This window comes from Pempheris klunzingeri, chromosome 18 (genome assembly GCF_042242105.1).
Source record: "Pempheris klunzingeri isolate RE-2024b chromosome 18, fPemKlu1.hap1, whole genome shotgun sequence".
NCBI lineage: Eukaryota > Metazoa > Chordata > Actinopteri > Acropomatiformes > Pempheridae > Pempheris > Pempheris klunzingeri.
This window is the reverse complement of record NC_092029.1, coordinates 21,383,295-21,455,004: the sequence shown is the minus strand read 5'-3', so window position 1 is coordinate 21,455,004 and position 71,710 is coordinate 21,383,295. Positions and strand designations below refer to the sequence as shown.

Genomic DNA, 71,710 nt, shown 5'->3' with positions numbered 1-71,710 from the left:
GAGCTGTAAAGAAAGACCCTAAAACAACTGTTGGTGATATCAGCATCAACCTCCAGAGAGCAGGAGAGAAGGTGTCACAGTCTACTGTTCGCAGAAGACTTCATGAACAAAAGTACAGAGGCCACACCAGAAGATGCAAACCACTCATTAGCAAGAAGAATAGGAAGGCCAGGCTGGAATTTGCCAAAAAGTCCAGAGACAAGCCTAAAACTTCTGGGACAAAGTTTTATGGACTGATGAGACAAAGATGAACCTTTACCAAAGTGATGGAAAGGCTAAAGTTTGGAGAAAGAGAGGATCTGCTCATGATCCCAAACATACAGGCTCATCTGTGAAACAGTGGAGGTAATGTCATGGCTTGGGCTTGCATGGCTTCCTCTGGGACGGGTTCATTCATCTTCATTGATGATGTAACACATGATGGCAGCAGCAAAATGAACTCAGAAGTCTATAGAAACATTTTGTCTGCCAATTTAAAGAAAGATGCAACCAAACTGATTGGGAGATCCTTCATGGTGCAGCAAGATAATGATTCAAAACACACTGCCAAAACAACAAAGGAGTTCATCAGGGGCAAGAAGTGGGAGGCTTTAGACTGGCCAAGTCAATCTCCAGACTTCAACCCTATAGAGCATGCATTTTACCTGCTAAAGAGCAGACTGAAGGGAGAAACCCCCCAAAACAAACCACAACAAAAGCCACGTTTCCACCGGCTCGACTTGGCCCTACTCGACTCGACTCGACACGGTACGGTACAGTTGTGTTTCCATTACACCAGGTACCACCTCAAACGTGGGCGGGGTCGTCATAGCAAGGCGGGGCGAAACTCCGGTGGCGTCATTTGTATGCGACACAATACACCGCACCACACCACACAACAGAAAACATGGAGGAAATGGAGGCGATGGTGTTTACGTTTACGTTTACTCGTTGAGTGATAAAAACGCCTGGTCGCTGTTGCAAGTGTTTTAAAAATGGCGGATTTGATTCTTGTGAACGAGTCGCTCTCATGACTCATCCAGTGACGCGATTCCCTGGCCAATCAGTGGCCTGCAGTCTGGTGACGTCGCCTTCACAGCTCAACTAAGCTCGCTTGGAACCCCGGCCGAGGAGGTACTAAAATAGTACCTGGTACCAGGTACTAGGGCCGGTGGAAACGCTACCTAAAGCGTACCGAGTTGAGTCGAGTAGGGCCAAGTCGAGCCAGTGGAAACGCGGCATAAAAGAGGCTGCTGTGAAAGCCTGGAAAAGCATCACAAAAGCAGAATGCAAAAGTTTGGTGATGTCAATGGGTCACAGGCTTGATGCAGTTATTGCAAGCAAAGGATTTGCAACTAAATATTAAGTCTTTTCACGTTAATGTATTTTAAGTCTATCTGTTCCAATACTTTTGCTCGCCTAAAAATTTGGTGTTCCGTTACAAATAATGCTATCTTCTAAGTTGTGTATCACATCCAGATGTAAATACCTGGAAATAAAAGCTGAAATGTTGATCTCTTGTCTCATATTCATCTTTTGATGTCAAACCCAAATGTTTTCAGTCTACAGCAAAAATAAAGGAACTGGCCTCACTGTTCCAATACTTTTGGAGGGGAGTGTATATTGAGTGTTATGAGCAACCTATCGTACTGTCTCTCACATCCCTATCTTGTAATTGATGTCCATGGATACTCTCCTACTCTGCTGATCCTCTTGTCTCACAAATGGGGGGACTCGTACCTTTGGCTCACCAAACCACCACAGGAGTAACGTTGGTCGCATCCAGTTGTGCCATTCCTGCTCCCCGTTTGGGTTTATTACCAGCTACGCACTTTTCCACCTCGTTTCTCTCACCTTCCACCTCCTCACTTGCTTCACATCAATATCATCATCAATATTCACCACCTGTCTCTCACCCCTAACATCAAAAAGTCTGGTAGGAGCATGTCAGCTGTTCACTCTAGTCTAATGGAAGAGTTTCCTATTCACACAACAACATGTATTTTCTGATAGCCATGCAGACAGTTTCATTTACCCATGTTTTATAGATAATCAGTGCCTTGATGTGTGTTCTGATGAATGACATTTTAAGGACAATTCCAGGACATCACGATTCAGGTTTTATTTTCATTTTTGTCAGTTTTGAGGTTCTGCCATTCCCTTACCCAGATGTAGAATTACATTTACTCTGATTAATGTAACTATGGGTTTTGATGGCTCTTTAGGCACTTCTACCAATACTAATTTTATTTTACTGAGGTATTTTTTTTTATCTCTGATAAAAAAAATCCCGATGAACTGTGAGAAAAGGTGAAGAAAGAAAGGAGCCCCATCAGCAGTAGGTGGTGCCTACGTTAATAACTGATTTTATGCACCACCCAGTGAGCGCACCCAGTGGCCCAAATCAAACACACACAGGATGTTGAGTAACCAAAAGGGGCATGCTGGGCCTGGCTAGCATGCTAACTGCCAAAATGCTTGCGGTGAATCCTTGTAGATTTGCTTGTTGACTATCCTGTACCCTCAGTGAGGACGCTCTGCTGTTTTTGACAAAGTCAGAGGAAAGGACTGGGGGGGGGCTTTGTGTAGCCAGCACTTTCTGCATAGGTATTCTCTGGGTACACTGGCTTCCTCCCTTCCTTCCTGTCCAAAGAGATGCCTGTTAGGTTAATTAGTGATGCTTGCCTGTAGGTTGATTGGTTATCTGTCTCTGTGTGTCAGCCCAGTGATTGACTGTACCCCCCCCCCCCCCTTCATGCCCAGTGTCACCTGGGAATGGCTCTAGCCCCTCAAGCTCCGGTGACGATGGATGGAATCCATTTTATACACAGGCTGAAAAGTCTGGGATTGACAATAGATGCAATATATTGTGTAACCTAAATTCACCTTAGTACTTTTAATTGCTCTTTCTGGCTCTGCCCCTACCATTGTAGTAGTGATGTAAGTCTTACTGTACTCAGTAGGAATCTCATCTGATCATCATCATATCTAATAGGAACAGACAGTGAAACCAACGAGGGACATTCAAACAGTTATAATCAAAGAAACTGAAAATAAGCAAGTGAAGTGATTGTACAAGAATCAAAAAGTTACTTTGCTCATGCAGAACATTGAAAGTAAATGATCCCTGCATGTAAGGGTTTTCTAGAGGCTCTCTGCTTATCGGCAGGGGAGACCTGGGTTTTATTTTCTACCCAGTAATCACCTCCCACCGGTGTCATTACAGGAGGCAGCAGAGAAGCAGCACCTTGACATTCCCCCTCTGCCTCTCTCTCTCTCTCTCTCCAGTTGCTCTGCTCGTGTATCTGCCTGCCTGTCCATCCTGCTGGTGCTCTCTCACTCCACTGTGCCCTCATTCTCCTTCACCATTTTGCTCTCTCCACATCAATAGGCCCAGTTCTTGTGTGCTTCAGTCTGTCATATTCTCCTACCTTCTGTCTGCCCACCTCCTCCTCCTCCTCCTCCTCCTCCCCCCATCCTTTCCATTCTTCCTGCCCCACCGGTAACACTCTTATCTGTGCCTCCAAAAACGCTGACAGACATGCTTCTGTAATGGCTTTTGCCTGTGAAAAATCTCACTGGTCAGCCAATCGCTTGGAGTAACTAAGAGGGCAAAAATCCCCCGCCGGCAGCTTGATGACATATTTTTGATAACGTGTGTCGCAAAGAAGCAGCTCCATGAGAAGATTCAAGAGCATTCATGACACCAGAGCATGTAGTGAAATTACATGTAGCCTAAGTAGAAATAAAGATCGTTTATCCGTCTACCAAATGTCTCACTCCATCCTACTCAGGAGTCACTGAGGCTCCACAGAGGACTAACTGTCCAGACCACATGTGACGCACCAAGTAAACTTGCTTCCATTATAACAAAGCTTTTTTCAAGGCACAGACACAATGTGAAAAAGTGATGGACAAGGCTGGGGCTGAGCAATTTCACTAAAATCTCTGTAGGTCATTTCATGTCCACATAACAATACCTATCATCAGAATAGCACACTTTCTCTGAATTCAGTGAAAATGGTTTATATAGAATGACCACATTACTACATTTTGTTTTCTGATCCATGCCAGACTTTCATAATCAAACCACGTCCAGCGACAGAAGTAGTCCCTTATAGGTCTGAGCTCCTCATTTTGTCTCGACCATCTGTTCAGAATTACCCAGATCTGTGTCACGTTCAGTCTCCTCCATGTTTGACTGTGGCTCAGTGGTACAGTGGTATGTTTGACTGTGGCTCAGTGGTAGAATGGGTCGTCCCTCAATCAGAAGGTTGCGGGTTCAATCCCCAGCTCCTTTGGGTCAACATGTCGAAGTGTCCTTGGGCAAGACACTGAACCCCAACTTGCTCCCCATGGCTTCAGAGTGTGAATGAGTATGAAAGAATAGTCTCCTCCAAATTACATTCCTCCTGTATGATTGATGTGTGAATGGGTGAATGAGGATGTCATGTAAAGCGCTTTGAGTAGTTGAAATAACTAGAAAGGAGCTCTACAAATACAGACCATTTACCATTTACTGTGTTGCCTTCCTACAGATTTTCAGCCTGCATCCGTGTAATGTGAAAGAACTTGATGTCCAAATAACAAGAAATATCACTGTAAGAATGTGATTTGTGACACAATGAAACAAACAGCAGAGGATGATATGAAATGAGTGTGATCTGTGCTCACACGCTATATATATCGTCATATTGGGCAGCCCTGCACAGGGCCAAGTGGCTCTCAGCAGTACCTGTTTGAGTTTGCCAAGATGGAAGGATTTCACCACCCAGATATTATAGGACATCAGTAATTTACACATTTGTCTGAATGTGGGTCAAGGTTTACAGGCAAAGTCTGAACTGTTACCACGGTCAGCGGTTATTTGTAATGTTCATGAGCCATTTCCAAGTCCCCCAAACTAAATGACAAAGTATTTAATTGCCCAACACAGAAGTGTTTTTTAGTCATTCTATCACACTTGGAAGGGCAATGTTTGTCAATTAGCAAATGTTGGGTTAAGAGTTAGGGTCAAATGCTAACATGCTAAACTAAGATGGTGAACATGGTGAATAATGATAAAGATAATCATCATGATCAATATCCATGATTAAATGAAACCAGCATTCAAACTTCACTGCTGATCCAACATGCAGCCTAAAGCATACTAGCAGCATTTACTGAAAACCTAATTACTATGAGCTGAACCATGTCATACAGAGTCACAACCTTTTAATGGTGCTGGAGTGCACAGTCTGTTGGGAATTAAAATGTGCACTTTATATATTAACCTTCTATCATATTCCGTGGGAGGAAATGTATAAACATGGGATACAGTAAGCCCTGTTCGGCCTTGTTGGCCCCCATGTGGAACGGGTCAGTTGACACACAAATGACCCTGAAGAAATGAAGGCAAGCATGCAGGCTGGGCCGCCAATGGTTCAACGTGGCCACACAGACACACACAGCTTTAGAGATGAAACATTTAACCATTTTAATCTCAAAAGTATGTTTCTACAACACAGCCATCAAATATTAAAGGAACATTGTTGAATGAAGCTTCACGAGGAGAATTCTGTCCAAAGTTGGGATGTTCTCGGTGATGACCGCAGCTTGTAGAAGTCTATGTGTAGGGGTCTACCCGTGGTTTTGTTGATAGTGTTGTGATGCAGTTCAGTAAAAAAAAGGCTGATGTAACACCGCCCCACAACAGCGACCTTACAAAGTTATTTTGCTCCTGTTTTTCCTGGTGACTCCTCCTCTGTGGATAACCTCCAGATAGAGTTAATTACTTGAGTGCTGCTCCAGAAAAACTAACTCAAAACTCAAAGATAAGGGCTGGAAACTGCTGACACAGGCTGATATGGTTAATAGTTAGCTTTGAGACCAAAATCCTCCCTGCCTCATTATCATTCCTCTCCAGTTTTCCCTCAAAAGCCTTGGTTTTATGAGAGCATTTCCTAAATTAAATATTGGCTCATACCAGATGAGGAGGCAGAGTTCATAACTCTGTGACGTTTGAGAAGATACAAACACAGTTAAAATCCTGTCCCTCACTGCTAATAATTATCACTGATCATACGTCATCATGTGTCTTTGTAACTGGAACAGACTTGTGTTGGTATCTCATTATCAAGATTTCTCTGATGTCCTGATGAAGAATATCTAACTCTATCGAATCACGCAAAGCTAATTCAGTCCGTGTCACATCATTTTCAGGATGTGATAATGCATCTGTGCCAATGCGGAGAAATAATTTGCTTTGGCTGACAGAAAACATATGAATCATCCAGTATTCTCTTTAATGAAGGTCCCCTCAATGATTGGGCCAGTGAATGCTGCCACATATATTCTACTCTTGTAGAAGAAACACTAGAATATTATAGAACCTGCAGATTACTTCTGTAGGCCACAGTTTGATTGCAGATCCTTAGATAATAGTGCAGGAACAAATTCACCTAAACATCACAAGAACTACTCCTAAACACTGGAGGTATGCATGATAAACACTGAAAATGTAAACTTGTGTTTTATCGCAGAGGGAATCTTAGACACAACACGGCCTGTGAATTAGGCCCCTTATAGTGCCAGGATGTTTGAGTGTTATCTAATAATAATAATAATAATACATTTTATTTATAATGCACTTTTCATTGCATATAATCTCAAAGTGCTACAGAGGAATAAAAATAATTCATAAAAACAGGAACATTCAATACAATACAGCAACAATATAATTAAATACATAATTAAAATGAATCAAAGGCTTTTTTAAAAAGAAAAGTCTTGAAGCCTTTCTTAAAAGTCTCCACAGACTGCGGAGCCCTTGAATCGTCTGGGCGAGAGTTCCACAGGCGGGGGGCAGCTGAGCAGAACGGCCGATCACCCATGGTCCGGAGCTTGGTTCTGGGGGGATGGAGCAGGTACCCACCTTGACAGCGGAGGTTTCGGGTGGATGATTGCTGGGTGACAAGTTCCTTGAGGTAAGACGGAGCATTGCCATGGATGCACTGGTGGGTGAGGAGAGCTGTTTTGTAGTGGATCCTGAAGGTGATGGGGAGCCAGTGAAGGGTACGGAGGGTGGATGTGATGTGTCTCATCTGGATCCTAGCAGCACTGTTCTGTATGTGGTGGAGTTTTTGAAGGCTCTTGTGTGGGGTCCCGATGAGTAATGTGTTGCAGTAGTCCAGCCTGGAGGAGATAAAGGCATGGACGAGCTTCTCTGCATCAGCCGGGGTGAGGGTGGGGCGGCGTTTGGCGATGTTCTTTATATGGAAAAAGGATGATTTGCACAGATGTTTGATGTGGTTGTTGTATGACAAGTGAGGGTCCAATCTCACACCAAGGTCGGTGATGGACATGGTTGGACCTGGTGAGGGGTGCCGATGAGAATGGCTTCTGTTTTAGACCTGTTGAGCTGGTCTTTATGTTGCCTGGGGCTGTAACCCTAAATATCTCAAGTGTATTTAAGTAATCAGTGTTGTGCACCTTTAAATCCACAAGAGTAGCACAACACGATGTGCAGGTGTTGAGTAGGGGTGGCCCTAAATAGCCAACTAGTCCAAGGAGCCTGACTCAGCTGCCATTCTCACTGTCAAATCATCGCAGTGGTGTCAAATTGTGGTTTCGGAAACAAAGGATCATTTTATTCAGGCTTTCTGGGGGATCTGGATGTCTGATATTACATTGCTGATTTTACATTTTACATTACACTGCTTGAGAAATGAATACTGCTGGTCTCGGAGTGTCCATGTGTGTACCAGATGACGCCTCTGGACTATCACGATATCAAATGAAATGAAAAAATGATGCACAGCAAGTACTCTACCTTGTGCCGGCATTTAAACTTTCACGATATTCTGTATCATAGCAACCAGAGCACCTCAGCTGAAACACAGTCTGCCCCTCAAGCACTCCCAGCATGCATTTTACGGGGGGAAAAGCTTTTCTGGACAGAAGCATCTGTCTGTGTCTGTCTCTGTGTCTGTCTGTCTGTCTGTCTCTACTCCATCCAGTGCCATGGACTGTAGCACGCACCTACAGTACATATGCATCACTGCATGACCTGACCTCTCTCTCTCAATCAAATGTAAGATGCATCCACAATTGGCAAACAAGCGATTTATGGAAGACTTTATATTCTGTGCTTCACCTCTTTTGGCTTTTATGGAAAAATGGAAGCACTTGTTAGAAATCAGAATATGGATTAATGAGCCAAATATAAATAAATAGAACGAGTCAGGGATAACCCCAGTACTGAGTGGAAGTAAAGCACTATTCGTCATTATTTTTGGATTGTGAGGATTTGGCTACTTCCTGGAGCTAGGCTCTGACCTGATCTGAGTTGATGCAATAGTTTGAAGTGCGGACTCTGAATCCACTGAAAATTCTAGGACAGTCTCAGTGACCACATGATCTTACATTGCAATATAGAGGACCACTTCTGTTTTTTAAAAGGAAAATGCAAAAGAGTTCATTTAAACAGCACTAAACAGGCCGTGTGTGAAAGCATACTAAGTTCACAGTTATGTTCATTTTTTGATTTAGCAAGTAAAACATCTTGGTACGGTTTGGTTTTTGTTGCAGGAGTTTAGATGACCCATATGTCTTAGTTAGAAGACTTAGAAGCCCAAAACTTTGCTGCTGTCAGCCTTTTACGAGAAGCAGACTCTCATTCTTCAGTTCACTATCCTCTCTTCTCTCTCTCATTAGCCACTTCCCCTGGTGCCTGTAGAAGCTCATTATTGGTGCTCAGAGTATTGATTATGGAATTGGTTCAACAACACATCCCCAGCCCAAATCCCATGGCCTGCATTGTTTGGCTCTCTCCGCTGCGTTCCAGCCACATGGCAGGCAGACAGAAGCTTTCTGGCCAAATTTATGGACAGAAGTCACAGGAATGCCACACAGAGTGGGTGGAAAGTCAGAGTGAATAAGCTTCTGGGTAGGTGTCTCACTTCTTTTTCCTCATTACGATGTTTTAGGAGAGCGTGGAGGGAGCTCTGCACATGGATTTGACAAATGTTCTGGAAAGGTAGCACCAGCTACAAGACAATGTTACAAAAAAATTATAGGAGCTTTGGTTAGGTTATGCACCTACATATTACCACTAATAGAGTTTGACAAGACTTGGCTTCACTGTTATATGAGATCACCTTACTGTCTTCTACTTTTTTACAATTCTAAGTCAGCACAGCAGAAGTCCATGTGGGTTAAACTGTGGATCACTTCTTATTGCTTTTACACAAAACACATTCAGTGAAATATCAAGCTCAACCACCACCAAAACAGTGCAGTCATCCTCCATATCTTCTTACACCTAGCATAATGTAGCATTACTGTATTTTGCTTCGTTCTATGCCTACATCTTAAACAAAAGGGGAAATTATGAATAGAAAAGACGCAAGACAGCTGATTCCCATTTTAGCTGAACATCTACCAAGGTGATTATGTTTTTTTGATTTCATGCCACCTGTATAAAAAGGCAAGTCTTTGGAATGGGTTCTTCCACAGTAAACATGGACCCAGATGAAACTGCACACATATTCACCTTCGAAGACGAGGCTGCTGTCGGCTTGTCCGAAACACACAGGTCAAGAAGAAACGCAGTTGAAATCTAAGCAGCAGTGGATGTTCTGTGCTAGAGAGGTGCCAACATCACAATATGTGCAGCAATGTCCTCTGATGATGTTACATAAACTCTAATTGGTCCGTACAAAGCTGAGTAGCTCGTTTTATCCCTTGGTGAACTCTATGAAAGACTTGCACCAAGTGAGGTGAGGAAAGGGGGCAGCTCAGGCAGAATCCAGCACACTGTAACTTTTATGGGATGATGTGGCAATTCAGTTTATTCTTCCAGTCCCTTTTCCTTCCACCTTACTCTTACTCTTACTTACTTTAGTTTATGACCACCGTCCACATGATGAGACATCCCTTTTGGATGGCATAAATGCTGTATATCTGGACATGTCTGCAGCAGGTTGCCAGGGATGGATCAGACTTTAGAAAGATTCTTTCCCAGGTATGTTGCAAGAGAGGACAGAAGGTGTCATGTGAATGAGAGCTTCTGAATCCCATGCTTTATCATTATGCATCACTCCATGCATCCTATGGTTGCATATCTTGGTCAAGGCTCTGAATTCCCCACTGAAGTCAGGAGTCGTCCACCGTCTGTTATTTGGGAGCTCAGTGGGAGCAGTGGATGCACTCACTCAGTTTGTTCCCGATGTTTCTATCTTGTACTCGCACTTGTAAGTTACTTTGGATGGAAGCATCAACCAAATCACTGTAATTCAACTTTAAGAAGACCCTCACAGGCACTACTCCAGCTCCCCATGACGAGAAAAGAATTGGTTATTTTTTCAATATCATCCAAATTTTTTTTCGAATTAAGTTCCGGTTGCCATTATTAAGAAGGTTTTGCAGCTAATTGGCAGCTGTCGTCCTTGCCCTTTAGCTTGCGTGGCTGAATGAAGCGCAGTGAGTTCAGATGTTGGCTGTCAGGTCTAGTTTTCGTACTGCTTCGTCTCTCTCTCTCTCTCCCTGCAGTAACACTGTGCTCTGGCTGCTGCTGTAGGCATGCACGAGTCCCATTTTACAGCTTCTTTTTGTTCGTTTAATATTTAATGCTTTTGTGTGGGAGCAAAAAATGATCCATTATTTATCTAGAAGCCAAACACAAAGACAAAAGTCTAGCCCTGTGTCCGCGGGGCACGGCCTCACTTTGTTCTGCTGTTTTGTTTTCTAAATCATTTTATCACCCGTTGAAAGCACGGAAGAGGAAAGACTCACTTACTGTCTTTTGCTACGTGTCTTTACATATTCTGAACAAAGATGTTACATTTAAAAAGGAAATGTATTGCTGATAATTAATTTGTTCATTTCAGCAAGTAACAAACCGTTAGAGCAGCAGTAGTCAAGCCGACACAGTAGCTTTTAACGCTGCACTAATTCACTTGACACACACGTGATCATTTGTGCTAGCAAAGGGGAAATAATCCCTTTTCTCCCCCTGTGTGTTCACATGTGTCCAGATTGTATTTCCTGTGAAATGTAGACAGATCAATTCAGTCTCACTGTCGTCCCCTTCAGTGTGAGCATGCTTTCTTGAATTATAGAGCTGCGCTAAACCTGTGATGACCCTGCCAGGTTAGCTGGCTAACAAGTCTGTAGGTTGAATACAACATGAACCTCTTTCCATAGGTGAGAAGGTTCAAGCCATGAAATCTGAATATCACGAAGCAGAGTGTGGTTAAAATAATGACATCAAATATAGTCCTATACAGCCTAATCCTGCTGGGTGGGAGCGATCCCCATACCTTGACCTGCAGGGTCTGAGGGTCAGCTCCCGAACCAGTGTGGATAAATGTATGGTAAGACACTCGCACACACATCCTCTCCAGGTTGGACTGGGCTGGATAACAAAGGATTAATTATTATTCAGCTTCAGTATGTTTTTTGCTCAACAGCTACTTCTGCATAAGTTCAGCTACAGAAACAACTGTCAGAACTTCATTTTCTTTAGAGACATTTACGCTTCTTCCTACCTATAATGTGTTTTAAAGCACAAAGCATTTCTTCTTTCAGCCTGCAGTGATGCTCTTCTGTTGTGGTCGTTCACATGAAGAGATGAACAAATGACCGAATGAAGATCAAGGTACTTTTATGCATTACGAGCTCGGGTTCTTTAGTAGCATGCAAGAGAACAAGGGAAGTATCCCAGTCTCCACTACATAAAGGCTGCTTTCTGCTCTGGGTTTATTTTGCTGACCAATAAAAAAAGGTATCACTGCTGTCAACATTCCAGACCGATGGACACCAGGCTTAGACATAGATACTACACAGACAGGCGGTGAGAATGAACGTACATGTGCCGAGAGTACACAGACAACCTGGGGTCATAAAAACAAAACAGCCTTTTCAGTCAATTCATTTCAGTGCACACCTTTCACATCACACAGTTTAGCTTCCAGCTTTTCTCACAACTTATTTCAGCTCATAGTTTCTAATGCACTTTGATGCTGTATGTGTTCGATAGCGCATACTTTTCCCAGTACGCTGTATCCAAACAAAGAAAAGGGTCAAATTCTACTTGACTGGCATTCAATAGAATTAACTGAAGTCATCGCAACCTGAACGATTAAGCGCACTGCTCCTCAGGTGAAAACCTGTTCACACAGAGAGACACGTCTATTTGCTTTGGGATGATGGATCTTAAAAATGCAGAAGTTGCAAGACAACAGAGAGGATGATGAAGAAGGACAACAAAGAGGAAATAATGTCAGATGAAATCAGTGCCACCACCGTTCACCACATGTTCATACATAAGAGGACTGAGAGGAGCTGGTGCAGCAGCATGTGCAGGTGACTGCTGTCCTGTTTCCAGTCTGCAGAGTATGACCCAGCTCGCACATCAGTGTGTTTATACACAAGTACAATACATATTCTGTCATGTTAGTGCAATTTTGGACTAAGTTCTTGTAGAGAATGTTTGAACAGGATGATGATGCTGAGTGTCCTGTAGCTACAGCTGCTGCATTTGGAAATAAAGCTTTAGGTGTTTTACTATGCTTGGAGTGTAAATATACTGTATATATAATATATATACAGTTTGCTCCTTTATTCACTGTTGAACTAGGTATATTTCTCTCCCTCCCCAGGATGTTCCTGAAGTATTATCTGGATATTCAGTGCTGGGTTTTTACAAATAAAATCTTAATTATTTCTCTGAAAACTCATTCTACACACATTTTGGCAGCAGTGTTTTGAACCAATCCCTCTGGTGTGTGACAAACAGTCATGAAGTCCAGTCACGAATGGGAATTGCAGACACAGGCCTTTCATGGTCCACCAAAGTGGCCTGAATCTCATCATAGATAAAAGCTATCTTTGGTATTGTTCTTGATCAACCTCTGCTTCTTCATCTTCCTCCTCCTTGTCCTCAAGCCGACTGTGTGGCTGCTGCACGGTTCTGTGACGCACACACTCCGCTCAGGTTGGCGGTGTGTTCCCGGTGTCGTGTCCTGCTCTACCTCTCTGCTGTGTTGGCATTCATTGCACCAAAACAGAAGAACAGAAGAAGTTTAGCACTTTGTGGCGTGTTCCATGTGAATACAAGAGATTTCATTCATGGAGATTGTGCCAAAGTGCTGTTTCCAACTGCAATCTGGCGCAAAATCTGAGGGTGCATCAGGGGATTGGTACATGAGTGACATGTTGTGGGCGCTGTGTCTTAAGCACCAGTGTTGGTGTGGACCTGAGAGAAATAATTCAAAAGACAGACAGATATGAGACAAGAGTTGGATAACATTTACACGACTCTTAAACAAACAACATATTTCCTAAGCTTTAGAGGTGGATTTAAAAAAAGTTTTACAAAACACAGTTCTTAACAATCCAAATGAGAACACATTTGAGTAAATATTATTTTGCCTGCAGAATCGAATGGAGGATGTTCATTTAATTAAAATATCTTGATTATTTTCTAAACAGGGATTGTATAGCGGTGAAAAATGTCCATGTATGTCCATGAATAGATAGAAGTTTACAATCAATTACAATTCTTCCTCAGTATTGAAGAGTCGTGTGGTAGATCGTGCAGCCTTTGTCTAAAGCATTCTTCTAGTAACACTTTGACTTTTGCCTCCTCACACAATGATTTTACGAAGCTTGCTGAGGTTGTAATCAGGACCGTTTGTGCATACAGCCAATGGAGAAACTCCACCACTCAATGGTGAAGTTTCATCACCAGCTAAAAATAGCAAACTATTCCTTAAATAAGTCTACAAAGCTCTGACTCATTAGTAGTAGATGTGAGCAGCAAGTAAGAGGTCTGGAACTAAGCAGGGTCATGCTTTGACAATAATGTTCGTATTGGGGCTGATATGATGGCTCACGTTCCAGTAAGGTAATTTACAGTTTAGAGAAGTGAATTAAGGTCCTTATGGGACCCAACGCAACTGTGGAGGGAGCAGGCGAGAGTGAGTGGCCTCAAAAGGTGGGGATTTTTGCAAGATTAATATTTATGCTAATTTGAAACTTTGCAAAGTTGTGAAGCAGTTATTTTTTTTCAATTGCAAATAATGTCGCACTATCTTTTCTAAATGAAAGTGTTGTGTTTAAATGCAGGGGAGGAGAAAGTAATTGCACTGGAGTATTCCTGACCTCATACTGTACAAAATGTGATTGTTTTTAGAACAGAGGAGGAAATAAATCAAACTGATGGCCTTAATGATAGCCATATAGCGGAGCTGGCGAGGACACCATTGTATCTTTATGTTGAGAAATGTTCAGCAGAAAATCAGTGACGCTGAGGAAAAGCGGCGCGTCTTTGCCTTCATAGAAACGGTCGAGTCACTTCTGCTATTAAAAACGGACTTTTTTGGAAAAACTTTTCTGAATCGAAGAAGAAATAAATTAAAATGGATGGTCAATGGCATCAACCGGTCATCAAGCAAACATGATTCACCAGCAGCAGACTGAAGTGGATTGATCAAATAAAGAGAGGAAAACAAGGATAACATTTAGTGGTTAAATGTTGAGTAATGTAGTGGTTCTAGTTTAAAATGAATATAAAATGAGAAACAACAGCAGAGCTTCTGTGCTCCCAGGAAAGAAGACATGATATAGACATAGATAGATGTAGATACATGTAGTTCTAAAAGTGCTGAGGGACATGAAGAAAATGAGAAATCTGTGTCCATGAACATAAATAAATAGATTTCAGGAACTTCTGTTGGACTGGGTTGGCAGTGGGGACAGGTGGGAGCTGGAATAAGAAAACAGTTCTGTTACAGTTTGGTGTCAAGTTCATAAGGTGAAGGTTGAATATATGTTAAATGTATGCTATGAACGTAGACTGTGAGGACGTCAGCTAAACAAGGACTCCATCTATTATTGTTTGGAGTTGAAGAATCTGGGACCTGATAGAAGAAGCAGAATAGCATAGCATATGGCTTCACATACCTTGGGGAGGAAAACAGCATGTTGCCGGGCATTGCAGTTAGAGCAAGGGTGCCTCTTGACAGGAAGCACCCTTATTCATTAAAGATCATTAATTCATGTTTTTGCTGTTCCGGTCATTAAAACAGAGCCCCAAGGGAAATGGTTTTCAGAGCATTAAAGCAGATGTTAAGCGAACACGAAAGCAACTATTTATGAACAAAAACAGAGGGAAGGTCACATACCACAGAGCCTGAAAGTAAGAGGAATAGAAAATGATTTCTCAAAAAAGAATGTTGCCTTGTTTTAATGCATTTTTGTCACAACACATTTTTAATGTGAGTTGCAGCTTAAACAGTATATTTCTAATTAGAGGTGAACTGTTCCTCTGGAGAATCTTCATTTTTGTGCAATATCAATACATTTTTTGATTTCCCCAAATCTAATTATCCCAATGATCACTCACTAGATGTGGCAGTGAGTCTGAGGTCGGAGCAGCAGGCTCACAATGAAACATCTCTGATATCAGAACTGAGAAACTGTGACTGAGGAAATGAAACTGATTTAGACACGTTAGAATATTGTTGAACTGCTGTGGTGCTGAATGGCAGTTCAGTCCTTACAAACCAAGGTCTGTGTTTGTTCACCTGATAGACCAGTGAGCTGGCCACAGTGTACCCCCCCTTCTCCCTCAATATCCAATAGCACTGATTTATGAAAATGGAGATACAAGGTTTCTGCTCAACAGTGACGATGCGCTGGAATGAGAATAACCCTGAAAACCCACCGTGCATGTCTTGGTAGGGTTTAGCTCCATCCTCAGCGTGGCTGTGAAACCCACTGGAAGTGTTTCAGAGGCGCTTTGTGCGGCTGATTAGTTGACTTGCTCAGATTTTGTTGAATTGGTCATTTTCCTGTGATTTTTGTGCATCTAATGTATCCAAACAAGCTACGTTTCATAACTTGTCTGTTTTGAACATGTTTCTTATTTAGTGTATTTACTGCTAAGGGGAACCTGTCGTCGAACATGGTGTTGATAACCCCTCTGACTAGTTAACGTCTGACCTGGTGCCACCAATGATTAAATAATATTGATGTGCAGGTGGAATATACGATTGAAAGACTGTACAGGCTTTTATCTAGAAAACTGACTGGATTCTCTTTGCCTTTCTTTACCTGACTTCCTGCCCGTCTCATCCGCTCTGTGCTGTTTGACGTGGTTGAAACAGTGTTGAAAATACACCAGACGTGTATCTTTAGCGGAGCTGGGACGCTGTTGACACGTGCCGTGGCACTTCTGGTGGCTTTTAAAGCACTGATGAGAATGGGGGGGTGCGGGTTTAGCCTTAAGAGGGAGGATGAGCAGTTTAGAGGATGGGTGGATTTTTAATGACATATGTTTTCAGTGTAAAAGGAGTAAAATAGATAGATTTTAGTCCAGTTATTTTAATTATTTTAGTTGATTGGTTAGGTGGGTACTTGGTTAGTTAGCATTACGTTGCAGTGTTGCCAACATCAACAAAAAAGATTATGCTAGATGATGTCGCTTGCTAATCTGCGTATCAATCATGTAATTCCATAACTATTTACATATATTCAAGATTTTAAAAATGAAAGTTAACAAAAAATAAGCTAAACTTACTTAGTTACTACAGACTTGGGGACTATTTTGGGTACGCATATTCACAGCTCAGTCACATTTATGTCTGGTTGCTGTCAACCGACTGTGCTGCTGCATAAGGTCATATTCCCTTAGAAATAATGCCCCCAGGAATTATCACTAGGTGCTTAATGCAAACGTGAGCAGCCTCAACAATGTTAATATGGTGATGCTGAGGTACTGTATAATTTAAATCATCTTTACCACCATAACATAACATGTTAACATGGTGTAATTTGCTAATTAGCACTAAACACAAAGTACAGCCGAGGCTGATGGGAATATCTGTATAGTTTTGCACTTATTTAGTCATAAACCCACTAACTTATAACTGATTAAAAAGTTGACCTGATGATGGTGCTACATGAAAAGTTACGATGGGAACATGAATACCTGAGTGTCCAAATTTCATGGCCAATCCATTCCATTGGTGTTGAGACATTTCACTCAAGACTACAAATGCTAGATGAGAAGTTGCAGGATCATCAAAATCATCAAGGGACCATGAAGATTCAATTCAATTTTCAATTCAATTTATTTGTATAGCCCAATATCACAACAGAGTGTCTCACAGTGCTTTACAAAGTTCACTGAAATAAACAAGTGTAAGCGAACAAACAATCTAATAAAGAGTCCAGCAGTCGATGAGGCCAATAGATCAGTCTGGTGGATCAGTCCGAGGCATCACCTGCCCTTTATGACCCTCCTTCTTCGGGAAGGAAAAACTCAAAAAAACCCAGTGGGAAAAGAGAAACCTCCGGGAGCACCACAGTGAAGGAGAGATCCAGCTCCCAAGGACGGACAGGCTGTAGCCTTGGACAGACGCACATCCATTGGCTGATGAGAGGGGATGGGTGAGGACGGTATCCAGTCAGTAGGTCAGGACAGGGCACAGATGAACAGCTGTCAGTACAGGCCCAGTCGTCTCTGGACCACTGGCAGCTGCAGCTGAAACAGTAGCCGCTCCCCCCAGAGGGAGTGGGGAAAGGGGACACAGGGTGAATTGCACTGAACACACTGGGTGACTAAGTGATGTGAGAGAAGATAGGGCTCAGTGTACTGCAGTTCCCCCAGCATTATAGCTCCTAGGGCAGCCTAAACTGAACTGAGGGTAAGATTGGTTTTTAATTAATTTTAATTAATTTTTAATTATTAATTAACCTGACCATAAGCCTGCTCAAAAAAGAGCGTTTTAAGTCTAATCTTAAATGTAGAGACGGTGTCACACTCTTTAATTCTAGCTGGAAGATGATTCCATAAAACAGGAGCTTGGTAGCTAAAGGCTTTAGCTCCTACTGTGCTCTTAGAGACCCTAGGAACCATCAATAGACCAGCATTCTGAGAACGAAGAGCTCTGATTGGCTGATAGGGCACTAGAGCATCTTTAAGATAAGTTGGACCCAAACCATTAATGGACTTGTAAGTGAGAAGGAGGATTTTAAACTTAAAGAGATCCAGACAATCCATCCAATAAATCTTGAGAGATACTGACTAACGTTGCCATTCCTTGCCACTGCAAGCTTTGCTAAAGAACCTGGTTCCTGCAGGGTGCTAGTCTTACAACCTGTAACCGTTGTGGCACTAAAGACCTGCCTGCATGCTCTCACGCTCTAGAAACCCTTCAATTAATAAATACAGGATAGAAAATGTGCAATTTGAGGTACACAGTAGATCTTCTGTTCTATTCCCCCTCCAAAGCCTGTGACCTTGTTTTCATTGTTGCTCCAAAACTATTTTTGCTGTGGCAGCTTTAGATGTTTTTACATCATTGGCGTGATTATCCAAAAGAACCACAACAACAAAGTACCTGATCTCAATAGAGACACCATGTACTAGAACGTACTACAATGGTGAACTCACCCCATGTGTATGTGTCACCCTAGTCTCTGTCAGTGCCCACGTACCTTCAAATGATGCCCACAAATTGAATTCTGGACATCTGCAGCTTCCCTCCGATTGAGTTACATTGTTTATTGCCTCTTATGAGTTTCCCTCTCGTGCTTCACAGCCCCTGTAAGCATCCAGCAGGTGAAATGCTGCCGCCTTCAAAGGTGTGAAATAGTAAACTGCTGTGTGTGTGCGTAGGTGAAAGTCAGCGGCTTGTGTGATGTAGGACGTGTGTACAACACCTCACAACTGCTGTAAATATCAGCGGTTCCTTTGCAAACTAATAGCATCCAATAATATCTGTGTCTGTGCTGTATCTTTGTCCTTGAAACACACACCAATGTTCTCGATGATGTGTATCAGCAGGGAGGTTCAGCATGTGGCAGCCAGCTTGGTAGGAAACACATGAAGACAGCATACATACATCTGTGGGAACTGCAAACATAATCACGAGTTACCATGGCAACAGTGGGAAGGAGCGGTGCTGAGATAGCGCAGCGGTGTTTGGAGCCGAGCGCGCTCAAAGAGACACTCACTCCCGTACGCACTGCATGTCCAGCCTGTGGTCCACAAGTATGTTCATGTATCACAGATTAATGTTGAAGAGGGACAAGAGGGAAACTTCACATGGGCAGGAACAACATCATGTTATGTTTGACCACTTCCTCAACCGTGCGGCACAGCCGGGCCTCAATCTCAGGCTCACTCTCTCATTCAGAGTGCTACAAGTGATGAATAAACCTCCTGTTTTTTTTATTAATTCAAATTGTACATTAGGTTCCTCCCTGTCCTGTTTTTTTTCCACATTCATTTTTGCTATGACAATATACCAGTGACCTCTGTGCCCAAGTGCAGCCTCACAGAGCCACTTACATGGCTGTAGACTCTTTGTCTATATTTGGTTTTTATTCATTTGGTGTTTGGACTGACAGTTTTCCTATGATTTTAAATTTATTGTATGATATAGTATAATATAAAGCACTCCTATCTCGGATAAACATCAGACTGATTAATGATGTTAGATTATGTTTGAGAAGGAAATAGAAATACCCAGATTTCAGCTCTTATTTTCTTGTTGTTAATCATACATGTACAGTATGTTGTGAAAATGACCATTTGAATTAATTCTATCATTCCTCATAAGGCATTACTCATTTCAACTACATCAATATTTTGCTTACATTCAATGAAATGAAAGCCACAGTCTATCATTGGAATCGCATGGTGGTTAAATCTGAAGAATCTCAGCAACTTGAGCAGCGATGTGGTTTCTGTATGGCTCAGCCCAAAGGCATGTAGCTCGTGAGCTGCATGCAGACAGAGCACTGTGATTGACTACAGCACTGCCACAGCAGCAGGACTGTGTTAAACCACACTGAGCTGCAATCCCTGATGTGACGTTCACCACTGTGTGCTCGTCTCTTCGTTCTGACAGGTAGCTCAGCGTGATTCGGCTCACACCACATCGCTACATAGTCCGTTTCTCTGCAAACGGACAGGTTGATGTGTACACATTCTTTTTTAATACTTTATTATTGGCCTGAAGAAAACCAAGTAACCAATCGAGTGGCCAAAAAGACTGTTTATTGGGTGTAATAATGTGCTGCCACACTCTTATGTGTGTGTGTATAATATATAGACAAGAGCTTTTCATTTAAGTGACACAATAACAATTTGAGTGTGAAATAACAGGCTTCTTACTAATGGAAACTACAAAGTGCAGACCAAGATACATACAGTGTATGAATGTGAATGTGGTGTAAAAAGCACATTCAGTGGTCCAATCATTGCTTATTCATGAGTCAGAAGTTTCATGAACACCAGGTCAGTAGTTTTTCAGAAATCCTGCTGATAAACAGACACACAAACAGCACTGAAAACAAATCTTTCCTGATGGAGGTAATAAAACAGAACCTGAGGGGTTTTGCTGCTTAGAGCCTTACTTGGTCTGGTAGGTTCTTCTTTGTTCTACATATGTCACTTGAAGAAAGTAAAGGATGAAAACACTGTCTGTTGTTGCATTATGGATCTATGAACAATAAGCATGTTAACTCTTTTCTTCTCAGTTCAAGGCAAAGCTGCTCTTTGCTGTTGAGCCCCGAGTTTATCCCCAATTTCTTCACTATCTCAGCTGCTTGAAATAGCCTTTTTCATTCCAAATCCCATTGTCTACCTCTAACAAGAGGCAGCTATTCTCTACCTTTCGACCCCCTCTTAATCCCCTTCCTCCTACTCCTCTCATTCTGATAAAGACGCTGTCACCTTAACTCTGCAAAGAGGGTATATTTTTGAAAATCTTGCTCCCAACTATAGCAAAGCCATGAGTGGACTTGAAAAGACGCAAATTCACACAAATGAAGTCAAAGACCACCCAGTAGAGTTGGTATTTTATCAGATATCAACTCTCTTTATGATTCCAATTCATGAATTTAAAGAGCCATTAAAAAGAAGAGTTCCTGTGGATCCTGTGGATCCTGGTCCTGGCCCTGCTGATGTGGTTCTCTGGTTCCTGTGGACCCTGGTCCCGGTCCCGCTGATGTGGTTCTCTGGTTCCTATGGATCCTGGTCCTGGTCCCGCTGATGTGGTTCTCCACCAGCCAATGGATGTGCGTCTGTCCAAGGCTACAGCCTGTCCGTCCTTGGGAGCTGGATCTCTCCTTCACTGTGGTGCTCCCGGAGGTTTCTCTTTTCCCACTGGGTTTTTTGAGTTTTTCCTTCCCGAAGAAGGAGGGTCATAAAGGGCAGGTGATGCCTCGGACTGATCCATCGGACTGATCCATTGGCCTCATCGACTGCTGGACTCTTTATTAGATTGTTTGTTCGCTTACACTTGTTTATTTCAGTGAACTTTGTAAAGCACTGTGAGACACTCTGTTGTGATATTGGGCTATACAAATAAAATTGAATTGAATTGAAAAATTAATCTGGAGACGAGCAGTTGACATATGCCTCATTCACGCCTATTGAAAGTGAGGAGCCACAGCAAACAGAACTGTCCTGGTTAAGTAAAAGTAAAATAATATCCTGTGTTGCTCATAATGACCTGTTGAGATACTGCAGACAGTCAAAGAACACTTCCTCCTCTGCACCATGGACATGTGACCCCTTTTTCTTTAGCGAGGCACAAAGCCCCAGTGGAGCCGCTCAGGTTAAATAAATGGATTACCTAATGAGGCCAGCAGTGGAAGTTTGTGACCATACTGGGCAGTCATCTTACATGTACTCAATGAATTCGAAACCAAGCACTATGAACAAGTGAAACGACTCAGCCATAAAAAGGCAAATTACAGTTTAAAAAAGAGATTTGAGAAAATATCGCAGCATTCAATTGGAGGTGAAAAACATGAAAATGAGTCATGTAAGCCACTTTTTTCTGGGCCAAGACAAAGGATACTTTGTCCCACAAAGATCCTACTGTGTGTCCCAGTTAGTTGTTCCTTTGAGGAGCGGAGGAAATGTCTTTGTGGACAGAAACAGTAGACACATACACACACAGCAAATGTACATTTTGGTGAATGCTGGATGTAAGGGAGGCATCCTTACACCCCCATACTCTGTTGGGTTACCTAAATCCTCTTCTCAACTATTTTATATGGAAACACTGAGTCTCTACGAGCCTTACAAAGCACATTTTATTAAAGGATATACAAGAGGGGCATTGCCAATACAATAATCTGTAATTGTATCCCTTGTTGGGCCTTCACCTGAAAATGGTGGCGACTACATGTTGAGTAGAAGTAGCAGTAGCAGTAATTAAACCTCTTCTGAAAAAGCCTACTCTTGATTCAGGTGTATTAGCCAACTATAGACCTTTATCCAACCTTCCCTTTCTCTCCAAGATCCTGGAGAATGCTGTAGCCAATCAGCTGTGTCATCTTCTAAATTCTAATAGTCTATTTGAGGATTTTCAGTCAGGTTTTAGAGCGAACCACAGCACAGAGACAGCACTGGTGAAGGTTACAGACGACCTCCTTATGGCATCAGACAGAGGACTTCTCTCTGTACTGGTCTTGTTAGATCTGACCATTTATGAACTATGGTCATGTTTTTCAATGTTACCACATTACTAATCATTAGTCATATTCCTATTGTCAGCACTATAGTTGCTATTACTATAGTTATTATTTTGGTTGCTGTTTGTTTTGTCTCTCTCTCTCACTGATACAGCACTTAGCTTTCCTTTGTCTGCCTCTGACCCACACTGCAGGGGGTCTGGGGGCCATCATTTGGTTCTCCCAACTTTTCTATGTTACATTCTTTTGCATATTCACATGTACACACACTCTCTCCCTAGTGTTTGAGAGCTAGTCACAATTAGTTTGATTGTTGTATGTCTGACTTTGTCATGTTTTAATAAATGTGTTAATCCACATTCTCTCTTCTTTAATATTGTATAAGAGTGAATACTGCCAACCTCTACTCTGTCAAGAACTCTGAAACCCTTCAGCTAGCTGTCAATGTGCTCATTTGGGTTTTAGTTATTAAGTTAATTAAGTTATTAATCATAATACCAAATTGATAGTTTAGTATTTTATGATACTGAATCACCTCGATAAACGAGATAATTGTAAATCATTTCCACCAGAAATGGTGCAAACCCCAACATTTATTGGTGCCCCAGAGTACCGAGCACAACACCCTATTGGTATGAGGCAGTGTTACCTATTTTGTCTTCTCTCTGCGATGCATTCAAAAGTCTAACTGAGCCAAAATGGTCCCAGGCCTTCCACTTAGCGCTCCAAACAGGGATTTGACAAGAGGGATGGAGGAGGTGGGCATTTCCCTTGGGCCTTTATTTGACCAAATCATCTGTTGTTAGTGAGATATTAGCAGTTAGCAGCAAAAGAACAATTTGCTTCACCATTTGGGGAAATCAAACTGTAGAAATATCTTTGACCTCAACCCAATCTGGACACGTGGTTTAACATTTGGATTCATGCGTAGCAGTAGCATATTATAATATTGCACTTGCACAACAGTAAACATGGCAAAGCAAAAGAGGAATGATGTTATTGGTGCTGCAAGGTGGAACTGTGAAACAGAGGAAAGTTCACTGAGCTCTGACAGCAACACCTCAGCCTTTTGGATGTTTCCTCGAGGGACTGCTACTGTTATCAATCAATCAATCTTTATTTATATAGCGCCAATTCATAACAGTGTTATCTCAAGACTCTTTCCATAAAGAGCAGGTCTAGACCAAACTCTTTAATTAGAGAGAGAGCCAACGATTCAGGAATTCAACATTAAGGATTCAAGAATCCCCACGTGAGCAAGCATCAGATGTCAGATAAGATGTTAAAGATCCTTGAGGTGTTCAGATGACTGTGCAGCACCTGCACACTTGCATGCTTTTGATGTGTAGATCATTCCAATCCTCTGGCACTGGCCTCTCAGTTTTTCCATGGGTGAGGACAAAGATCTATCGGGAGGCCACATTTAGTGTCTACAGCTTCCAGAGAAGCATCTCATGATGTAAACACTTTTAGAAGAAGGCATACCTTTTTAACTGCATTTATTTTTGTCTATCCTCTTCTACTATTCTACACTGGTCTCTCTGTCATTCCATGTCTCTTATTTTTGTACACTGTCATGTCCTCATATTACCATTTATTTTCTCTGTACTCTTGTTTTTATCTATTTTGTGGTGTTATATTTGTATTCAATTGCTGTATTTTAGATTGTATTCCAAACACCTTGTATTGCAATTTAGCATGAAAGGCACCATATAAATAAGGTCTGATAAATAAATGTCTGACTGTTCATGATCTTGTTCCCTTGCAGCTCCTTCCTGATGACATCACACATTAAGCTGTAGTCTGTTATCTCTCTTAGCCAAGTCAGGCAAGAATTTGAAGCGGCTAGTCTGATATGGTGAACAGACAAAATTATCCTGTTGTCTGAACAACACATAACAGAAAATCTAACAGAACTGAGTTTTAGTCTCGCATTAAGTTTCCCTTTAAGACCCAGAAGTCTAAAGTCTTTGAACACCAGCAGCAGCAGCCTATCAACTTCTTGAAATGATCATGTGAACTACGACTGCATGGAACGTGTTACTGCCAGTAAATATATCTGGCAGTGCGCCAACACATGCATGTGTCAGGTTAAAAATCTTTTTTATCGGCTATTTCACAAGATTCTTAATAGGCTTTTATCTACCAAGCATGTTTCATCGCCTGCAGGATACATGTAGCCTTACAAAAACGCAACAGCCTGAATGATTTAAAAAAGCAGAGAGCATGCTTGTAGTATGCAATGGGACATTTCTAGCATACTATCATAATACATTATCTAATGCTTGGAGCATGTTACGAGAGATTGCGAATACCCGGGGTACAACTGCATGTTGTATAAAGAAAAGAAAATGAGTACACCACAGATATTTAGACGTGATGTGTAATGTAATGTTTCTTGGATGGAGATGGAGGCATCAACTCTGCTGTAAACTGCACACTTCATATGAAATCAACAAGAAATGTGTCCATGTTGTGGCCTGCTGAGATGTTGGCGTATGGTCTCAATGATCAAACTGAGCCCTCTTTAAAATTATAGGTTTAACGGCAACCAATTGAAATAAGTGTAGCAAAAAACAACTGTTGAGGAGAGGGGGAAAAAAAAACTTGATTTTGCTCTATAATATGCCAGAGCCACCAGCAGAGGCAAGACAGGCTGCAGCTCAGTACAAAACCTAGCTATTATATTGTTCTTAGGCGCTCTCCTATAATAGCAGGTTTAATGCAGGTGGAAATTATGGCGATTATCTCCCCCGCCGAAGTGTGAGACGCTGGCGTTCTCATGTCAATGCCTGTCTGCGCGAGGAGGTCGATGGGAGTCACCTCGTCAATTACAGAAAGCAAAGGGCATAATATTATGCTCCGCTGTTCTCCATCTCCCATCTCAACCTCACCGGCCCCTCATCCCCCATCGCATTTTCACAACAAACTCTCCCTCCTAGTCTCTCCATTTCCCTTCATAAACGGGCCTATCACTGTGTCACTGTATCACTGTCTTTTTTCCTCCTGTGGATGCTCAGTGATGCGTTACCGAACCTGAAGAATGTGCCTCTGACAGTGGCAGGTAGGAGGAAAGTTGCAGTACAATAACAGCTAATTGTAGTGTGAAGTGTGATTCAAGTGCACTGATAGAGCTGCACATAGATGCACGTTAATGCCAATTATTTTGGATGTTCAATGGCCACATGTAGGTGTATTTTGTCTAGTTGTAGGTGTAACATACTTTGTCACTTGGCTAAGTAGCTGCTGAGCTGCATGACAACATCAGATTGGTTCATCTTCCTTATTTCACTTGAATCTAATATAGAAATTAGAATTTAAATAATCTTATATTATCTCCAGCTACCTTCCCTTTTATCTGCACATATCCTGGCCGTGTTTATCATCACCATCCAAGTAGCCTTCTTTTCCACATTAACCATAAAAGATTACAGAAATCATTTCATGGAATTGGATTAATATAATCCCATTGCATGTAATCCACCACTTTCCAAACCTGCATAGCCTCCATATGACAAGCAATATGAGATTATTATATTAATCACAGTGCTGAATTTGGAGATAAGGGACATTACTTGTTCTTTGTGGGTGGAGAATACAACAATGATACATAGCCTTTCTGTCCAACAAAAACCTCATAACTCCAGTTTTTCATGAATGGTTTCATGCTCCAGTGTGGGTTGAAACTGCTTACATAGCTCTTGGTTGTAAGCTCAAAAAATACAAGGTGGTCAAGCCCAAATCTATAAAGGGTGTTGTTTTGGCTGGAAACATCAATATATTGCTCATAAAGTAGAGGAGATATGCCATCCTACAGGGAATTTTATTGACTGCATTACAGGTTTGAAAAAACATATAAGAAATAAGTTCATCTACAAACACTAGCCCAGTATACAGAGTAGAAAAATCAGTTTAGAGCAAAATTAGCTGAATTAGCTGAATCTGAACCATCCAGGTTTGCTGGGGTTAGGCACAGAGCAGCTTGTTGGCTTGGAGGCTAGAGAAGCTCTTGTTTCGGAGCTCCAGAGGACTCATGCACCTTAGGGTGTCCTGAGGTGACAGTTTGGCCTTGGTCTGCCCCATCCACTGCAGCAAGGGGATTATGTTACAATCACACTGCCATGGATTGTTATGGAGGTGCAGCTTCTTCAGGTCTTCAGGGGGTCAGAAATAAATACGAAAAAGTGAATTATGCTGGCATCAATCAACAATATAGTCATTGTACCACTGCTATTATGAGTAACTCCTTTATTCTGTAAAAATGGGACAGTGAAAATGCAGGCGGCTGCTCCTACCAGGCATATGGGTGAACATGTTTCCATCCACTGTCTTCAGGCGGTTTCCACTGAGAGCCAGCTGAGAAAGCTTGGCCATGTTCCTGAACGCATCAGGTGGCAGGTGCTCCAGCTCGTTGTTCCTCAGGTAGAGTTCCTGGTTCGATATTCAGCACATTTAGTTTTGTGGAATATAATAGAGTAATGCAGCCTCAGTGGACAGATTCACTAAATACGAGAGGTGGCTGAATTCAAGTACATGTGAAATGCATGGTGGTACAGCAACCTAACTGTACTAACATACTGACATTAGCTACCACTGCATCCAGAAAAATGACCCATATGTGGACACATGAAACTGTTTGTATCAGAGTTTTTCATCTTGCTTTCTCTTTGTGAATATACCCAGGATACTCTGTTACCTGCAAGCTAGCCAGGCCATTCAAGGCTGACGGGCTCAGTGTTGACAGAAGGTTGTTGTCTAAAACCAGCATCTCCAGAGATCGTAGCGAGCTGAATGCTCCAGCAGGAACAGTCTTCAGGCTGGAAAGGAAAGAGAGTCAGAATTCCTTAGTTAAGATCAATATACTGTACAGCTACAGTGTCTGAATGGGTGTAAATATGTTAGTTTTATCATTTCAATGGACAAAATATAACATGTACTCTTCTCGCTAAGTTGTATCTTGTCTTCTAAATGTAGAAAACATAGCAAAGGACAAACTCAATGAGGTTGTCTGCTAAATGGACTTGTTGTGCCACTGTTAGTCCTAACCCACGTAGGACTAACAGTGGAACAACAAGTCCATACCAACTTTTAAAAATGACTATTTCAACATTAACTATGCAGGGCAAGTGCAATTAGGTTAAAGATTAGAGAATGATTGTGGTTATGGAAAATAAATTATATCTAATGATGGGACTGGGTATCGCAAAATAAATATGATACCTGTACCCTTAAAGTGATAGCGATACCAATAGACAACTTTATTCTATACCTTTTCTCCATGTTTGATGAGGTGGTTTATCATGTTAATAATATATGTATATATATTATTATGTATATGAATATATATTATGTATATAATATTTTTCCTGAGATAATCCTTCCACATTTTATGCATTTATTTTCATCAGATGAGCAGGCATGAGCCATATTTTTTAACATTTTGGTGGAATCTCGGCACACTGAACTGCCAGCTTCATCACACACCACTCTCAGTCTCACCAGCACAAACTGTATGGGATGTAGCAGCTGCAGTAGTGGGCCATTCACGCGTCAAATTAAATCGAAGAATGCTTTGCACCCATACAAAATCCATCCATCCATCCATCCATAATCTATACCGCTTATCCGTCTGGGTTGCGGGGGGAGCTGGAGCCAATCCCAGCTGACTGTGGGCGAGAGGGGGGGTACACCTTATACTGGTCGCCAGCCAATCACAGGGCCAACACACAGAGACAGACAACCACTCACGGGCAATTTTAGAACTACCAATTAACCTAACCTGCTTTGGACTGTGGGAGGAAGCTGGAGTACCAGGGGAAAACCCACGCAAGCACGGGGAGAACATGCAAACCCCACACAGAAGGTTCAAACCTGGATTTGAACCTGGAGGCAATACTGCTAACCACCACACCACCCCGTACAAAATCTTTTTTTCTAAATCTGTTTACCAAAGGATCAAATGCAGGTATCATTTGATTGGACAAGTTTCAGTTCTACTTGGTAATGGGTTATTTTGGTTGAAACCTTAAATATTTTGAGTATCTATACCCAGTTTCAAACAAATTGGTAGGTTTAGGGAAAGATGGTGGTGACGGTCATATATCAACAGGATTGACCACATGCCCATCTACAACTTTAAACTGCACACCAACCATGCAAATAAAAGTCACATGGATGTAATTAATGTACTGCAATATCATTCAAGATGTATGCAGGGATAGTGGAGTGGTCCAGTATTCCTGGGATAGGAGTCTCATGTCATGGCACATACCAGCACTAGAAAATCTATCCTCTTATGGCATTGCTAAGTGCACTAGGTTTGTCATTGCTTGGTTTATAGAGGTATCCACCAAAGGTCAAATGTGATGTGACCTGTTATTGTCTAAGTTGAGGAACATGAGCTGTCCGAGTCCTGTGAAGGCCTTAGGAGAGATCCTGTGGATGCGATTCAGCGAAAGATCCAGAACTTTGAGGGCAATCAGAGGCTTAAAGCTGTTAGCTGGGAGTGTTGTCAGTGCGTTGAGAGGAAGGTCCAAGTCTGACAAATTCCTCAATCCAGCAAACATGTCAGATTTGATTATGCCAATCTGGTTCTGTCCCAGCATGAGGAAGCGAAGGTTCAGTAGGTCCTAGAAACATGGAAAGAGCAACAGTTTTGAGTCAGATTACTGCAGTGTGATTGCTGTACATGTAATCTATTCCTCTAACCTTGAATCCCCTTGGTGGAAGGTTGGTGATGTGGTTGCCATAGAGATTGAGGAGCATCAGTCGCTTTGCACCAGAGAAGGCCTGGGGATGGATGGACTTGATGGCATTTCGTTCCAGGTTGATACTCTCAATCTTTGGAATTGATCTCAGAGCACCGGCTTTCAGGTCTGTGATACCATTTTCACCTTTAGATAGCAGGAAGAAAGTTGGCTATCAAACCAGTTATACCCCACAATTCTTGTCTTTACTTAAAGAAAATGTAAAATAAATTATCAAGTGTCTAGAACGTCTCTACAATCTTAGGGACGACTGGATTAACCTTGAGGTACTTGCCTAGTTTAAGGATCCAGGCATCAGGGGGCAATTTGGAGGGAATGGCATGAAGACCCCTCTTATGACAGTTGACCTCTGACTTTTCTGGACCAGACTTCCTGGTGCATTTACAGACACCAGGACAGCCGTGCACAGCCTGCACCATCCATAAGATCACCAACATCAACCACACTAAGTGCTGCATCTCCCCTGCAGAGTAGAGGGCGTACAGAGAAAGAGATAGTCTTCATATAGTATTAACATTAAGAAAGAGGTTCTAGTTGTTTTGACTGGAATTCTGAGTTGGAGTTAAATTCCAGGACTTGACATCCTGGTATTCCACAGGAATTTCCACCAAATGTACTTTTTTAGCACGTATGAGCTTTTGTGCTTTTGTGTGTATACCAAAGACTCTCACATACTGGAATGAAGATGCCCTCTAAAAGCTTGAATTACTTATAGCTGAATGCTGAGGACCATGAAATACCATGATTGTGTAATATGACTGGACCACCTTGTCTGCTAGAATGTTGTCTTCCAATTACTGCTAAAATGGCAGCTGGGTCTGAACGTACAGTCAAATATTAATAAGTAACTGAAGTGGAGTGCATGATCTATCAAAATCTATGCAGGCAGTACAGTTGTGGAGGAGTTATCTAGGTCCTTTGGTCCATCCCAAATGTTACTCAAAGGTACCCTGTGGAGTTCATTTTTCTTACACATAAAACAACTGCAAAGCCAGACATGATCTGAAAACGGTTTGCCTGTCAGCTACTGCTGTCCTCTACTCTGCCTTGTCCAGTGCATTTCTATGCTTTCTTTGTCTGTCACTGCCACCAACTATTCATCAGCCATACAGTGTGGTACAGGTAATAGGAATTTGGATAGTGCCACCTGCCTGCTCTCATACTGTATGTGCATGTATGGCTTTCATAAAGAATATATGGAGCCTTACTCATAAAAACATTACTGCACCACTAGGGGTAAGACATTCCCCCCTGTGAGTGATGGATGGATGGCTGGATTAAATTACTAATTATTATTATTAATGATACATCAGAACATAAACATAAATGCAGTATTATAGTCAAATACATAATGACTTTCTGCTAATAAAGCAGTACAAGTGATACATCTGACATTATTATTATTATTATCTTAATTATTAAGATTGTATGATTATCTTAAGAGGAGCAGGGCATGTTTTTCTTCAGTAACAGTACAAAAAAGCCCAGTTTTTGCCCTTCTAGCTCAGCTGGTAGGACGACTGAGTGCATCCTTACTGCACCCTCCTGGGCCCTTTTCTGTGTGTCGCACCCCCCTCTCTTGGCCCTATTTCCTGTCTGCTCTTTATTATTCTCAATCCAATAAAGGGCAAAAGCTAGTCTTTAAAAAAAGCCCACTTTTCCCTGGAAAAGGCTGAGATATGCATTTAATACTTCAACAGCCACACTTCTATAATCATGGGAAAACCTTAAATTCCAATTGATCATCGGTATGTGCATGAATATTTATGGCCCCTCATGACGTTTTGATGTGACCAGTGATTTCCGGCTTTGAGAAGTTATTGATTTTAACATCATGCAATTGTCTGTCATGCGAAAATGTATCGTGGTAGGCAAAAGATACTGTCATCATACTCTCAAAATGCTTTTCAAAACGTAGTGTTTCTTAATAGTATTTGCCAAAATATTTCATCTACACACAAGGAGGTAGAAATCTGAGATTGATCCACAGCTCGACTCGCTTTAAAGGCCACCATGTGCTGAGCCCATCTTGTGAAAATATCAGAAGGAAAGCAGAGCAGCAAATCAAGTGCCCACACACTGCAGTGACACTTTGAAACAAGGAGCAGCTTTTCAACATCAATACCTGATATTGTTTGAGGTGTGTTTGATTTCTCCCACTGGACTTTTAAAGCTCATCCAAATTAGAAAAAGAAAAGGACGGATGGATGGTTTTCCTTCTGCGGAGTTGCGACTTACCTGAACAAGCTGCTGTCACACGTTGTAAACAGCACACAGATTCTCCAGATGTCTGTCCACTTTGTTTTTGGCTCTAAAAAAGTTCAATTTTTCCTTTGAAAGCCACACTGTAAGCACGAGATAGTAAGATAGGATAAGCCTTGCTGTCCGTGGCCTCTCTTCCACTTCGCTTTAAAAAAAAGTTTGAGGGTACACAAATTATACTTAAAATTCTTTTTAACATCAGAGGAAGCACTGCAAAATCCTCAGCTCTCCCTCTAGCCTGATACAAAGTGTGGGAACACAGCCTCAGCCTCAGCAGACAGTGAGAGCAGGGTGTGAAACTTCCTGAGCCACAAGATCTGCAAAGTCACAGAGCCCAGAGAAATGTAGCGTCCACAGATTATGGCATCGATCCATGTTAGTCATGTCTAGTGACTGTGTGTGCAGAGTATATTTGCGTTGTGTACATGTCTGTGTCGGCTATTCAGACTGCGGACATTTTCAGCTCTCAAACGTAAAGGACCAGCCTTTAAATGAATAGTTTAACATTTTTAGAAACACTGTGATTTGCTTTCCTGCTGAGAAGTCGATGAGGAGACAGATACCCCCCACATGTCAGAGTGGTACATTAGAATTTTCAGCCAGCAAGCGAGTGACTTAGCTTAGCACAAAGACTGGAAACAGAGAAACAGTTAGCCTGGCTCACTACACATTTACCATCACCCCTTAAGTACACCAATTTACATCTTCTTTCTGAGTTGTTTATACTGTGCAAAAAGCCAACCTCCCATAAAACCACAACTTGGTGATTCTAAGCTGAGCTAAGCTTCTAAGCTAATTCCAAAACTCCATTATCCCAAAAACAAACACCCATTGCTCCAAAGGCACATTGCTCTGTGAATAAACACTAGGGTTGGTTGTTTGGTTCACTGTAGTGTGCATTGCCATTCTTTTTCAGTTAATCAGCCAGTTCATTGGATGTTAATACTGTAGGGTTGTAAAGCATTTAATTGCACCTCATACAGTGCGTAAGCCTTAAATTGGAGGACTTAAAACTGCCTAATATCTAATAGCTAATATCAGACATGTTTGTTTTGATTTTCAGGACAGCCAAGACGACAAAAAGACAGTGGGACAACAGTCAGATACATGGGCCTTCTGTTAAATGGGAAATGTTTCGGACTAGCTAGCTGTAAATCTATCTTAGTGACATAAGCATGACAAGATCCTCAGTAAATAAAAAGTATTTCCAGAAATGTCACAGTTTTCCTCAAAGGCTAAACACAGAATTGGGGTGTTGTTTTGATTAATATTTGTGAGATAGTATTCTAAAAATGAGAATCAGACAACTCTGGCTTCACTTTTTGAGTTTGACTGGAACATTGTGAATGCCTTCAAGGAAGCGTGCACCATTAGCCATATTTGCATAATGCATCTCTTGAAAACAACAAAGATATGCCACTACCTCATTTGTACTTTGTCACTTAGTGTGTCTTGGGCACAGAGGATAGCTTTCCAATATTAAAAAAAAGCCTCAATAAATCCAAGAGGGATTAAACATGGATTGAAATGATGATTGAAATGAAATGACAGCCCACCTCTGAGCCTGCTTCTGTTCCAGGTTTCTTCCTGTTAAAGGGGAGTTCTTCCTCCACTGTGTCCTAATATAATATCTGATGCTGCTCATGTGGGGATTCTTGAATCCTTAATGTTGAATTCCTGAATCGTTGGGTCTCTCTCTAATTAAAGAGTTTGGTCTAGACCTGCTCTTTATGGAAAGAGTCTTGAGATAACGCTGTTATGAATTGGTGCTATATAAATAAAGATTGATTGATTGATTGATTGTTTAAACCACCACAGAAGGTGGTTTGAGAGTTGTATTTTCAATGTGTTTTATTTAAGTTTTATGCAGCTATTTTAAAAAAAAGTTACACATTTTGGGAAATGTGCTTACTCACTTTCTGGCAGAGGGTTAGATGAAAATCAATAACACACCCATATCTGTTAAGTAAATGTGAAGCTACTGGCAGCAGCCAATTAGCTTAGCTTAGCACAAAGATTAGAAACCAGCTGTCTCATCTAGATCAGCTTTGTTCAAGGGTAACAAAACAAAACACAGCTACCAGCACCACAAGAGCTCACTAATATATATATTACATATATATATATATATATATATATATATATATATATATATATATCACTGATTCTTGAGAGTTGGGACAAAACAGGTTTTAAAAATAATTTTTTTTAGAGTTATATATTTCTGTAGATAAAAGTCTTCTAAGTTTCTAAATAAAAACATTTTTTGGACAAATAAACATGTTTCCCTTTTGACCTTGATTTGTGTCAACTCCATCAGACACACTCAGAAGTATACACTGATATGTAATAAAATACAATATGTAAACTTAAGTTGTGATTTCACACTATTCTGACAACTCAGATTTCTAAATATCTTCATTTTCAAATTTTATAGTCTATCTTTTATCTAAAGATAAAAATGTGTGCGAAAAAATCACATAGGTATACACAGTTCTTTTAGATTTAACTTTGTAAGTATGTCAATCATGATGAATTTCTTGATTTTTAATATAAATTAGACTTTTCTATGTAGGACATGTTTTGTCCCAACTCTCAAGAATCAGTGATATATATGTGTGTGTGTGTGTGTGTGTGTGTGTGTGTGTGTGTGTGTGTGTGTGTGTGTGTGTTATATCTCATTTGTTTAATATGCACAAAACCCATAAACCTAAAACAACAGTTTGTGTTGCACATATACAGGGGCGTAGCACCAAATTCTGGGCCCTGTACACTCTCAATGTCAGTGGGCCCCATCCCAGTGGAGCCTATTACCATGACAACTAAAGATAAAGAGAAAAAATAATCTAAAAATAAAAAAATCAGATATTGATTTATAATGTGTCAAGTGTTGTGATGGTTTCTCTCTCTCTGTCTCTCTCTCTCTCGCTACTCTCTCTCTCTCTCTCTGTCTCTCCCTCATGAACCAACATACCAACGTAAGTTAATTGGACTTTGCATAACAAGCAAACTCGGTTCACCTTTGGGAAAGAAAGCAGTCAACAGCTGCCACTGCCTCCCCTCATTCTGCCTTCTTTCTTTTTCTTTCCTCTTCTGATACCCCGACTTGTGCTCCTTGGGCAGCATGATGTCTAGCCCCCAGGTCATTCAATCTGGACTCACTGACGTTACACTTGTCGCCGGTCGCTGTCAGGCGGACTAAACCATTTTGCGCCTCCAAGAGGGGGCCCCCAGAATGTCCAATATGTTGGGAGGACTTTGACATAAAGTTCATTCTCTCAGTTGATGTTATCAATATATTTGAAATAAATTATGACACCAATTAATTGGAGGGCCCAATTCATTCGAAATGAAAACATCACAAAAAAATAGATATATATATCAGGATTTTCATGGGCCCCTCTCCCTACTCGGGCCCTGGGTAGTCAGGTCCACTTTTCCCCCCACTACCACGCCCATGCACATATACTTTACTCTTCCCTGTAAGTGAAAGAATGTGTCACAGTATGCATTACTTTCAGACCAACATCATCCAACTATCTGGTTGTGCAAGTAAGCTCTTTGAAAAGGTTGGGAACTCTCCTCATAGGGGAAGATGAGTAAAGTCCTCCAATAAAAAGTTGGATGCTGCAGGTACCTAACATATTTGTGTTATGTGTTAAATAATGTGTAATCATTTGTTCTGCTTTAAGAATACGATCTGGATTTGTCTTTATATGTACAATGCTGTTCATTGCTGGGAATATTTTTAGGGAATTCACAAGACAGATTAACTGAATGGAGTGTGACACTGATAAGAGACTTCGAGGTAGTTGCTTTTCCATTTGCTGACATAGAGGGTTTTGTCCATTAGCTGAGATTGGAATCAAGTACCGAAACCATCAACAGACAGACCGCTGTCAGGACCCCACTGGGTCAGTGTCATGACATCAGGGTTTACAAAGAGAGCTTCTAAAGGGTTTCTGCCTCTTCTTCTGTGTTTTAATTGTTTTGACATTTCTTGCTAGGTAGGTAGTGTACTTGGTAGCTAGTGACCTTGTATGATCTTGTGTTCACAGTTCACAGTTTTCTGTGGAAGGATTGGTGAGACCGCTGGGTCTAAAACATACCAAAACAAGGTGCTTGTTGTAGTGAATGCAGAGAAATGTGTAGTACTAACAGCCCAGTGTCAGTGCTGATATCAATAATGGTACTGCTAAACATGAAGATTTACTTATTCCAGCCTAGAAGCCGAAGTAAATTGTTAGTACTTGTGTGGCACCTTTCTAGACATTTTGACTACTCAAAGAACTTTTACATCACACCCTCAGGACATTCATGCAGGAGGAGACAAACTAAAGCTATGCTTCAGAAGCAGGCTGGGATTCACTGTCTTGCCTTGGACTTGAAAAAGGGGATCAAAACTGCCGATCTGCCACTTGGTGGACGAGCCACTCTACCTCTGAGCCACAGCCGCCCTTAAGTGGAGCCCCTTAAGTGGAGCTTTCAATTACAAAATGATGTCAACTATACTGAAAGACTAACGATGACATTTTGAAAAGCTCTAAAAAAAAACTCATTTTAGATCGCTAGTCAAACAATGTATTTTCAGATATCTTAAATTGTGTCCATTCAGTGAGGCTGGTGTTTGGCAGTCAGTAACACAAATTGTTCCACAACCATGTAGATGTGGCAGCAGCAGCATGTGGAAGTAGGTCAGGACAGTAATTCCTTATGAGAGGAGAGAGCAGACGAACTGCCAAACATGTCACTCTCTGTTACACAGCAGTGAAAAGACTGAGGATGGAGAGAGAGAGGGGGGGGGGGGGGGGGGAAAGGGGAGGAGACAGAGACACACAGACACAGAGAGGGAGAAAGACAGACTGAAACAGAAGGAAAAGAGAAGAGAAAACTGGGAGAAAACAATGATGGAGCGGAGGGGTGGAGATTTAGAGGCAAGAGAGCAGGCCAGAGGAGGAGTGGGAGGAGAAAGAAAAGATCACAGTGAAAGAAGGAACAGAGAGAAGAATAGGACTATGTAAGAGGCAGAAGAGAGGGAGAAACAGTGAATAGGTCAATAAAGCGAGAATAAGAGGAGTGGTGGAGGAGAGCACAGGCCAAGACTGCGCTGTGCAGCATGACGCTGGGATTAATCGGGACTTGCTGGGGAAAAGAGGCAGCAGATAGACAGCTGTGCTGACTGGACTGATTCTTTTGTCAGAGGAAGAGGAAGGAAGATCTTTTTCAAATGTGGCCAGCACACAGACACACATACGCAGCAGGCAAGCCATCTGAAAGAGTGTCATTAGCCGGCCTTTGCATAGACAGGACGGAGAGCAGATAGGAAGACAGAGAGGGGTGTGTGTGTGTGTGTGTGTGTGTGTGTGTGTGTGTGTGTAACACAGGCCAAAAAGGCATTACAACAAAATAAAGATGGAAACAGAAGTGACAGAAGTTAAATAAGGCTAATTTCTTTTTAAAGCCCAACATCAAGTAATATCAAGTAAATATCAAATGAATTCAGTTCTATTCCATCCAGTAGTTGAGATGTTTTACTCAAAACCAAATATGTCAAACCTCAATGTAGCATGGTGCCGTCAGGGGAAAAACCACCGGGAGTTCTGGCGACTACAAACGTCTGTACAAAGTTTCATTGCAATCCATTTGATATTTTGAGACAATTCCATGTGGAATAAAGTGGTGGACTGATCAACATGTCATATACCACTAGTGTGGTTAAAATCCATTACAAATCAATCCCACATACACCGTCCTGTTGCTGAAAATACTAAATCACCAAATATGGTTTCATCTCCCAGTCTCCAACAACTATTTACTCAAACATGAGTAAATTATGTATTTGAAACTATTTGTGAGCCATTTTTAAGATCTAAGTCTTCATTAAGGATCAGAGGGATAGAAGCTGAATGGCAGGCTTGAAGACAGCTGCCAAAGCTGGAAACGACTGAGTTTTGGTCTTTTCATGGGACTTGCTCACAATGATAAATATATAGAAGAACACCGGCCTTATCCTTTATTACAGGATTCTGGCCCTACTTGGTGAGATGTATAGGCCACTATATCATCACCACAAATCATTCTAATGGTTTGTCAACTTAAACAGATGTAAAAATGGGCGTTAAATGTAGGCTGTCGGTTTAAACTGTCACTAAATCCCTGGATGGAACCAAAGTAAAGTAAGACAACTACAAATTTATAAAAAGAAAAAGAGGGGAAGAGCAAAAGGAGAGTGACAGACAGAGAGACAATTAAAGTTTTTCCTTCCCGAAGAGTTTTTCCTTCCCGAAGAAGGAGGGTCATAAAGGGCAGGTGATGCCTCGGACTGATCCACCGGACTGATCCATTGGCCTCATCGACTGCTGGACTCTTTATTAGATTGTTTGTTCGCTTACACTTGTTTATTTCAGTGAACTTTGTAAAGCACTATGAGACACTCTGTTGTGATATTGGGCTATACAAATAAATTGAATTGAATTGAATTGAATTAAAAGAGAGAGAGAGAGAGAGAGAGAGAGAGAGAGAGAGAGAGAGAGAGAGAGAGAAGATCAGGGAGCAGCAAGCAGAACAGATGATGACTACCTGATAAATGCCTCCATGTCTCTCCAAACTGCTATCCGAAGCTGTTTACAGCCACTTTACCCACAGCAGATGGCCGTTCATTTTGTAATGCAAGCTTCCAGCCGAAGCGTTTGTTAACAATGGCCCGATGCCATCGGATCAAAGCTAATAGTGATCAGATGGCGTTTTTATGGAGGAGCTCGTCACTTGCAGTGTCTCTCAAAAGCTCGTCAATGAACAACTACTGTAAAAGAGATGGATGCACCGAGTGCTTATTGATGAAATGACTTGAGTTTACAGAGTCAATAGACTGCAAATGGCGACGCTAAGTAATTGCCTCCTGGTTCACTGGAGCGTGCGCTTCAACATAATAGGGGGGCAGGTTATGAATTCAGTTAATGCTGAGGTTTATGAAAACCCAGGCTATATCAGTGAGCATAAATGACTCTCTTTCAGTGTCTGCAGGGTCATAAGATATGTTCTCTGGATCTGCTCCGTAGATTGTTGTTGCACAGAGATGCTACGACTGCATCGAAAAGGCAAGAATAACATCTTATTAGTGGCAGGCCTTCAATGAGTTCTAAGGTTAAAGAGTAAAACGCCAGCACTGAATTTCTTAGGATTATTATGGTTTTTAACTCAGAATGATACCGAGACAGTAAAGATGATGTCAGGTTGCTCTCAGTCTTCCAGTGGGAGCAGACTGGAGTGACAGATTCAACACCTTGTAAAGCACTTCATTTCTGCAGCTCAGTGGTGACTTACTCTGTCTCCCTCGCTCCACAATGAACAGGGGAAGACCGGTAGACTGTTACAAAGACGAGTTAGAGGACACCAAAGGAAACTGCTGCGACAGTGCTATGTGTCTTGTATTGCAACTGACAAAGGCAAAAAAAAAAAAACGTCACACAGAATGTCCCCTTTCTAACACTGACTCTATTGAGTGTTTTACTTTTCAAAATGGCAGAGGAGGTCATTCCGCCAAGGTCAGGACTGGTGCTGAGAGAGGCAGCAATGTCAGGAAGGGTGAGCGCTTGTGAGCTCAGATTTCCTTCTTCCAAACAGCTAAAACAATGAAAATACACACAAGAGCACAGCGAAAACTGATACACGAGATGTGATACACGAGCCACAGACAGAAAAAGAAAGAGTCAATGGCATGTTGTCATATGATGCTTTGCAGAGTGAGTAAAGACAAGTGAAGAGTTATTGTACTAGACATTTTTATATTACAGTGGATCACTTGTCTACTTGTCTCATCAGCACTGTTTCCAGTCTTCCAGGAAGCAGATGTTTAGGTGAAAAAAAGCTTTAAAAACCAAGTGAAAGTGTAAATCTGTTTAATCTAACGTTGAATAGACGACAGATAAAATAATAAAATAATTGCACGGATTCCACGGAAGCATCAGCAGTCCTGAAAGCTATGTTAAATCAACCTAAAGCTGAAAACCCAATAACATAAATAGCAGCCATTTGGTGCTGGACAGGTAACTAAGAAAGGATTAGTCCAATCTTCTACTACAGTTGCTTGCTATGGTTGAGTCAAGGGGGTGATATGAGTAGAATTTGTAGTATTTGTGTCATCCTCCAGTCAGTGCACCCAGATCTATTTAAGAATTAGCCACAGACAAGTGTGGATGAGGTTGACACAGTTGAACAGGTTGTTAAAACTTAACTTGAAGATGTCTTTAGTCGTCCCAAAGATTGTAAATGTTAAATCCTAGAACAACCACTACCAGAGATTCCACGCAGGCTGAAAATGAAGCGTGTGGTCAGCTGCTTTGGGCGCTAACCGCAGGCCTTCTGGCCTGGTTTCTATCAGACAGAGGTGACCGTGATGATGCTCAGGCAAGCATGGCCAGCCCGAGCACCTATTCCCCGTCCTCAAGCCATCACGTCAGATCCACTGTCGCCTATTTAAAGGAAGACTTTTGTTGTTCCTTGCAGGATGATGGATGATGGACGTGCTCGGTCTCCTCTCAGGTTCACTGTGGGAACGCTGAGCCTGCATGGGCACTGCTATACTGTAATGAACATACATCATCACCATGGCAATGGGAAGCTCTGTGTTCTGCATGGCTCTCCAACGCCACCTACTGACGGATGGTGTGCGGTACTTCTCATAGTCATCACAGGAGTTCTTGAACACTATTAGATGAGATCCTGGGTCCATCCTGAAGTCCTTAAAGAAGTTCCCGGATGTAATACACATTAAGCATATGCCACCTCTTTTGCTGTAAGCCCCAACATTATGTCCTGCATGTTCCTATGTGTAGTTACAGAGGTTTACCTAGAAAATCTGGGCTCTCTGCCTGTGTGGGCCCTTTTCCCTAGAGTAAAAGGGATCAGTATGATGGGGAAAAATAAACTCTAAACTCTACAGTTCTTCTAATAGTTAAAAGAAATTTCATCAACATTATGAATAGATTAACATGTTTAACTGCTGTTGCTAAACAGACAACAAAGACCACTGACAGTTCAGAGTCAGTGGTCAGTACACTTCAGAGCTGTGGCAGACGGAGGAGTGAGGAGGAACACATTTGTTTTGGTCTGAGACTCTGAAATATCGAATATAATTTGCAACCCAAGTAACGACATCACTAGTTTGAAACTAACCAGAAGTTACTAAGAAATTGAGAAATTCCTCTGTCGCCCTCCCCTACAATGATTGTATAAGGACATGACCTGTGTGTCCTCAGCAGTAGCTCCACACCTACGCACAAGAACTGCCAGTCTTAGTATTGGTGTGAAACTAAACCACATACCCTGCTGCTTCAGTCTAAACTGCATCTGAATTAAGAAATAAGCTGAACTAGCCTTGCGCGTAGGAAATGTTATTCACGGCCAGTTCTGTCCTTCTAACCATGGCACAATGACGGGGAACTGGATAGGAACTTAAGTCAAGACACAGATTGTCTTCCAGTTGCAGCAGGGAGAAAACCTAAAGGAGAATTAACCAACAGAGATCAGTGAAGAACATTATCATCACTCCCTGGTCCCCATCACATGATGATGTCAGAGACTTGCCGTGTGTGCTTCTTGCTTACAGAGCCGTAAACTCAAATCCTCGCATCCTAAAAATGAAAATCAGGTCACACTGAGGGAGCTTTTGCAGCTTATGTAAAAAGATGTCCATCAAATACCTCATTATAGTATGACTCATTCCTGTGAAATTCTTCGGCACAATCCACCGCGCTGACACCTCAGATATCCGGCCATCAAAAGGCAGCAGTGACGAGCAGGCCGACTGTGCCATCTGCTGCGTGTAAAAGTGAAAGTGAGCGAGATGAGCCTGTGTGTATGCAGATGTGTGTGTGTGTGTGTGGTTGTACACAGTGCGCTGTATCTGCATATGTGGCTGAAATCAGGGAAGGCCTTTTTGTTTGCCCGCAGCACCGTCGCTGTGTCTACGAGCTGAAGACTGACTCATCTGTTTTTATCCTGTGTTTAGAAGCTGATGGGAGTTTTGGGCTTCTTTACCTCCCGACCTGCCAGCAGCAGGTTGGCATCGTTTACTGGTCTGCACAAGGAGGCTTGGTTTTGTTTTCAATGGAGCCGACTGGTTTAAACATGGCTTCACTTGGAACTCATATTAATATCAATCAATTTATTCTGCACCGTGACTTCCTGTACGGCTGTGGTTCAGAGGTAGAGTGGCTGATCCATCAGTCGGTAGTCTGACAGTTCTATCCCTGGCTGCTCTAAGTCGGCACGTCATCAGTGTCTTGCCTAAGGACACCTCAGGCAAGACACTGAAGACCGAAGACCTGAATGTTTGGATAAAGCACAAACACAGTCAGATGCAGACTCAGCAGCAGCAGCAGCGTCTGCACAACTTTTCTTTGATGTTTGATTAAAGTGGCTGTTGTAATGCATAATGAGACCTGCGCTGGCCTTTATTTTTTGAATGTAGCTTGATTCAAAAGCAAAATTACTTCAGGCTTTGTGCAGCTAAGACTAGTTTATCTGTCTTTTCCCCCCTGAGTATCTGCACTGCGTGCAGGCCGACAGGGTGCTAAACAGCACAGCAGATGTGCAATGCCATGGGAACAAGTACACAGTTTAGCCGGGGCAGCTGCCCTGACCTCAGAGCATAATGTGATATGATTCCATTCTATGTGCATTTCCGCCTCAAACTGTCCCATTTACTTAGCATATTCAGAGCACATGTGATGTAAGAGATTAGCTCAGACTGCACAGTGAGTAAAAACCAAAAAGCAGCTCAGTGTTTTTAAAGCTGTGCTGGTCAATATTTGCAGTGATTGTGGGCCTTTTTTCACTCTAGCACTTAACCAATCAAATACTGGCTCTAACCCTCACTGCTATCTCTCTCTCTCTGCCCGAGCAGCTGTCATTTCAGGCAAATTGGCATGACCCTCCTCCTCTCTGAGCAGCTCCAGGTACCTCCACGATCCGCCTGTCGCCTCCTAATCCACCTTCAGCTGTGTTCATCAGAAGCCTGCTCTTCATCACTCATCTCTCTACCGTCTCTTCACCCTTGATCACCATCAGCAGTGTCAAATCAGTGCTTATGTTTCTCCATGGCTGCTGGATGTGTGACTGTTTTATCGCTAACTTTATCAGGTGAATTTATGTAAATACTTGCGTTCTGTTATTCCCGACTAGACAAAAGCATCAGTTAATGCAGATATCGTGTGAGAAATGGAGATGATTACACGATTATTACTAAATAAAATGAAAAATCTAGCATTTCAAGTTAAACATCACTCACCTAATTATACTTTAGACACATTAAAAGTAAACAAAGGGTTATAAGTACAAATGGACCACATATTGTTTAACTCATGATGACTACTTACATGATTATGTTCATTTATTTATTTAAATAATCTATTTGTATACTTCAGTGTTTGCATTATTAGCTCGTCTTGTCTTTCTGCTGGTGTGGCGGCTGAGCACTGAGCGTTGTGTGATGGAAAGACACGAGCATTCTCTCTTTTTGGGTCCAACCAGCCTTTTATTCTGGTGATAACAGCTCAGCGTTGGGATTCTCACAGCTTCTCATGTCGGAGTCTCACGTGACAAGCTCCAGGACTTACTAAAACAAAGAAAAATTATTATTTAACCATTTGCTAGCTGGCAGTCTCACCATGGAGTTCTCCCTAGCTAGCTAGACGGTGTACAGCAGCAGACTGGCAACGATACACGGGTTGCACCCCTCAAGTCTGCGTCTGCAAGGGCCCAATAGAGGGCACCTTTGGCCTGAACGCCATCCCAGTCGAGACACATTTTACAGTACTGACAAAAATAACACAGCAAAGTAATGAAAAGTAATGACAAATGATACTAAATAATGGCAAGTGGAATCATTAACTACGCTGCCCTGGCAATATTAAAATGGATACTGGATACTAAAACCAACTAAACTGCTCTTAGAGACTTACAGTATCAGTCAAGAGTGTAGAAATCTCTGGATACAGTTTCAAAATGAAAACCGGTCGTGGTAATTCTACAACTTAGTTCCCTCTCTATTGCAAATAAATGGAGTGAGGAAGGACAGTCACATCACAGTCAACTGATCCACACAAACAAGATTAGATTAGATCACAGCAAATACCTGCAGGACATGAAAAGTAGGTCCAGTCACTGTTGTGTGTGGTTGTGAGTGTGTGTGTGTGTGTGTGTGTGCGTAAACCAGCACAACCTTGTTACGCTGTACACATCACTACACTCACTGCAACCATTCTCTCATTCGCTGCTCTGGTTGCCTGTGTTCCAACAGTTGATTTGTACACGCATGATATTTAGCTATTTCTCTAAATTATTCCGATTTTCAGGTCTTATGGACATCGAAACTTATTGCTGTAATGTTGCTGCTGTGATTTTACAGTAAAGAATGGACAACCTACCTCACATACTAGACTAGATATACAGGCTTCAGAAATATGCTGTAGCAATTCGTTCATAACAATATTTCTAGATGAATAGGTTGTAATGTAGGTTGATGATTTTTGCATTATAAAAACAGAAGAAATAAAGTGGTGTTGTATGTATTCATTGGAAGTTATGTATTGCGCATGTATAACAGATTTGTCAAAATTCTTGTTATATTAATAATGATAATTATATATACATGTTCTGGCACACCTACATCCCTTGCTTAAACCACCACTGGACCTCCCTCACTTTGCCCCCCAGCCAAAGGTGGGAGTAGAAGACTCTCCCCTGGTGTCCTGGATTGTGGACTATCTGACTGGTTTGTCTGTCAGACTCCAGCACTGCATGACTGACGCCCTGGTGAGAAACATGGACGCCACACAGGGGACGGTCCTGGCACCCTCACTGTTCACCCCCTACACCTCCCACTTCAGATAGAACTGCCACCTGCAGAAGTTCTCTTACAACCCTCTTATTGTGGGTTGCATCAGCCAGGGGAAGGAGCTGAGCATAGGGGTACAGTGGGCTGCATCCGTGAGTGCTGTGCTCTGCACCAATGACAGTTTAACACTGGTAAGACAAAGGAGTACAGTGGACGGAGATCACCCCCTACAACTATTCCCATAGGGGGTGGATGTGGACTCTGTTCAGGGCTAGAACTACCTCTAAGTACATCTGGACATCAAGCTGGACTGGGTTAAGAAAAATATTCTGTTGAGTGGAAGCTGCAATTCTGATTCACATTTGTGGTGAACAGTTTTCATTCAACTGTAGCTCCGACAGTGATGTCACTGATACAGCCATATGGTGTTTGAGTGTACTTTAGCGTGAACAGTCAGCTGGTAATGGCATATTTAAGTGTCAATTTAGTCTGAAGTATGCAGTCCATACTGTATGAATAGGCAGTAGCAGCAGGCCTATGATAGTTTGCCGTTCCCAACACAGCCCAGGTTTTACTTTGAAGGTTATGAGCGGAAGTAAAAACGTGTACTTCACTTAGCTTGAGCGACGTACACACTGAGCGTACGCAGCGCCGTCACTGACTTCCGGGATATGGAGCGGACTACAAACGTCACAGGGCGTCAGGTCCGGTCGTCTTTGGCCGGCTGGCTCCTTTAAGTAGCCTCGTTTTGAAGCGCCTCAGCGGAACTGGTCACAACAGACAGTGAGGAGAGGAGCCAGCGGGCGGCCGCCAGAAAAGTTGAGTATGGACTCAGTACAAGCCTGTCTAACAAACTAACTCTGTCCCATGTCTGTCTAACAAACTAACTCTGTCCCATGTCTGTCTAACAAACTAACTCCGTCCCATGTCTGTCTACGTACATTTACGTGAACACGTCGAGTTTTGGAAAGATGACGACTGTGCTTTTATACTTTTTTTTGAACGTAGAGAAACTAAACTCCAAAGTGACGGATGTCGCTAGTGAAGTGTACCCGTCACTTCACCTTGTAAAGCACCGCTACTAAGACATAGTAAAGTGAATTTGTGTGGCAGCCGTCCAGTGTTTCTACAGCACACCTAGCCGGACGCTAACATCTTGTACATGCACACTTTGGTGTCGCATTTTGCCACAAACAGAGGTCTGTGCTGGGCGAGGCTCCGGCTGATCCACGGAGCAAGGAGTTTAGGAGAGGAGCAGTGGGCCACCCTGTTGGTTCAGGTTCACTGGATCAGGACACGTGCCTCTAAACTGTGCATATGTCTTGTAGATATTGTAGCCTGCCAAGGGTGTGTGAAAGACTGACAGTTATCACATTATTCTAACTTTGTTCAATGTCAACCATCACATCCTGACATCTTTCCAAAAGTTTGAACACTTTCAGAAGGTTGTTATTTTCAGATGACACTGGACAGTTTAAGCCATATTTAAAAAGAGAGAATAGAAACACTTTTGAGAAGTAAGGATCCACCGATGTGTACTTGTAATGTAGAGAATCATCATTTTGTTTCTCCAAGTTTGTCTTGGTGTTGTTAAGTGTTCTGGCTCCATCGTCCTGCTTCAGTCAGTCTTTCTCTGGTGTGTCCTCTCAGAATGAGCCTATGCTTTTTTTGAGTTGTCAATAGGAAACGCTCTCTGTTGCCAAAAAAAAACCCAAATCAAAACATTTGCCCACATCATATCTCCATCGTTAGCTGCTGTGAGCTGTTGTGCACTGAGTCGCTGTCTGTGTGTCCACAGCACTATGAGTCTGCGAGAGATCAGTGAGAACGTGAAGCTGGCCCGTGAATACGCCCTGCTGGGAAACTACAGCTCAGCCAGTGTTCTCTATCACGGATTGCTGGAACAAATCAAGAAGTATGTGTACACCGTGCGGGACAGCAGCTTTCAGCAGAGGTGGCAGCAGGTGAGCAGGCATTAAAACGGACCAGATAAAACACTAAAGGCATGCTTTATTCTTGGGGAAGTCTGGTTGTATGAAGTCCTTGTCCAAACTACAGCTGATGGCAGCCGGCACACCCCCCCGGTTTGGAGAAGCAGGCGGGAGTACTGACCCAGAAGCTAAGCAATGCACTGCTGTGGATGGGGGCAGCAGAAAATCTTTTGCGATGTACGGCAGTGCACTGCTTTGCTTACAGGTTTATGCTTGTTGCAGTGACCGTGGCCTGTCTCTACACACTACACACATTCTTTATGCTGTGAACGTTTGCACAAGTTATTTTCAAACATTACAGCTCATTACAAGACCTCCTCAAAGTTACGGCCAGGGCCTCAAGACGGAGATGTCACCAGACGGCTGTAGTTCCCATCATGGCGTCTGTCTGGGACGGACAGTCCGTCTCTTCCTATGTTGCTTTTGTCTTTTTTAATAGCCACACACTGATCAATGCATCCTCAGCATCGAGGAGCTGTAGAGCCGCACACGTGGCCATGTTTAGTTTATGATCTTATTCTGGTTGACTTGCTCCTCGCAGGATGTCTTCTGTGTTCGCCCCCTGGTGTTTTGGAGAATTACTGCAGTGCACAGCACATGAAGCATAAACAGCACAGTGCACGCTCACAGCTCGTGTCCCGTCTGTGGGGGCCAGCACCACAGTGTCTCACACAAGTACAAACAGAACCTTAGCGTGCTTGTTGGGACTCCAAACTGGGGTCGTGCTGACCACTATCTACTGTCAGTAGTGCACTGACTATGAATAAGAGCTTCATACCACCCCAGTTAAAAAAAAAAAAAAATCAGAAGTATCCCTTTAACAGATCGACTCAGTTAGGAGTCCTGCCCTTAGAAAATATTCATCTATGTTTGTTTCTCAGTTGTGGCAAGAAATTAGTGAAGAAAATCGACAAGTTCTGGAAATAATGTCGACTCTGGAGAACTTTCAGCTGGACATGACGCCTGCCAAACCCAGTAACCATGACGACTGTGAAATACGGCCTGTGCAAGTGGAACAGAGGTATTGCAGTTGGTTGTTTACACACAGACTCTCTCAGTCATTGCTTCAGAACATGTTCTTTGCTCACTTGTATACCAGTTTTGGTCCACTGTAGACCCATTTCACTTTTTACCTTTGCAGTTCCCAGACGTGTGATCGGGGGTTATGTAAGCTCTTTGTGAACAATCGCTCCAATGTAGTCATATGATGGAGATTAGTGAACTTGAGTTCTTGCTGATGTGAGCCTGTTTTGTCACTGCTCTGCCCTCTAGAAAGGTGGTGTGTAAACCTCACACTGCCTCTTGGTGTGCTTCTTGTGTGGTTTTTCTCATAGTTGTTTGTTAACAGTTCCACCTTCCCCGTCTCCTTTCACAGGCATTCTCCTTGTCCCATCAGACGGCCCTCTAACCCTTATAAAGACAGCAAACCTCCCAATAACCGCCTGAGTGCAGCTGTGAGGGCCCAGCAGAGGCACTCTCCTCGTGGGGCCAACGGGGACAGAAGCAAACCCCCCAAGGGCAAAGAAAAGAAGGAGGCAAAGGAGGCTGCTGGCAAAGCAAAAGATGATAAGGTGAACCACATGCTGGTGGTATCAATGCATCACTTTCTCCTTCATAATATTACATGAGGTATATTGAAAGACAACTGTTCTGTTGTTGAATAAACAGGGATGCTGTGTTTACCTCCAGCCTTGCCTAGCTTGTCATTCCAGTTTTTTGTCTGGGAGAAACCAGAACACATGGGCTGCATTCAGGAAACAGGAAATGACCATGTTTTGTGTCTGCCTAGCAGAATAAAGCAGATGTCCAGGAGAAAGAGGTGAAGAAGTTTGATGGGACGGGATATGACAAAGACCTCGTGGAAGCTCTGGAGAGGGATATTATATCTCAGAATCCGAACATTAAATGGTGCGTCTTTATTGGTTTTCGTTCTTTATAGCTGCAAAAGTCATTCAGGGTGATGTATTTGTCTGCTGTCTGAGCAGTTCACTACTACACTACACTATACTACACTGCTTCCAGTCTTTGTAGTAAGCAAGGCTAAATATGTCCCAGAGGAGCCTCTTTATGGATGCTTAAGATAGTAAACGAGCCAGTTTCCATGGAAAAAATCTGCTTCCGAACTTTTACAATTCTCTGTCATGATATAGCCAGTTAATATGAAGCTACCTTACACTGAAACAATAACTACAAGTGATCTTGGGAAAAGCTCTAGAGCAAAAAATAGTTGACATATTTGCCTAAAATCTCTGGCTGAGGGTGCATTTTGAAATCTGAATTGTGACTTGAAAGAGTACAATTTCAAGTGTCACGATTTAAATTCGGATATACTTAAGTTATTAATGATATCTTGAGCTAAAAGAGGTGAAGCTATTATTTAGCAACTGTTGATTCTCTTGTTATATGACACAGCTGGTCACATCATGTTATATTCTGACAAGAGGAATGTCATGGTTAAGCATGGCTTAAAGAAAGACTCCCTGACTGTTATGTCAGGAACACAGGTTTCAGGGGCAGACGCTTACTTACCTAGAATCATAGTTTGTGTGATCTATCAAACAACTTTCAGGGCATGATTGTCATCTCTGTGTAACCTGTGTCTTTAGGGACAACATTGCAGACTTGGAAGACGCAAAAAAACTCCTTAAAGAGGCTGTTGTGTTGCCGATGTGGATGCCGGCATTTTTCAAAGGCATACGAAGACCATGGAAGGTGCTAATTTTAAGAGATCTGAGTCTGATTTGTTTTGTAATATGTATCACTAATATTAATGCGCAGAAATCCTTTTTTTGGCTGTAGGGGGTGCTTATGGTGGGACCTCCAGGCACGGGAAAAACACTTTTGGCCAAAGCAGTAGCTACTGAGTGCAGAACCACATTCTTCAACGTTTCCTCATCTACTCTCACCTCTAAGTACAGAGGGGAGTCTGAGAAGCTAGTTCGTCTTCTCTTTGAAATGGTAAGACTTAAGAGATCATTTGTATGGCTAGTGTGTACGTATTTGATATATTTAGCCTCTAATCAACCCCCCCCATATAGAACACCAGTCAGTGTCTCCAGCAAACAATTCAATTTCAATTCAATTCAATTTATTTTGTTGTATAGCCCAATATCACAACAGAGTGTCTCACAGTGCTTTACAAAGTTCACTGAAATAAACAAGTGTAAGCGAACAAACAATCTAATAAAGAGTCCAGCAGTCGATGAGGCCAGTGGATCAGTCCGATGGATCAGTCCGATGGATCAGTCCGATGGATCAGTCCGAGGCATCACCTGCCCTTTATGACCCTCCTTCTTCGGGAAGGAAAAACTCAAAAAACCCAGTGGGAAAAGAGAAACCTGAGAGATGAGAAAAGCACAGAAAGTTAGTAACAGACATTAAAGAGACATGAAGCATCAGGATGGAGAGGAGGAGAGAGGAGCTCAGTGCATCATGGGAATCCCCCGGCAGTCTGAGCCTATAGCAGCATAACTAGGGGCTGGTCCAAGGCCTGATCCAGCCCTGAACTATAATCTCTTCTCCTAGTTGTTGTCAGTACACGAGCAGCAGCATTCTGGACCAGCTGGAGAGTCTTTAAGGACTTATTGGGGCAGCCTGATAATAAGGAGTTGTAATAGTCTGACCTGGAAGTGACAAATGGTCTATTTTTTCTGCATCATCAGTGGATATGATGGGCCTGATTTTAGCAATATTACATAGATGGAAAAAGGCAGTTCTGGAAAAAAAGTTCAATGTGGTAGTTAAAGGACAAATCCTGATCAAATAAGACTCCCAGATTCCTCCCAGTGGAGCTGGAGGCCAGATTAATGCCATCCAGAGCAGTTATGTTGTTTGGGGCCAAGCAGAATAACTTCAGTTTTATCTGAGTTTAGCAGCAGAAAATTGCTGCTCATCCAGGACTTTATGTCCTGAAGGCAGACTTGAAGTTTAGCCAACTGATTTGATTAATCTGGCTTTATTGATAAGTATAATATGGTATCATCTCCATAACAATGGAAATTAATTTATGCTTCATGATAATATTACCCAGAGGAAGCATATATAAGGTGAATAGTACAGGTCCAAGCACTGGACCTTGTGGAACTCCATGTCTTACTTTAGTGTGGACAGAGGACTCATTGTTAACATGTGCAAACTGAAATCGGCAATTTGACATTACAGAGGGCCTTTCTATAGGTTTTCACACTGTCTTGCCAAATTAAGTGTGATTCTTCCAATTTGGTGGCACGCCACATCCTTTCAAGTTTTCGTGAATGTTGCTTAAGCTCGCGTGTCTGGGAGTTGTACCAGGGAGCTTGTCTCTTTTCTTTAATTATCCTTCTTTAGATTTAATCTTATGTAAAACTTTAGCAGCATCCCTGATAAACCTACTGCACCTTCTTATAAGACTACCTTATATAACACCTGTGCTGAGCTAATGAGTTGAGGAGTGACGCCGTCGTTGTGTGTGCTCTTGAACAGGCACGTTTTTATGCTCCCACTACAATCTTCATCGATGAAATTGACTCCATGTGCAGCCGCAGAGGGACTTCAGAAGAGCATGAGGCCAGTCGAAGAGTCAAGGCAGAGTTACTGGTGCAGATGGATGGTATAATATAATAATTATATAATGTGCCACACTTGTACTGACATACTGACGGTAGCACAGCCACAGTTGTACTTACCAAGTCTTGCATTTGCTCTTAAAATGTTTCATTTTTCCAAAATGTTTGAATCATTAGTTTTCTGCAGCTTTCTGCAATTGTACTGTTGCATTTTGTGTAGGTGTTGGTGGAGCATCAGAAAACGATGATCCATCCAAGATGGTAATGGTGCTTGCTGCCACTAATTTCCCATGGGACATCGATGAGGCTCTGAGAAGACGGCTGGAGAAGAGGATCTACATCCCTCTGCCTTCAAGTACAGTCATTTCTATGCTGCTTGACAGTGTAGTCTCCTAGCCTGACATCGCACACTATCTGTTCATTTTCAATTTGCAACACGCACAGACCAAAATGCCTCTGGATACAATTAGACCTGCAACCGATCAGGGAAACAAATCCTGTCTGAAGTATGGCAAACACATCTTTGTGATCAACAAAAGCTTGAGGTGCAGTTGTTTTGTTTTTTTTTTTCTTTTTGAGAAAATATACCATCTAGTTCATGAGCTATAGATTCGTCTGGTTCTCAGGTCAGTAGTTTTCACAAATCACATGAAACCCTGGATTCATAACTGACCAAAGTTACTGCACACTAATGTGGCCATAGAGACAGACTACATAAGTCCTTCATAATGTTTTTATTAATTACAGCTGTATTACCTGCATCATGTGGAGTCATACTAGATTAACCTGCCACGGATGCCCTGCACTAAAAATGAGCCTCTGGGGCCTCCACTGACCCCCACATTCCTTGCATTCTGTACAGAGTACACAGCAGCTACACATGAAGCTTCATCATATTTTGTTACGAGCACCAGGAAACAACCAGTGATCCAATGGTGAAATACTACATGGTTCTAGGATTGTTGTACATAAGGGGATTGATATGGGAAAAGTGGGAGCACTGTAGCTGGAGCCGATCGAGGTGGGGTGTACCAAGGACAGGTTGTCAGTCCATCACAGGGCTGACACACAGCAACGTGTTGTGTATGTGCGGGAACTACTAGGGAAAAATGAGCCTCCTTTAGACTCCACTCACTGCTGCATTCCCTTTTGCAGCCAAAGGGCGAGTGGAGCTGCTCAGGATCAACCTGAAGGAGCTGGAGCTGGCCGGCGACGTGGACATGGACAAGATCGCAGAGCAGATGGAAGGTTACTCAGGGGCCGACATTACCAACGTATGCAGGTCAGCCGTTTTCAAACCTTCATGTGTTGTGTCATCTCTGGTTCATATAGAAACGACTGTAAAGATCAACATGGTCTATGTACAGAGGATTTGTGTCATTGTTACAGTAGATAAAATACAATAAGGTTTGCACGTCCGATGGCCACATAATTACAACGACCCTGGTTTGATTCCAACCAATTTTTGTAAGGAGAACTGGTTAAGCTTTAAGTCGGAATGGTTTGGTAACCTTAAAGGAGTCCAATGTTGAAAAAGACATTATAAATGTGTGTTTAAACAAGTGGGGGGTTTTTTTTCTATTTTTGCAGACAGAACAATAAAAGCAAAGGCTGGAAAATGAATTGTAGGAATGAATGTAAATGAGTGGATTAGCAGCTCATTTGTAACCTCATGAATCTGTTGTGTGACGCTGCAGGGATGCCTCTCTGATGGCCATGAGGCGAAGAATCGAGGGCCTCACGCCAGAGGAGATCCGCAGCATTTCCCGGGATGAGATGCACATGCCCACCACCATGGAGGACTTTGAGTCGGCTCTGAAGAAAGTGTCCAAATCTGTGTCTGCTGCAGACCTGGAGAAGTACGAAAAGTGGATCGAAGAGTTTGGATCCTGCTGAGAAACGGCAGCTTCTGTCCAATTCTTAAACTGTTGAGAGTTGTAGGGTAATGGTGAGTCTCATTACTGAGCGTGTGTGTCTGCTTGTAGCTGTATTTTTCTGTGGCACCTCTTCCTAGTGTACATTATGTTAATGTCATGCAAAAGTCTTAATCTTAAAAAGGTGGCTGAGGGGTCGACTTGGTGCTTGAAAATGTTTAATCCTAAAATCATCGAACATGTTCAACATGTAAGACAAACTCAGCTGTAGCTGTTAGAAAAACTGACAAATGTGAGGACACAACGTTTCTTGCAGGACACAGTCGAGTTCATTCCACAGATGTTTTACTGCTACTTTGCCTTTCCTGAGTGTCGGAATACCATTTAAATGTTACTCTTGTCTTTTTTTTTTTTAATGCACATGATTGTATTTGGAACCATGTGGTTGTTTCATTTATTTGGAGATGTTAGTTCTTATGAACAAAACACTAAATAGATATTTCTTTAAATAAAGTTAATGTTTATGGATATTGACATGATATCATTTCTTCACCAGAAAGGGGGGGGGGGATTACTGCAGTTATTCTACCCCCTTCTTGACAAACATTCATACTTAGTAAAGCACCCTTTTGCTGTTACGACCTGCTGTAAACGTGATGCATATCCAGACACCAGGTTCTAACTGAAGCCAAGCCTTGGAGGACTTTGAGGAATGTTTGGGATCATTGTCCTGTTGAAAGGTCCAGTGACCCTCAAGCTTCAGCTTCCTCACAGACGGCATGAACGTTTCTCCTGGATTTCCTGATACTTGATTGAATCCATGTTGCCCTCCAAACGCTGCAGGTTTCCAGAGCCAGAAGAAGCAAAGCAGCCCCAGAGCATCACTGATCCACCTCCATGCTTCACTGTAGGCAGGGGGTTCTTTTCAGCGTCTGCCTCATTCTTCCTCCTCCAGACATACTGCTGATCCACAGACCTGAAAAGTTACCATTTTGTTTCATCGCTCCACAGAACACAATCCCAGCAGCGGTAGGTCAGTAGTGGTGAACTTCTTGGAGTTCGGTCACGGAGGCCTTCAGAGTTTAGTATGTGTCTTACTGTAGGAAGTGAAACCTCAGAGCCTGCTGCCACCAAGTCTTACTGCAGGTCTTCTGCAGTCTCTTGAGGGTTTTTGTCCTCCTGCCTCCTTCTAGCTTCCTCTGCCACGTCCAGGTGGTGCAGCCAGTGTCCCTTTAGCTCTGAACTGGTGAACTGTGCTTCCAACAGTATCTCTGGGAACATTCAGTGCCTTTTCTGTCTTTTTGTATCATTTTCCCTGTTTGTACAAAGCAGTGATCTCCTCTCTTAACTTTTTGGACAATTCTCTTGACTTACCCATATTTCTAACATACAACCAAACATCACTGTGAACAAACCCCCGTCTAGTTCGGGTATTTGATGTGTTCTGTCTTAAGCACACCTGATGATACTAATGAGGCTCTTCATTAGATGCATCAGCTGTGCTTGAGACAACACCTGATTTGCAAATGAGTGCTCTTATGAGGGATTCTGTTCAGGGGGGTGAACAATTTTGAGACAGCAGTAGTTATTAAAAGTGGAATATTGCGTAGAATTTGGAGAAACCACCTGTAATATTAGTTGTGTTGAGCTCTTTCAGTTGAATAGTTTTGAGTGCAACTGTACCTTTGGCTGACTTACTGTTACAGCCAGACACATTTCTAACTTGAATGTTTCCAGATATGTAAAAACAATAGAGCACATTTTCAGTGGGCTCTCTCAGACTGCACAACCAGCACAATTACTCAGATGTGACAAACGCTTGATGGTCATAAGGAAAGCATTTAATCAGCAAGATTTTAAACCCAAATACACAGTCCAGCTGTACATTTTATGCACACAAATGTCTGAAAATAGTAACACGTGGGTTTACTGCCATTTAAACAGAGCAAATGAAAATAGATTTTTGTTCTGAGTTCATGCCTGACATCATGTTGTTGTCGTCTAATTTAGTGTCATCTACTCCGATGTATTGAGTTAATTCATTTGAGATTTGAGGCTGATCTAAACGCAGGTTGAGCTGTTTTGAGTCATCATGCAGCTTCCTAGTTATAATCTATAACTTGCTGATTGAAAGACGAACTGCATTCACTACCTTGACTACACATGCATCTTTTGCTATCGCAGAATATCATGCATTCTGCAGATTAACTGAACCCCGGGGAGACAGAATCACCACCTCAGCTGCTCTGAGGTACACGAGCTAATGTTTAAAGGGTGTTTTTCTTTAATAAGCATGACAATTTTAAAGTAACACACAAACCACGTTGAAACAATTGCGCTTGCTGAGTTTTAAGACGCATTAAATCCACTTTTTTTTGTCTGGTCCCTCACACACAGCCAAGTGAAACATCAGGAGTGATGCTCCTCGTCTCCCTCTCGCCTAGAAGTCAAGATGAAATGAACCACAAAAGAAAAAAAGGGAACATTCATGCAGCTTCATTTTCACTCCAAAATTCTAAACTAAGTGCAGATTGTTTGACAATAATTTACACATTGAATTTGTGGTAATGTCTTGTGCAGTGTTTTGGGTGGGTCCAGTCATAGCAGTAGTTTGCCTTGTACTGTATGTTTAGGGTGCACATACAATCTGAAGAACCTTACTAACATTCTCCATTATTAGGAAAAGGAAAGCACACACAAAAAAAAAATTCAAAGAAAATACATGATAATCCCCCCTTTACTGATAGAGTCCCCGAGGCACTGAGAAGAAAGACAATCAATACACGAGCCTCAATAGTGGGCAGCAGGCCTTGATGGGAGGTGGTTTCTTCAGTAGTGACATTCAGAATTTTAAAGTGTGGGAAGAAAACAGCTGTCACTGCATGTGCAGACAGGGTTTGTAACATTTTCCCCACACACAGCAATCTGCACAGTTTCTTTTTAGATAAAAAAATTAAGATTTCAAATACAATAGCATTTAGTATTCATCTTGTCTTCAACTTAGGGACGACAAGTAGACCCTGCTGGCCTCATCTTAAATACATATACTGAATAAACTCGTGATAGTGCATGTGCTGCATTAGAGTCTTCACAAATTCCTCGTCAGCAGTGGGGTGCAATTCTGGAGGAAAAAAAACTGAGACTTAAGTGTTACCTGTACAGAACAGCTACATATAGAAAGTCTTCTTTAAGACTTATTGATTGGATGCAGCCCCTAAAAAGCTCAGTTTGTTCTTATTCATCAGTTAAACCTACAGAACTCTTCTCCTAAACCACCATCTGTTCAAATATGTAATGCAGGGCTTTGGTGACAAAACACCGCTGATAAAAAAATGAAAGAAAACCTTGATAAAACAAGCTCCCCTCAAGGCCCATTAAGCAGCTGCTTTTGATCATATTACACGATCTTCATCAGTAAATGGAGATTCCTCAGTTGTGGAGCATCTTGAGGATGCCTCATTCACGTTGGCTTAAGGGAATAGTTCGTCATTTTTAGGAAATCATTTCATTCCCGTTGTTGCCCAGAGGCAGTCTCACAGTAAAATAAGCTTATAGGAAGTCGCAGCCAAGAAATTGTGTGGCACATGCATGCTAGCTGTTCCCCGTGTCTAGTGGTTATGCTAACCTGGGCTAAACCGCTGCCGTCCAGAGCTTGGCATGAGATTAGCGTCAATCTTCTCATCTAACGCTCAACAGCAAAGCGGAGAAGGATATTTCCCAGTTTGTCAAACTATTCCTGTAAAAGCTTAGCTCAAAAGCTTTTAAACGTATCACATGGAGCAGCTACTAAATGGACCTTGACGTCAGATCATTTTCTCCATTGTCGCATTTAAAAACTAAAAAACACCTCTACATAGATCATAACAACATTTTCTTCTTTACATTACATTTTTTTTTTTTTTTTTTTTTTTTTAAATTGGAAGGATAAGCCATGCTACTACGGCATGTTCTGGAAATGGGTAAAGCAAAAGTACTCAATCGGGTGACTTGAAGTCAGAAGTAACTCGTTACCTAGCTAGTTATTTTAAAAGGCTAGCAGTCATTTGTGACTTTGGAAGTGGATTTCCATAGTTTTTCTGATTTTCAGTGCAAATGATGAGCGGACTGCACAGATGCTGCCAAACACACCGCTGGTTCACCAGGACTCCAACCTGAAAGAGGTCTCACAGCCTTCACAGCTGGCATCACGTCACATGGACCTGAGTCAGCAGCGTGAATCCCTCACTTTCTTTGCCTTTTTGACCATGTGACTAATATTTGAGGGATTCATGTGGCCTAGCGTTAGACCAGCAAATTCAATTTAGGCAGCCTGATGGCTTTAAACCACCTCCTGTTCCACGGCTAACGTGCTTAAAGGGTCATTTGAAGTGAAAACAAAACCTACTGGTTCACAAATGTGAATATAAGATAGTGACAAATCCAAGCCATGCTGAGAACACGAGACCATTACCAAGGTTAAACAACAAATAAGAACAAACTGAAAATATAAGAACTGGCCAAGTCGACCCTTCTTCAAGGATTCTTCACTTCCTCCTCTGCTTCTATCTCTATGTTCTCCAGCAGAGTGTGCTTCTCTTCCTCTGGCATTAGAGTGACTGGGTTTAGGTGAAAAATGTGCCTGTAAAAGAAAAGAAAAAGAAAGAAAGAGAACAGGTTTAGCAATCTGAAGGTAAATAGGTAGGAGAGGCCAGCTGGTCACCTTCTGTTTAGTCCAGCAGATCATTTGTTCACTCGTCAATACATCATAAGCTTCGTGAAACACACTCACTTGTGTTCACAAGTTGGGAAGAAGATGTCCAAGATCTTGACAATGACTGCTGATCCAACAACGCCGATCACCACCACCCACATAACCAGGAAGAAGAGGGGCAGTGACTCCGAGCTGAAGCGCCTCAGACGCTCCCTCACCTCCTCCACCCACTGGCACATGGCCTGGAGAGAGGACATGGACACGTGAGCATTTCCTCTGGGTACAAGGCTCTAGTAACACGAGCAACATCAGAAGATGTGCTCACGTGAAGGCTAGGGGGGGGGGGATCACAATGTCATAAACTGCATGAATCACAAAAGTAATATGTAGAAAGAGTTCAATAAAACAGCCTCTTCCTCCTACACAACGCACGCTGTATGTCATCAACCTCGAGCATTAGTTTTACCTTACCGAGTAGGATGATATGAATTCTTTAGGTGGAGTTTCCATCTGAATCTGATCCGGCTGGCTCTGCTCTCGGTCATCATATTCATCATCGTATCTGACATCGTACAGCAGGTCGGGGTCCATACGCAGAGGAGTCTCCGGGAGCTTTCCCGGGGCCGCAATCTCCTCCTGGGTGGTCTCCGTGTGCTTCAGGGTGTACTGGCTGGTGGTCTGGGAGATCAGCTGTTCTTCATCTGATTTAAAAAGTGACAAAGAAATAAGAATGCATGCTGCAACCGACTAGAACAATAATTAGAATAGGATCAGAAAAAGCAGCACGTTTTCATACCTTTTCTAGGATTTGGTCGATCTGTGACAACCACATCATTCTCCCTGGGAACCCTGAAGATCTCACTGTGTCTGATGGGATAGATGTTGGTAAACTGGGCCAGCTTCTGGAAATCTGGGCTCATCAGTATTTTCACCTCACACATGTCAGGCTGCTGGACCTGGTGTGAAATCAGATCCAAATCATGTTTTACATAAGGTGTTACTTAATCAGCTCTGTGATAAAACCACCTGCAAAATGAAATGGAATAGTGTCCTGAAAGTTAAGGATGATGTTTTAGTACAACTACAAACAGGCCAGTAACATTTAAATGAGAATGTCATCAGACACTAAGACCTGTCAGAGATCTGTGACGTCCCAAAGAAATATTTACCTCTTTGCCCTCCATCTCTATCACTTCACTGAACACCTGCAGAGCCACCACCTCCTCCGAGTCGCTGTATAGTCGGTTCTGGCTCACCATCACTCGGGTGACGGTGGACACCAAGTCCCCTGATTCAAAGTCACTGCTCCCATTGATGCTGTCTACTGGAAGAATACAATTCATAGTATTTAGAAGTTAATAACCATGTGAAGGTTAAAAAGTTTACGTTTTAACCTTCACAGATGTCACCCAATTTCCTGAGCCATTAGCTAATGAATGCATCAATCAAACATCAGTAACTCAATCAATGATCAAGGAATTATTTGATGTTTGTGCCAATTTCTTATAATTGTAAATGGAACACATCAGACAATTTGAATTTCACTGAAATTGTGATTGCTTGTGACGGGTACATGTCATTATTGCTGACAGTGAGGACAGCAGGAGCAGTCAAGGTACCTCCACCCAACACAGACCCCGACAGATGATTGATTGATTGATTGATTGATTGATTGATTGTACCATGTATTGGAGCATCAAGTAGGTGTCTATTAGTGCAAAGAAATGTACTATTGCCATTATTGATTAATGTGCTTTGGATGAAACAATGTGACGTGCATTTCAAAATACAGCACAATATATAATGTATGATCTCCCATCACAGTTTTATTACAGTCTTAGTAATGCGATTCATCGATTTTTAACTGCTGAACAATGGATCTAAAGGTTTAGATTAGTCTCTGGTGTGTATGTATCTGTTGTATCTGAGCTTGTGAACACATGGTGTGAGGAGGACTCACAGAGGAGAGCATGACAGGTGAACCTGGTGACCCCAGACAGCTCCACTGGGATGTCATTGACCAGCACCTGCTCTTCGCCCACCGATATGTTTAAATTGATCTGAAAGAAGAAATAACATCGTTACGGTTTGGCTTCTCGGTCGTATTTCGCATTTACCAGAAAAGCAGCCACCCCTGTGCCTCCTCTCAACTGGATTACACTGTGACGTATACCTGCAAGTTGCTGGAATCTTGCAGCTGTGTGTCCGCCAACGTCCCCGCTGTCACGTTAATCAGGATGTTTTCCTGAGGAGAGCACCCATTAAAAAGAAAAGGAAAAGAAAATACAAATGAACGTGAGGTTTCACACCCCAATGTCTGCCAGTCTGGCCAATGCTAATGCTGGACGATCAGTAAGCTAACGCTATGCTAACAGCTACATCAACAGTTTAGCTCAATATCTGTCGTTGCCGACATTTGCTGCTCGGGCTCTTACCGTAATCAGCTGCCTGGGCGGCGACTCTGTGCACGTTACTGTGGCAAGAAGAAGAAACAAAACACTGACTGACAATCCTGTCGTTCCCATTTTGTGTTGACTCTACTTTCCAGCAGCAACACGGCTAACACAAAAACATTAAGCAAGTCATTTGTACTGCGCGTGCGCGGGGATTTCACGCTGGACGCCCTCTCTCGCGAGACCAGGAACGTCAGCATGGCGGTGCTCCTTGAAACGACGCTGGGTGATGTTGTAATTGATTTGTTTACAGAAGAACGGCCGAAAAGTAAGAACATAAAGGATTTTTCCACATAACAGCAGCTCATTTTAAGAAGTGGCTGGTGGTTGAGTAAACTACTGACTTGCTGAATGACAGAATAAGTGGGTGCTAACTATGGCTTTTACCATGCTTCCGTCCTGTTCCTTTGTTTAGTTCACACTAGCAAACTGTTATTTCACCAATAACAACACAGCTGGAGTCAGCCAACACACACCCTTATCAAACCTTAACGTCTTAACGCTGAATAGCTGCTAAGAGTTTGGATTTGGATCTGGTCGACTGTGGACTGTCGGTTTAATCGTAACCTTTGCTCTTTTCCTTCTGCAGCTTGCCTAAACTTTGTGAAATTATGCAAGATAAAGTACTACAACTACTGCCTCATCCACAATGTCCAGGTAAAACGCATTGGTCCCTGCAAACTGTAACAGCTACAGTTCAGTGTCAAGAGGCGCTCAGCTGAACCTCCTGTCCCCGCCTGAGGAGGGCGCTGTCCGCACACAGCACACCTGGAGCTCAGCTCTGATGTGTCAGGCCTGGACCGTGCAGAGCCTCTAAGGCTACAGCTTCACATGCACATACGTTTGGAACTTGGAAGTGTTTGGGTCTTTGCCCGTTTTCAATTTTATTGGTCACATAATCAACACATCAACGACCCCCAGTGATTCGCTTGACATAGTAACAACAGGAAACATTCACTAATATACACTACTCACTAAAAGTTAGGGATATTCAGCTTTCAGGTGAAATTTCAGGATGAAGCTAAAATGCATTCTAACCTTTCCAGGTGAACTTAATGTGACCTTCTCTAAACCTTTGAATGCACATGTCCAACTGTTCAGTGTCTCAGTACTTTCTGCACCAGCTGCTGTTCTCTAACAAGAAGCTTAACAGCAACATTCACAACAGGTTTGATCCACGAATCCACCAATACATTTCCTGCTTCAGTTAGAATTGGTATTTAAACAGTCCTCCTCATCGAGCTGTTCACATTCTGACATCATGAGACCAAGACGACACCTAACAGTTGATCAGCAGCACCTCAACACTGGAGGCTTCAAACAGGAAGTCCTCAGACGGAGGTGTTCACTGAGCTTAGAGGGTCACAGAGTGTCATCAGGAGGTTGGAACAGTGATACAGAGACTGGAAGAGTCACAGAAAGGAGAGGAGTGGACGTCCTTTGGCCACATCCCAATTTATTGAGACACTGAAAATGTTTTGTTGTGGTATACCTACCACTGTTGGTAGATTTTCTTTCAGTAAATTGTTGATGAATGAAACTACCATTGCATGCTTCTACTTAAATGTCCTACTTTCATGATATAATATGACTGTAGCATTCACTTTTTACATTTTCCATATATTTCACCTGAAAGTCGAATATCCCTAACTTATTGTGAGTAGTGTATATATATTAAAGAAAACATACGCATCAAAAGTGTGATACTGTGAAACTGAAATATTGAGGGGATGCATGTGAAGGGAGGAGGTAAGTGGCTGTCAGGACACTGTGTTTGTTCAGGATTCCTGATGTCCTGAGGGAAATAGCTCCTCTTTGGCCACTCCGTTTGTGTTTTCGCTGTGTTCAATGAACAACTCAAACAAGAACAATTGAAATAGTGGTTTCTCCAAAGTCAACACAGTTGCCATTTTTAATGATTGCTGCAGTTTCAAAATGATGCAACCCCTTCTTGACAAGCGTCTTTAGCAAATGTGATGCATATCCACACACCAGGTTCTGACAGCAGTCCTGAAGAATCTGAGCCCACTCCTCATGGCCAACAGCCTCCAGCTCTCTGATGTTCTTGGGTTTTTGTGCTGCAACCACCTTCTTCAAATCCTTCCAGAGATTTTCTATGGGATCCAAGTCGGGCAAATATTACGGCCACTCTAGTATCTTCCAGGACTTTTTCTGAAGCCAAGCCTTGGAGGACTTTGAGGAATGTTTGGGATCATTGTCCTGTTGGAAGGTCCAATGACCTCCAAGCTTCAGCTTCCTCACAAATGGCATGAAGGTTTCTCCTGGATTTCCTGATACTTGATTTGAATCCATCTTCCTCTGAAGGCTGCAGGTTTCCAGAGAAGAAGCAAAGCAGCCCCAGAGCATCACTGATCCACCTCCATGCTCCACTGTAGGCAGGGGGTTCTTTTCAGCGTCTGCCTCATTCTTCCCCCTCCAGACATACTGCTGATCCATAGACCTGAAAAGTTCCACTTTTGTTTCATCGCTCCACTCAATATCTGGGATTTGAAGAAGGCGGTTGCAGCACACAAACCCAAGAACATCAGAGAGCTGGAGGCTGTTGGTCATGAGGATTTTGAGACAGCAGTAGTCATTAAAAGCATATTGTGTTGAATTTGGAGAAACCACTTTAATATTAATTGTGTTGAGCTGTTTCAATTCAAGTTTTGCCAATATACCTAATTTGCACTGGAGGTTGAATAATAATAATAATGAGTGCAACTGTAGGTGAGCGAGTGCTCTGAAGGTACTGTGTTCTCTGTCCAGCGTTGAAGTTGGATTCTGTGTTAGACATGCTCTAACAATGTGTTTGTCTCCTCCTCAGAGAGACTTCATTGTACAGACTGGAGACCCCACTGGGACAGGGCGTGGTGGAGAATCCATCTATAGGTCCGCCATCTTCATTACTGCTGCTGACTCTGTTTTTTTGACGCCACATGTTGAACACTAACTAAAGGTCTCTGTTCCTGATTAGCAAACTCTACGGTGACCAGGCCCGCTTTTTTGATGCAGAAAAAGCTCCACGCATCAAGCACAGGAAGAAGGGGACGGTGTCCATGGTGAACAATGGAAATGATCAGCATGGCTCTCAGGTGAATAAGATGTGCATTCACACTATTGTCGACTTGCAAGTTGCAAGAAGTTTCCAGAAAAAGTTCCTTATTTATATGTACGGTTTGATGGGTTCACCTAATCAAGCAAGATGAAAATATCTAGCATAAACCATATCTAGTTTAAAGATCAGATGTTCCCATCTGTTCATGTCATCCTCAGTTCCTTATCACCACGGGTGAGAACTTGGACTACATGGATGGAGTCCACACTGTGTTTGGGGAGGTGACAGAAGGCATGGACATCTTGGCCAAAATTAATGAGACCTTTGTTGACAAGGACTTCGTCCCATTTCAGGATATCAGGTGAGCTAGCACAAACCGGCTTTGTAGTGTATGCAGTAGTGGCCTGTGTGCCCAGTGCAGTCATTGTTTCTCAGAAAAATGAGTTGTGAATGTCTTTTTGCTGCAGGATAAACCACACAGTGATCCTGGAGGACCCGTTCGATGACCCTCCTGACTTGCCGGTGCCTGATCGATCGCCTGAGCCCACCAAAGAGCAACTGGATGTGAGTGCAGTGACACTGTAAAGCTCTGAGAGGCTTAGCTCAGACACAAATATGAAGCTAAAACTGTCACTACAGTTAACTTAAATAAGTGATCCATGCCCAGCAGACCTCCTCTGCACAAATACACTTGAACAAATGTATACAGACTATATAGAATCTGCTGCCTAAGTGACCTACAGCTGTGTGCAGAGTGGCCGAATCGGAGCGGATGAAGTGATCGACGATACGGATGGGAAACAAGCCGAGGAGCTGGAGGAGAGGTTGAAGGAGAAAGAAGCCAAGACTCAGGCCATCCTGCTCGAGATGGTGAGAAGAAGGACTCTGCTCTCAGCCTTCTGCTGAAGACATCAAAGATGCAGACATTTATACTGTCATAACATTCCTCCAGGTAGGTGACCTCCCGGACGCAGACGTAAAGCCTCCAGAGAATGTCCTGTTTGTGTGTAAACTGAACCCAGTGACTACGGACGAGGACCTGGAAATCATCTTTTCTCGCTTTGGGACCATAAAAAGGTGACGGCAACCACAGTTCTACATAATGCTAGTTTGTATTGTTAGTGTTCAGGAATTATTTGTGTAAATTGTACCGTATATGTGCTGAGACTTTCCTTTATCCCTGTAATATGAGACATTTGTCGTGTCACTCTGTTGTGTGTAGCTGTGAAATCATCAGGGACTGGAAAAGTGGAGACTCCCTCTGTTACGCTTTTATTGAGTTTGAAAAGGTGAGTCATGTCCACATCACATACAATACCTCACTCTAACCACTGTTTTGTATATACTGTATGTGCACAGGTACTACACTTGTGTATACCAAGGGTGTGGGCATGCGTTTACGGTTTAAATGAATGTTATGTTGTGCTATATATGTCAAGTTAGAGTTTGTTCCCAGTCCTCAGAAGGGAAGAAGAAGGTCCTTCAGTGTGCTGCTTTCTCAGCCTGTTGATGAACCAGGCTGGAAGAAGGTTCTGGTTCTTTGTCCTTGCTGTCCTGGCTGCAGGCTGGAGGAATCTGGTCGCTCCTTGGTTCCTTGATAGTTAGCAGCTTAGTGCTAACTAGCTGGTGTGCTCCTGTTGCTCTGAAGATCAGCTGGCAGACTTTGAATGATACCTGCTGGTGCTGAGAAACTTGGTTCAGGCAGGACTTTGTGTCGCTGCCATGAAGAAGGTGGTCTGCTCTGATATATATCTGAATAGAAATGCAGAGGTGCAGTTATGGACTTTTGTTATCACGGTGAGGTTGCCAGGTTTGCAGCTGTACTCAGCGACTGTATCCTGACAATCACTCTGTAGCTGGGGATGCAGCACTAAAGTACCGGGTGGATGAATACACTGTTGCTTACCCCACTTTACAGGGTTTACAGTATTGCATAGATGTATAATATTTCAATAGTTTGCGATCCAAAACAATACATGTTACAAAGGGTCGACAAGTCTGACACACCGTGGAGACCCCCCACTTCTCTGAATTCAGCCCTTCTCCTGTCAGAGTTTGGATGATACAACCAGTTCATCCTTGGCTGCCCACAGTATCCCACAAGCTGCACAAGTGCATAGTCACTCTTTGCAGTATATCTAGTGAAAGTGAAAGATGGAAAACCCCTGCAGGATGTGAGTAATGGAAGTTTGCTGTTGTTATCAGTGGTTGATAACTATCACTAAGGCTGCTGAGGGAGGAGTGTTAATACAGAAATTTGGATGTTTTATAAATATGCAATAAGTACCATGAAGCTGGTATGCTATTGGCTCCATTGTGGAAGTAGAATATTAGAACATGTAAACTTGGGTCATATGAGGTTATGACTGGTATTTACAACTTCTTTGGTTATTCAAGAACAACTTAGTAAACCCCTTGGTAAACTTGAATTTGCGCCTTTGCGAGTTTCCGAGAAGGACCGTATATTCACCATTAGTTTAACCAGTGGGTCAAAGTGGTTATGTTGAATCCCATGTCATGGGGGGGGGGTCTTGCCACTGGCTTTCAGGCCCTCTGAACACCTTCAACAATGGTCTGTAATTAAAAGGAGAAACGGCTGAAATGGGCCACAGCGATAGTATCATGAGTGGTATTGTTATGTGAAGTGCAATGAATATTTAAACCTTTAGAGGGTGCTGGACAGTTTACTGCAGATGAAATGTGTTTTCACATAGACTGTTATTAGCAACGTCCAGTACTATAATAACAATTGCAATATAGTGAATTGTCCTTTTTAAATGAGACCAAAAAGCTAACTAGAAAACTAGATGGCAGCCAAGGGGTTTTCCCCATTAGGAGCAAAAGTGTATTTCATTCAAATACTCCTGCAGACAAATGCCTTTTCACAAACGTTTAAGGCAGGTGTGAAGAAATGCTATAAAGTAAGATTGCTTTCAACACAGTCATTAACTGAAACAGAAACAGCTGTAGGAGGATTAAAACTGGGGGAGGAACAGCCAAACTCTGCTACCAAGGTGAGGCTGGTGAAGACAGTTTGATGTCTCAGGTCATCATGTTCAGACTGAGCACAGCAACAAGACACCAGGTGGTTCTACTGCATCAGCAAGGTCTCCCCCAGGCAGAGATTTCAGAGCACACTGGAGTTTCAGGATGTTCAAGCTCTTCTGAAGAAGCACAAAGAAACGGGAAACGTTGAGGACCGTAGACACAGCGGTCGGCTAAGGAAACTTAGTGCAGCAAAGCAAACTTTGAAATATTTGGCTGTAGCAGAAGGCAGTTTGTTCACTGAAGGGCTGGAGAGCAGATCAATACTGAGTGTCTGCAGACAGTAGTTAAGCTGGTGGAGGTTCCTTATAAGTCTGGAGCTGCAGTTCTGCAGATGGAGCTGGGATTTGGTCAGAGTTAATGGTGTCCTCACTGCTGAGAAATACAGGCAGATACTATTCCATCATCAATACCATCAGGGAGGCGTCTGATTGGCCCCAGATTTATTCTGCAGCAGGACAACGACCCCAAACATACAGCCAATGTCTCTTTATCTCTGGTTTTGCATACCAGACAGACAGTGGGACATTCTGGTTGAAGCAGTGGTTTGGCACTTCACATCAGATATCTCCTAAATATGCAGCCAAAGAAACCTTCATTCTGCTTGTTCTTAGATATCTGATAGTACATACAAAGTGATGGATGTCATTCTATATCCTCCAGTAAATGAGTTGCAGAAAAACTATGTAGTTCTCTTGTCTACATTCAGAATTGTTCTTATTTGTCTTCCTGGTTCACGAACGTTGAGTTTGACAGGACCAACGATGATAAAGTTTGGAGCTCAGCAAAAGTTTTGCTCTTGAGTTTTGTTTTTGTAGTTGAAATCTAATGTGTCTGTCTCTACAGGACCTGACATATACTTCTTTTTACAGTTCTCTTATCTAATGCTTCTGTCTCCACAGCAAGAAGACTGTGAAAAGGCCTACTTCAAAATGGACAACGTGCTCATTGATGATCGACGCATTCATGTGGACTTCAGCCAGTCGGTCTCAAAGATCAAATGGAGAGGGAAAGGTACTCGATACGAAGCCTTTGTGGTTTGCATTTTTTTTTATAACTTTTATTCAGAACAGTGGGGTATGACATCCAGATGTACACAAGGCTATAATCAGCAACATCCTTGTACAAATGTAAATAAAAGAATTTTGGTACAATAATAGAAAAAAAATAATATACAAATGCACGTTCAATAATCTTGAATGGACATTACTCTAAATATATATTTGACTATAGTGACAAATTGTATTTCAAAACAAACAGAAATAGTACCATATAATTCCTAACCTCAAGATGGTGCATTATAAGCTCTGGAAGCACCCATCTAACCCCAAAACCCGAACAGACACACACACACACACACACACATACCCACGCACACACACATACTCTGTGCCTCACTGTGAAGGGGCAGATGCCATTAAGTACAGGGTAAAACCTTAACTATCTACTCTGTTAGTGCTCTGATTAGTGGTTTGCATATTTTGGGTATTTCACCGTTGTACTGAAGGTTATGTTACTATTATTGCCCTCCTCACTTGGAGGGTTTCATAAGCAGAGATCTCACTCACAGCCTTGTCTGCGTCCTAGGTGGGAAGTATACTAAAGATGACTTCAAAGCCTACGAGAAGGACCTGGAGAATCGATCCAAACTGGCTCTCAAGGATCAGGTGAAGCCTAAACAAGAGTATCCTTCTGTGTTACCAGGCCTGGATGTAATTTTCCTCTTCCTCCACTTAATGTCACAACACATCAGCCGAATGGCCCGGCCTCTGTTGTGCTGGCTGTTTTGCAGCTTTTTCGCGGTTTGATTTGGCAAAAACATTTCAGCTCCGACTCTCTCAACTTCCCGGAGGTTTCCATAATTTTGCCAACAGTTCCAAGTATGACCTGCTAATTGAGGAGGAAGAGGAGGTGACGAGCCATCGGCACTCTGAGAAGAAACACAAGGAGAAGAAGCACCATCATCGCTCCGACGATGAGGACAGCAGGAAGTCCAAAAAACACAAGGTAGCCAGCCCAGCACAGCGTTTTCCCCTCCCTTTGCTGGTGTCATGAGGATAGAGTCAACTGTCTTGCAGTTTCTCCTGCTGCTGCTGTTTTTAAAAATTATTTCTGCTTTTTACTGCAGTGAAGTGGGTATATCTTGAAGCTACAGGGAGCCTGACCCAGAACTATGTATTTTCTCAATCTGTATGTTGAGATATACGTGTGATGAACTGAGCAAGTCATAAGATTTTTACCAAAACTCCAGATAAATGTTTAAAAGTCCACAGCAGCACAGTGACACCAGCATGGTAGTGATAAAATAATCGTCCGATATTGTGTGTGTCAGTCGTCCAGGTCTGTGCTGTAACTGTCGTCACACTGATGGTGCAAAAAAGGTCCACGGTCTGCAATGAATATATTAGAATCACCATCACAGCATGTGGTCTGTGCTTTGACCACTGTCCCAGTGCGATGCCTATTTTGAATTCTACTGGTTGGTTTTGTGATTCTGTTCTGTATGGGGAACATTATTGTGACATTGTGTCATTATTTATTAATTCACATTTGTAGCTTAAGCCCTCAACCCACCAGGTACAGTTGGTGCGCTCCAGGCTCATCAGGACCTCAGCACAGGACGGGCAGCATTCATTCACACTTTGGCAAGAATGTGTCTAAATATATCACTGCACACAAATGAATGATCAAATGGTTTCTTATGCACATAGCTAGAAGAACCTCTCAGGGGGCACTGGACAAGTGCTATTGCTGTAGCATATGATCAGAATAGGAAATGGGTCTTTTTTAAAAACTAAATCAGCTTCTGCACTTTCAGATTGTACAGTATGTTTGACATCTAATTGTTGAAAGGACTAGCCTACAGAAGGCTTGGGACAGACGAAGCACAGGCCCCATAGCTGTAGATTGTGTGAGAACTGAAATAGTTTCTCTCTGGTTGCAATTTTAGATGAGTTGATTCCCTCCAGCAAAAACCCTGTACCTGAAAAATGGAACGTGGAGTTTTCTGTATGAACCATCTGAGTGTAAACACCAAACAGCACTGCTGTCCACAGATATCTGATACCAGAGACGTTGCAGCTTCCATGTTTGAGAAGTTACCCAGCTGGCAGCCTGATGTGGCCTTGTAGTCTTATCAAGCTTGTTTCCAGCGACCTTTGATATATCCTGTAGAGCCCTGCACACAGTGGACACTCTTATTACTGACTGATTTTAAAAAAAGGTGTGCTGCCTTGTGTGAGCAGGCGGCTCCTCATAGGAGAGCTTCAGTGACACCAGGGCTGCATGGCTGTCTGCCAGAGCTTTAGTTCTTTAGCAGCTGACTATTGAAAAGTTAGGATGAAAGAAAAATCTCTTTTTAGTTTTCATTTAGACAACATATTGTGTGTTGCAACTCACAATATGAGAGAAGACGATTTCAAGACGAGGAGCAAGGAGGAGATAGTCCCACATGACAGAGGATACAAATCAGGGGGTTAATAATTAGCTAGCGGTGAATACCAAATGCACACAGTGAGCAGGTAGGTATGTTACCATAGGTTACTGAAATCTTTAGCGTAACTCTCTTAATCTGGTGTATTCAGTCAGAATGTCAGGGCAGACACTGTTCATAGTAGGAAAAGCCCAGGTGCTAACAGGTGAAAAGCACAGCTGTATATTTACACCTACATATTTTTTATATCCACCTTTTTAAGGGGCAGCACGGTGGTGCAGTGGTTCACACTGAATCTGCTGGCCTGCAGGCTTGCAGTCTTTCTGTGTAGCTTGTATGTTCTACCTGAGTTTGTGTGGGTTTTCTCCGGGTACTCCACCTTCCTCTCACAGTCCGAAGACATGCAGGTTAATTGTTGACTCCAAATTGCCTGTAGGTGTGAGTGGTTGTCTGTCTCTGTCCCAGCCCTGTGACTGAGTGGTGACCAGTCCGGTCCAGTCCAGTCCAGTCCAGCGTGACCCCACCTCTCACCTAAAGTCAGCTGGGATTAGCTCCAGCTCCCCTGTGACCCTCAAGGATAGGCGGTATAGACAAAGGATGGCTGGATATACCTTGAAAGGCTCTATTCTACTCAGTGTCCCAGTAAGCCATGTTGACAGAAAGGCCTGGAACAAGACGGAAAAACATTACATGAAAGCTTTTACACTGTGCTGGTGTATTGACTCATTCATATTTTACTGCGTTTCTGGAAATGAATTTAAATTTAGTGCTAAAGTTTTGGATGGAAACATGATTAGTGACCAAAGCATCAGCAATTTTATGATTTCCACCTGTTCTACCATGACACTTAAATGTTTTCTATGAAGACGTCCTACTGAATCCCAGTTGTGTAGAGAAAAGCAGATGGGAAGAGAAGACGCTGTTTAATTACTCTTTAGCTGCAGCTGGTCGCGTCTCCAGCGACGATTCATTGTTTCCATAAAGTTCTTCCAGGAAGTATACATACCCTTTCATAGCCTGTTTCTAAACAGGCTCTAGGCAGATGCTGTGGTAAGTGTGGGCACCCACTGTGACAGCAGAGGCTTGCAAGCTGCAGCGACACAGTGATACTAGTAGTTAACACATGCTCACTCCGTTCACTAGATCTGAAAATAGTATTTCAGAATGATTATATTATCCCGTAGTCATGAGACACTTTCATCTCATTGTTATGATCGTATCTTAATTACGATAAATGTCACCCTTTTTTTTTTTTTTGATGCTTTCCTGTAAAGTTATCACAGTGAGTCGTCAGTTTGAGAAAAACACTCAGTGGAGAAAAAGGTTTTTAACTGTGGCGTAAATTAGGTTTCATTCAAAGATAATTCCTTCCGAAACACCTGTTTAGAACTGAAGTGTGTTCATCAAAGGTCTTCACTGTGTCTCTGCTTTTCTCTGGCGCTCCCAGGACGGCGAGGACAGCCGGCGAGACAGAAGGATGGGACGTCAGCGCTCTCGATCACGCTCCAGCTCGCGCTCCAGAGACAAGGACCACAAACACGGCAAGTCCCGGGTCAAACATGGGAAAGAGGGCCGTGATAAAGGCCACAGGGACAGGAGCCGCAGCCGCTCCCCCAAGAAGTCCAAGGATAAAGACCGGAGCAGACACAGGTGAAGGAGAGATGGGAACGGTGGTTACCCCAAACTTTATTGGATATCTTTCTGTGACCGGAGAGTCTCAGGAACTGTATTCAGCATGAATCATATAGCTAAACTACTAGTTTTCTTAAAAAATCACATGAAAGTTAGAAAAAAAAGGATGATCATTAGGTTCTTGTCACATTGTCTTGAAGAACAAAAACTGTTTCTGAAATGCTTTTTGAATATGGTATTAAATAAATTTCCTTAAATGTGACCGTTTTCTCATCATTTTTATCAATGTTTTCATTTGAGCTCCCAGACAGACTGACTGCGCTCTCTGTTTTGTTCCTTCCTCTGCACCTTCCTCTTCCTCCTCCAGACCCAATTTAGAACAGAGTCGGTAGATGATTAGCATCTAAACCTTTGACGTACTAGGTGGGGTGTTTTAACCTTCAGAAAATGCTAGCGTGGAAAATTGCTGGGTGGAGTGAATCTCTACAGCCCTGAGGGAATTCACTGGTGTCTCCCTCCACCCACCTCCTCTCTGAGCCAGGGTGTTCAAAGTGAAAGCAATGTGTTTCTGGCCTGGCTCCGTGTTTGACAAATGGTTAGAGGAACGTTTTAGGTGTGTGCTGTTGAGATAGAATTCAACAAAATAATCTTATAGTTGTGAT

At 42.5% G+C, this 71,710-nt stretch overlaps 3 protein-coding genes across 5 annotated transcripts; 2 read left to right on the top strand and 1 right to left on the bottom strand.

Annotated features, from left to right (window-relative positions):
• Window positions 1-45,049: 45,049 nt before the first annotated feature.
• Window positions 45,050-53,225, top strand: katna1 (katanin p60 (ATPase containing) subunit A 1). Of its 2 annotated transcripts, none has more exons than XM_070849173.1 (11): window positions 45,050-45,146; window positions 46,127-46,292; window positions 47,201-47,340; window positions 47,695-47,890; window positions 48,112-48,227; window positions 48,926-49,031; window positions 49,119-49,277; window positions 50,781-50,907; window positions 51,084-51,218; window positions 52,019-52,145; window positions 52,561-53,225. In XM_070849173.1, exons 2-11 carry the CDS (start codon window positions 46,131-46,133, stop codon window positions 52,757-52,759), a joined length of 1,467 nt encoding a protein of 488 aa, XP_070705274.1. In that variant the 5' UTR covers window positions 45,050-45,146; window positions 46,127-46,130; the 3' UTR covers window positions 52,760-53,225. The 2 variants fall into 2 exon arrangements, with proteins under 2 accessions (XP_070705274.1, XP_070705273.1); XM_070849172.1 differs by having other exon boundaries at window positions 45,063-45,151.
• A 1,331-nt stretch (window positions 53,226-54,556) lies between these two features.
• On the bottom strand, window positions 54,557-59,990 carry ginm1 (glycoprotein integral membrane 1). 2 transcript variants are annotated; one of them, XM_070849524.1, is made up of 9 exons: window positions 59,863-59,990; window positions 59,601-59,672; window positions 59,388-59,487; window positions 58,597-58,751; window positions 58,224-58,383; window positions 57,899-58,128; window positions 57,506-57,669; window positions 56,082-57,355; window positions 54,557-56,039 (listed from the first exon to the last, which is right to left on the bottom strand). In XM_070849524.1, exons 1-8 carry the CDS (start codon window positions 59,950-59,952, stop codon window positions 57,250-57,252), a joined length of 1,077 nt encoding a protein of 358 aa, XP_070705625.1. In that variant the 5' UTR covers window positions 59,953-59,990; the 3' UTR covers window positions 54,557-56,039; window positions 56,082-57,249. The 2 variants fall into 2 exon arrangements, with proteins under 2 accessions (XP_070705625.1, XP_070705626.1); XM_070849525.1 differs by having other exon boundaries at window positions 58,597-58,748.
• Window positions 59,991-60,056: 66 nt separating this feature from the next.
• On the top strand, window positions 60,057-71,310 carry ppil4 (peptidylprolyl isomerase (cyclophilin)-like 4). Its single transcript, XM_070849282.1, has 13 exons — window positions 60,057-60,148; window positions 60,470-60,537; window positions 62,708-62,772; window positions 62,858-62,975; window positions 63,157-63,299; window positions 63,406-63,502; window positions 63,692-63,808; window positions 63,891-64,015; window positions 64,161-64,227; window positions 66,886-66,997; window positions 67,571-67,667; window positions 67,858-67,990; window positions 70,864-71,310. Exons 1-13 carry the CDS (start codon window positions 60,079-60,081, stop codon window positions 71,068-71,070), a joined length of 1,419 nt encoding a protein of 472 aa, XP_070705383.1. The 5' UTR covers window positions 60,057-60,078; the 3' UTR covers window positions 71,071-71,310.
• The last annotated feature ends 400 nt before the right edge of the window (window positions 71,311-71,710 follow it).

Coding starts and splice junctions, on each gene's coding strand:
- ginm1 (XM_070849524.1), bottom strand. CDS start 59,952: ATGGGAACGACAGGATTGTCAGTCAGTGTTTTGTTTCTTCTTCTTGCC. Junction 59,673..59,862: donor CGCCCAGGCAGCTGATTACG/GTAAGAGCCCGA, acceptor TGCTCTCCTCAG/GAAAACATCCTGATTAACGT. Junction 58,129..58,223: donor TCGACCAAATCCTAGAAAAG/GTATGAAAACGT, acceptor TTTTTAAATCAG/ATGAAGAACAGCTGATCTCC.
- katna1 (XM_070849173.1), top strand. CDS start 46,131: ATGAGTCTGCGAGAGATCAGTGAGAACGTGAAGCTGGCCCGTGAATAC. Junction 49,032..49,118: donor GCATACGAAGACCATGGAAG/GTGCTAATTTTA, acceptor TTTTGGCTGTAG/GGGGTGCTTATGGTGGGACC. Junction 51,219..52,018: donor CTACATCCCTCTGCCTTCAA/GTACAGTCATTT, acceptor TCCCTTTTGCAG/CCAAAGGGCGAGTGGAGCTG.
- ppil4 (XM_070849282.1), top strand. CDS start 60,079: ATGGCGGTGCTCCTTGAAACGACGCTGGGTGATGTTGTAATTGATTTG. Junction 62,976..63,156: donor ATGATCAGCATGGCTCTCAG/GTGAATAAGATG, acceptor TGTCATCCTCAG/TTCCTTATCACCACGGGTGA. Junction 64,228..66,885: donor CTTTTATTGAGTTTGAAAAG/GTGAGTCATGTC, acceptor CTGTCTCCACAG/CAAGAAGACTGTGAAAAGGC.